Source organism: Leptodactylus fuscus, chromosome 1 (assembly GCF_031893055.1).
Source record: "Leptodactylus fuscus isolate aLepFus1 chromosome 1, aLepFus1.hap2, whole genome shotgun sequence".
NCBI classification, from domain to species: Eukaryota; Metazoa; Chordata; class Amphibia; order Anura; family Leptodactylidae; genus Leptodactylus; species Leptodactylus fuscus.
The window spans coordinates 75,475,660-75,536,607 of record NC_134265.1 but is presented as its reverse complement, the minus strand read 5'-3'; the positions used below and the strand labels follow the sequence as shown (position 1 = coordinate 75,536,607).

General features: G+C 42.4%; 1 protein-coding gene across 2 annotated transcripts; it reads left to right on the top strand.

The window, feature by feature from the left end:
• Positions 1-664: 664 nt before the first annotated feature.
• Positions 665-50,358, top strand: TRIM36 (tripartite motif containing 36). 2 transcript variants are annotated; one of them, XM_075272246.1, is made up of 10 exons: positions 665-736; positions 33,738-33,972; positions 40,252-40,577; positions 44,366-44,512; positions 45,626-45,721; positions 46,017-46,270; positions 47,211-47,332; positions 48,144-48,434; positions 48,640-48,937; positions 49,836-50,358. In XM_075272246.1, exons 1-10 carry the CDS (start codon positions 665-667, stop codon positions 50,188-50,190), a joined length of 2,196 nt encoding a protein of 731 aa, XP_075128347.1. In that variant the 3' UTR covers positions 50,191-50,358. The 2 variants fall into 2 exon arrangements, with proteins under 2 accessions (XP_075128347.1, XP_075128348.1); XM_075272247.1 differs by lacking the exon at positions 665-736 and adding an exon at positions 24,963-25,181.
• Positions 50,359-60,948: the final 10,590 nt, after the last annotated feature.

The window sequence follows — 60,948 nt, the reverse complement described above, 5'->3', positions numbered from 1 at the left end:
GTGGAAAGACCCCCTGCAAACAGTATCTCTTGCTCTGGTGGATCTCACAAGTCCATGCATGACATGGTCGGCCTATTGATTTTAGTAGTAACTGTGTAATGTTATTTCCCCTGTGTAACTTCCCAAATAATACAGTTTTCATTCACAGCCAGGAGGCTTGCTAAAATAATCATAATGTAATGTCTTCTATGTAAGTTATTCTTTGGGTTGGTTCTATAGAAGTCAATGCTTTATTTTTAAATCACTTTCTACAATATGTGATATTTGTAGTACAGGGCAGCCCATGCTTTGGGTTGTGTAAATGACCCCTCCTGCCCCTGCTATGGTCAGTGCACAGACTGACCCTCTTGTAAGTGTGAAGTGCTGCTGGGTTTCTGCAGGAGGAGGAGGAGGAGGAGGAGGAGGAGTGCTGTGTAATGGGCGGTGTTGTTCTTTGCATAGCTTCAGTATCTCTCATAAAATTTTCACAACATAAACACAGCCTATCAGATTTATTCTCCTTATTTTTCCATGAGCTCTTCTCAGTAACAGCTAAGCCTTCATCAGTTCACAACCAGAGCAAGTTTCTTTGTTGGGCTCAGTATCTCTTATCAAACTTGGCTGCAGCTGTTCCAAGCATTCATGTGCTGAAGACACAAGGGAATTTTCTTCTGTTTGCAAGATGATGGTTACAATGAATGGGTCGGAAGAAATCCATCAGTTTGGCTTTATTGTGGACACAATCTCTTCCAGCCAGGTAAGAGTTAAGGAACAGCGATGACATTGTTATTTCATACAGATGTAGTTGCTATTTTATTATTTATGATTCTCATTATTTGTATAGCGCCAACATATTCCACAGCCCTGTACCCATCACAGACATGGGTTTTTGGGGATTATGCAGTGGCTGTCAGAAAATTTACATAATGTGATAATCTTTAAAGTGTCTTACAGTCTCTAAAATTATAGCTAGTTTAGATCCATTAATAAAAAAAAATGCACCCTTGCCACACCCCAGCCTAAAGTAAATTTTTTTGAAAGGTCATAAATTTCACTAGAAAAAAATTCTCTGCTATATATATATATATATATATATATATATATATATATATATATATATATAAATATATAAATTTTTCCTGTTGCATACATAGTTTCAACATATTCAATGTTGCAATAGAGTATATAATTATTCATATTCTCACCCCTGTAGAGGTAAGCTCCTTATCTCTAATAAATAGTCATACACTAGAACCAATATCATAGAGGTGGGGGTTGCCAAAGGAAACCCAAACAAAGGGCGAACACCAGACTCCTTGCACATGTTGACTATGGTTGGATGGGAATCCAAGACCCCAGTGCCACCTATCACCTGTGGCGGTTTTCAGTAGCATATTACGCAGTGTCATATTGATAAATCTGTCCCCTAATCCCATGTAATCTTTTTCTCATTGCCAGCTGAGCTCACTATCTAATTTCCTCTTGTGTACTCGCGTATATATACTGGGGTCACTACTATAGAGGACCAAATAGCTGACATCATGACAACAGACAGGACGCCATGCCGATTGATATAATCTATATCACATACACGATTTGAGCTGTATGCTGCACAGAGAATGGGATCTTTGTAGGATTTGTGGGGATCTCTGTGCCAAGTGTCACATCATTGTGAGTCTAGAAGTCACCGATAACTAGTTGTTTGTTCACAGTGATACAATGGTCGAAGTATCACAGCATTTTAGTTGCGTGAAATATTTTGTGTTCTCAGAAATATTATTTGGACATAAATACTAAATTTCACTCACTACTTTAATAATATTTTGCATAGCCAACACGCTCGGTTAGTGTGCTAGCAGCAATGCTTGGGAATATTTTCCTACCAGTGTTGTTTCAGATGACAGGACACATTACATGTGTTCTCATACATCCTGGATAATGGCCTGTCCAGCTTGTCTGACAACTGCTAGCTCCCTGTTTCAGGTCTCTCACTGCTATGCAAAGAAAAGATTCAAAGGTATTTTCGCTTTAGCTTTAACCTTCTGTTTTAGGGCTAATGGTATGTAATATGTAGAGCACAAAAGAGGGAAAAGCTATAGGAAGAGCAATTATAGGGATTGGATCAAGTTTACTCCTGAGATTAATGAGGGGGCGGGGGGGGGGCACATGAATCACATGATCGGAGTTGTTTAGGGATATATGTTACGGCTACATTTAACTCTATTGGCCTGCTGGAGAATAAAGTGTCATCTGTTCATTTAGGGAACATGGGAACGGTGGAGATCTGATTCTGATTCTGGGACACCCACAATTTTATTTTTTTTATGCTTACTTGTATAGCGCCATCATATTCCGCAGCACATTTACAGACATTGTCAGTCACTGTCCCATATAGGGCTCACAATCTACATTCCCTATCAGTATGTCTTTGGAGTGTGGGAAGAAACCAGAGTACCCGGAGGAAACTCACGCACACACGGGGAGAAAATACAAACTCCTTGCGAATGTTGTTCTTGGCAGGATTCAAACCCAGGACTCCAGCGCTGCATCATCTTGTTATCTGAATAGGTGTCAACTTTAAAACTAATAGCAGTACAGGGCAACAAAAGCACACAAAAATGCTCAAAAACTTGAGAAACTCATTTATTGAGAATTTTATACTGTTACCTAAACAGTTTTGCAAAAAAAAAAAAAAAAAAAAACTATAAAGAGCGGCATAGCTATTTATAAAATAGGAGAAATTTGTCACATTTTTTGGTGCAAAATACTCGAGTATATAAGGCAGCTATTTAATGGCATAAGGAAAACTGTCTCTAGCGCACCTATCAAGTACTGCCAAATTTACCTTACCATTGCTACTAAATTTGCTAGCCCTGTACACTGATAAACCTATAAGGCTAGCGACTCAAGCTGACGATATATATTAGAATAATGTTGGCCAAACCTGGTGATACCTGTAGGACCATCCATACGTCCAATGTATATGGGGGGCCTGTAGACACTGCGCCATTGACAGATGTCAGGGAGCAGAAGAATTCAGCTGTTGGATTTCAACATGCTCAATCCTTTTGTTCTTAGAGGCGATAAGTAATGTCTGATAATAGCCTTTTCTCTTTCAGAAGATATGCATGCTTGGTGAAGCCAAGTGTACATGTACAGTATATGGGTTTTTTGGAGAGATAACATAGGCGGACAGCTATCCAAAGTGTATGATCAGGCTACAGCCCCATGTGTGCGAGTCCCATCTGTGGTAAATGGTCTGTGTGTGGGGCTGCACCGAACTCGGCCGTGTGCATAGAACTAACTGCATCATAGTCAGTTATACCGTAGTACGGCGAGCTCCAGAATGGCCCGATTGCTAACATACTTAACTGACAGCTTTATATCCAATTCTGAAATCAGACGAGAATTTGGATCCATCAAAAAGAATACATTCTCATTAATATGTATTTGGCAAGATGAAAAATGTATATTTTGTGTCTGCATTCAGGGAGAACCATTTGTGAATTCTTTGTATGTATTATATATGCATTCCATTGTATCTGGCATATATTATAGAACAGGTTTGCTAAGATAAAGTTGGTTTAACCTTTACAAAAAGATCCTTCTTAAAGATAACGTTGAGACCTCCACCTATTCTACAACTAAGAGAGGTGCGGGATTTAGTGATGTATGATTTCACTTGACTTGGGCTGGAGGTTTCTGTAAGTCAGAGTCTCTGAGTATCATTAATTTTTTGCACTCTGCATAGATACACAAAAAGGCGCCACTCAACTCCGTAGAACAACTACGGTAATTCTCGGACACAGTGGGGGAATCTACAATGAGATTGATGTCAGAAAACTGACATAGAAGTAATACATCTTCCTTAATTTGGGTCAAAGATACACCACTTTTTTGTCTTTTCACCCTGCTCTCTATTTTATGTGACAGAAAGACCTTTGGGGCCCTCTCAGGGTTTGGTGCCGTTAGGGATTGCTTCCTGTGCACCCCCTATAGCTAAAACTGATGCTTAGATGCCAGATTTTGGCAAAATCTTCCAATTGCCTAAACTCTGATTTGTCATGTTCATTTTTTTTTCTCCTGTAGTCAACCTTAGCCACAGATAAGATAAAATAAGATAATCCTTTACTAGTCCCACAATGGGGAAATTTCAGTGATACAGTTTCATAGATGGTACAGTAGTATATAACAAGAGAGAAAAACACATACAAGCTCATGGCAGATAGAGAAATACTAGGAATCATAGCAACTAAAATGAAAAAATACAAAGACACACTGCAGGATCACTTAGTTCTCTGTGCGGAGTGATGTTGATAATATGGCCGACTGCAGTTAAAGGACACGAGGAGGGGGTCATAGCATTTAGATATAACAGGCAGAAACATTTTTTTTTGTAGGGGTAGGGGACATATGCAGGTATCACGATAACATGTGGCAGTTCTTTGGTAGGTGGTGAGATCTCCTGCTCACAGCTGATAGTTTGGTATCTTGCATCAGTACTATTGTTCCTTAACCACAAAAAATGTCCCAAATGTCCTTCATCACAAGCCCTCCTCCTTTCTTCTTACCACTGTGTTCTACTGCCCAAAGAAGTCTGAATCCGTCCAGGTAGACAGGGTGCTGCTCTCTTGCCAAGCTTCCATAAACACATGGGGTAGGTGGGTGATGGTCGGTTCCCAGGCTGTAACAGAGTCCCACGTGTCCACAGTAAAAGACAATAGACAAGTTATGGTGCATTCCATCTTATGACAAGGGTAGGCTTTGTTTTTTTTGTTGATGGTTATGGTACCACAAAGGGCTGGGCACTTAATTGAATAATCTTATTCACCACTTCAAAGAAGCACAATTCAGTTTTTTTTTAATCATAATTGTGATATTGATGTTGTTCTTGTCCCAGAATCTGATATATTCCCACAGTATGCTATTTCTTCACTGTAGTCAATAGTTGGAATCCTGAATTAGATATATCTAACGCCTTCTCACTGTGCCAACTCATTACACTTTATTGTAATTTATTTAAAGCATAACTAAACTTTCAAACAACTTTTGATTCTCTGACAGCATTTGTGCTCTTAAAGAAGAACTTCCGACACCTCCAGCAAGTCCATCTTTTTACATCAATAGGCACTGCTCCACTGATTATGGCACAGTTGGAATTTTTCTCTAGTCCTCACCATTTCTGAGTAGTCAATGCTGTTTGTTTTGGTACGTGGTAAGTTTTTTAGACTCAGGAGGGCGGTATCAGGCAGGAGCAGACAAGGGGTGTGACTCTGAGCTCTGTCTGACACTGGCTGCCTCTGATTGGAGCTCTGAGTCATGCCCCCATCTGACACCGCCCTTCTGACATTACACGTCAGGCATCAGAACTACCTGTGCTTGTTGCTCAGGAATGGTGGAGGCTAGAGAAAAAATCCAACTGTGCCAGAATCAGTGGAGTGACACCTACTAACAGATGATAACAACTTGAGGTGGTGATAGGTCACTTTTAATGAATATTGTAATATTCTTTATTAACAGAATTTTCCATAAAATCCTGTGGTGGAATCTACTTCTGTCTTTTTCTGTTATTTGCCTCCCACGGGCTTCCAACTGGAGCATGATTATCAAAGCAGGTAAAATGAGTCTGGTTGGATTCTGTTATATGTTTTATAATGGCCGAGTTATAACTGTTTAAACGGGCCCGTACTCCTGACTCAGATTCCCTGTTTTATGAGAGCCTATACACCGGTAGTGAGAAACCAGAATAATACAGAGAACGGACAAAAGTGGATTTCTGTGCAGGATTTCACGAAGAGGGGCAAAACCTGTTAATAAGGTAAATTACAACATTTATTAATGTCACAAATTCTGGCAGGTCAAAAGTTGTTCAAAAGTTTAGTTACATTTTAAGTGAAAACAAGAAAATCAATATTGAAAATGAGAATAATCTAGTACTAGAACCTAGTATCACCCAAATGTACAATCTGACTGGTTTACATCTAATTTTTATGGTCTGCTTTACTACCTAATATAAACATATGTACAGTATATATAGTGAGGAGCCATGCAGATAACCATTATACGTGAAGGAGAATATCACATAGTATAGGAGAATGGTTATGAAGACATTAAACTATATAAAAAGCTCTTGGGTTGGGTTGCGATTCCACCCGTCTTCCTGCCATTGATTGTTAGAGCATACACTAATGTTATTTTGCTCATGAATATTTAAAGACTGTCTAGTCCTGGGAGAAATGAAATGTGCGTGCATTGTGTTTTGGCATAGATCCCTTTAATTTCTGTCTTCTTCTTTCTGGATCCCAGTGGCCCTGAAAAAAAGGTCTGACCTTAGTACACTTTAAATCAAATTCACTGTGTAAAAATTAGAGAATTGGCATGCCACATTTAAGCCATGTGGCATTATCGGAGGTCAAGGCGATGTACTTATTGAATACAAATATTTTATAAACCTGATGGTTTATAAAATCATGGCCGCAAAATAGCGTCACGCGGCACTTTACTCCGTGTGAACTCACCCTTACAAGCAGGGAGGATAATTGTGCTGTAATAGTTAAGCAGAACACCTAGTTAGTTCTTATCCCCAGAAAGTACTATTCGTGTCATTTGCTTTTCTTGTTTTATGAGTGTATGTTTTTTACAAACATGCTGAAAATCCCCTTTTCTACATTGATACCCTATGCAAAAATCACCGTAACTTTAGATAGATAAATTCCTATAAACATATGTCACTGAAAGGGGATTTGACTTATCCACCAAAGGAAAGGAATATATAAAACTTTACTTTTATTAGATACTCTAAAACATATAACAAAATGTTTAAAACATATCCTACACCATAACCCGCTGTGTGATGACAGGTAAGTGTATAAGGAGGAGAGCTGGAAGCGCTATCTCTGTTGCGCCCTATTTCAATCCTGTCTCTACCTCCCTCATCCAATACACGATGTGCACCAATGGTGGATGGTGCACATCGTGTATTGGATGAGGGAGGTAGAGACAGGATTGAAATAGGGCGCAACAGAGATAGCGCTTCCAGCTCTCCTCCTTATACACTTACCTGTCATCACACAGCGGGTTATGGTGTAGGATATGTTTTAAACATTTTGTTATATGTTTTAGAGTATCTAATAAAAGTAAAGTTTTATATATTCCTTTCCTTTGGTGGATAAGTCAAATCCCCTTTCAGTGACATACATTGATACCCTCATTTATAAATCCTAATAGGGCACATAGATGTCATAGAGGGTGTATCACCACTTGACACTCTTTCCATTAGCCCAAATGGACAACCGCAAACAAAAAGAAATTGATCTTTGGCTGACCTCAATCCTAAATCATGAGAAAACCAATTTGCCTGGAAACGCAGCATCTTTGGGCATTGCGGAAACGCAGCCGAAAAAAAACGTTGCGTTTTACAGTACCAGCATAGTGAATGCAATTTTGTCTAATCCTAGCCCCACACTGCGGAAAAAAATGCTGCGGAAACGCTGAGTTTTTCCCTCCATAGATTTCTATGGAGAGTGTGAAAACCGCAGCATGATAAATGTGTTGCGGAAACTCCGCAGAAGCGCCGTGGAAAAGCATCAAAATCTGCAGACAAAAACTCAGTGTTTTGCTTTGTTGAGGCTAAGGCCCCACAGGCCAGAAGCGCCGTGCTAAAGCGCTGCGGGAACAACCGCGGCGTGAACACATTGTGGTTCTTCCTGTAGCGCTTTGAACAGAAAGTTCACAGAGTTTCCTCTGCAGACTTTCTGTTACAATCATATATATGGGAAAGCCGCCGGCGTTTCTGTACTGTAGATATAATTGACATGCTGCGATTTTCAAAACCGCAACGATTTATTCCACAAAGTGGGAAAGGAATTTGCATGATTCCCATCCACTTTGCAAGTAATGTAAAACGCCGCTGGCCAAATTGCGGCGTTTCCGGCCTAAATAGCAGAGGACCATAATTCCTTAGGATTTTTAACATAGCCTTTCAATTACCTTTATTGCACATAAGAAATTCGAGCAAAAACGCGATGAAAAACTCAACAGAAAACTCATATGAATTTCCGCAACACAAAACCTTTTTTCTCGACAGAAAAGGCAGCATTTTCTCTGCGTTTTTTTACGCTGCGTTTCCACCCAGTGGGGCCTTAAGCCTAAGAATATACATTATTATAAACCATGAAAACAGGGACATATTTCTGCATGTACCCTGATGCATTTAGCTCATACAAGATTGTGTCTACACTGGGCAAAATTGTAGCAAATTCTAGGTCAGATGGAAATCTTTGGGTAATTGTCACCAGGTTTGTACAGCGTTGTTTCATGTATGAACTGCATGTGGTTTCTCAATGTAGTAATGCTTATCATGTTACTGTCCATTTTACCTCCATGTTAATGGCCATTAAATCGCACACCCCTAGTTTACTAGTTGATATCACGCTGGTAAAATACACAGTAGCATCTGTTAGATATTATTGCAATTTTAAAACCGTATGCAGTTCTTCAGTAAAATTCGCTGTATAAACCAAGCCTAAATTTTCATGAGATCGCAGTTGCATAAAGTAAGATCAGGCAGAATAAATCAGTGCAGACTGTAGACCAGAAAAGAGCTGAGTTACAGGAATGTCATATAAACTGCCTTAAAGGGGTATTCCCACGTCGCATACTCACCAGTCTTCGTTGCTGTAAAATCTTCTGTCTTCCTGCTTTGTTGCGTCATTGTTGGGCGGGGTCACATATGCAAAGCCAGCGGCGAGATGCCGCTGGCCCTGCGTGCACACTCATAGATGGTGAGACCAGTCTAGCCTTCACAATGCCAATACAGACCCGGCATCCGCTGTAATAGAGTGGCGGATGCTGGGGAGAGTTAGACGCTGGCACAGGTGCCTACAACATCGCTATGCTCCTGCCCTGCATGAAGCCAGCAGCGGCAGGAGTGATGCTGTTATTCCGCTCCTCCGCTCCCCCCCCCCCCCGGAATAGCAGCATCGCTCCTGCCGCTGCTGGCTTCACCTGTGCCGGCGTCTAACCCTCCCCGGCATCCGCCTCTCTATTACAGCGGATGCCGGGTCTGTATTGGTGGCCCCTTCCCCCCAAAGGGTAAACTACACCCCCCCAGGCTCGCTCCCATGCACTTAGCCCCTCCTCCCTCCCCCCTCAGTGCAGCAGATACATCACTTGACTTATGACCAGATAAGTCAAGGGATGTGTCAAAAAGAAAAAATGAATAAAGTAAGATAGTGGACAAACTAAGCAGCTTTGCTGAAGCAGTGTATTTAGGAAAAGTCTTACATTCACATTAACAAGCAGTATAGATAGGATCCTTGTGATGGGACAACCCCTTTAAGGCCAGGGCCCCACGGGCTGGAAGCGCAGCATTTTGTCCGCGGTGGAAACGCCGCTGGAAAAATTGCAGCGTTTTACAGTATCTGCAAAGTGGATGGGATTCATGTGAAGGCCCCATGTAGCGTCCTGCAGCAAAAAAGCGTTGCAGGAAAAACTGCAGTGGCAACACATCATGGTTTTTCTCACAGTGCTTTTCACAGAAAGTCCGCAGAGGTTTTCTCTGTGGATTTTCTGCTTCCATCATACCTATATGGTAAACTGGTGTTTCTGTACGTATAATGGACATACTGCGATTTCCAAAACCGCAACGGTTTTGGAAATCGAAGCTTGTCCATTGTGGGGATGAGATTCTCTAGAATCCCATCCACTATACAGTGACCATAAAATGCGGCATTTTTTTTTATCTCACGCCTCATGTTGCAGAAAAGTAGCTTTATGTGCTGTAGATTTTGCTGTAATTTTTTTTTTTAGCCAAAGCCAAGAGTATCTACAAGTGGACTGGAAAATATATAGGAAACTCTTCTACTTCTCCCTTCTCCTCAATCTACGCCTGGCTTTAGCTAAAAAAAAAAACAGTAAAATCTGCAAGAAAAAATGCTACTTTTCTGCAACGTGTGGCCTCGGCCTAAAGAAATTTTGTCATGAGCTCACATAGGACTTATTTTCTATCTTCATCATGCTCTTTCTTTTCCCATTTACTTAAATCAGTAAAAACAGTCATATATGGGGTTTTGCTTGTATTTTTCAATAGGAAACCTGTCATATATTGGAATGAATATACCCGCTATAAAGTTATCACATAATAAGAAAATAATTGTATAATATGACGTAATAAAACAACTCAGCACTGAGAAGTAGAAAAGTAATGACGGTAATACTGTGTAATTTTGGGAATCCTGGTGAGAATCCTAGGAATGCCATGACTGCAGGGTCACCCCTTCACCATATTCACACCCTTTGTCTATCATCAGAGCATGATTCCATTCATTGAACATTTTCTCACATTGATTACCAATGGGAAAAATGTGGTGTGAATAGGACAGAAGCAGATGTGTCCCATCCCCCACTCCTGCAACTCATAGGCTTCAATGTGTCAAAAATCTCCAACTAGTGGAAATATCCTTATATAAATAAATACTACAGTGTACATCATTAAGAATAGAGCAAACATAAAAGGAATATCTTATTGTAGTTACAAAAGGAAAGAACAAACAAAGTGCACTGCAACACACCCATATAAGTAAACAGCGCGTCTGCTTCAATCCGGTACTGGCAAAGAAAAGGTGGATTCACTCTTTAGTACTGTACTTGAGAGCACCAAAGGAAGTGAAATATAACCAAAGAACTGCAGAGTCAGCTTTATTTATTTATATGCTATTATAGCACCAATATACAGTATTTTGCAGTGCTGTATATGTTAGGGCTAAGACTGCTTTCACACAGAGTAACGCTCCCGTCATTCTGACACGTAAACACGTGTCAAAGTGAGCGCTGTAAAACAGAATCCCATTAACTTCAATGGGTGCCGTCTTATGTGTGCTACACATTGAAATCAATGGGATTGTGTTTTACAGCGGTCACTTTGACACGTGTTTTCTCAAAAAACTGCCTCCCATTGAATTCAATTGGGTTCCTTTTCCCGTGAGCGATTTGTTTGTGCTTGCGAAAAAAAAGAAGCGAGCTGCCCTTTCTTCAGGCGGATTCCACGGCTGATTCAGCCGCAGACGTCTACCTCGCAACACTCCCTCCCGACTAGGCCCATTCATTTGGGCCTAATCCAGAGCGGAATGCCACAACTGGATGCCGGTGCACTGCATCGGCATCCAGTCGTGGATAACCTCAAAATCAGGTCCAAAAAACTATGTGTGAGCTTACCCAAAAAAGAACCTTTCACCACCTCCACCAGCTTCTCTACTGCCTCCACCAGCTTCTCCACCTCTTCCAGCAGCTTCTTAACAACCTACTAACAAGTGCTGCTTCACAGATTCTGGCACTGCCTCTAGTCCCATGGTTTGATGGTTTGAGAAATCAGTACAGTTAGTTTTGGTGTCTGATATGTTAACTAGACTCTCTAAGGTCAAGAGGGTGGTCACAGGCAGCAGCAGGAAAAGGGATGAGATTCTGAGTCCTGACACTCTCTGCCTCTGATTGGAGCCCTTGCCTGTTCCTGACACAACCCACTTGATATTAGAGAGTATAATTAGCATTTCATGCACTGAAAAGAACTGCACTGGCTGGGAATGTAGACCTTTTTGGAAGCCAGCACATTCTTTAATTAGAAAGAATTTTTACTCTATGTAAATATAATGGAACGAGCACATCATAAAATCTTAGTATGTGGGTGCATTGCCTCTGATAATGAACATATAGGATAGTGTTTGGAATTGGTATAAAGCTTTATGTCTATGCGCAGACAATTCACACAGTGAAGGTAAGCTTTGTGCAGACATTGATCCCTCTGCACAGCGGACAGTTGGTATAAGATGCATGATGACCTTAAAAGGATGGAATATAACATATAGGGGTTGTCCCAAATTTTTTTAAAATGTTTAATAGTGTTGCTGAAAGGATTATTAAAATAAAAAATATTGTCTTATTGATCCATGAGCCTCTGTTTTAGTGGAGGGTGGTGCATTTTTCAGTTTACAAGTTTTTTATGCTGCAGCAGTCACCTAGCAGATATAGGATTAAGGGGATATCGTCACTCCTTAGGGAGAGACCACCATTTAGGTGTGTGGAGTCTGATTAAGCCATTTGCGCTCCACTGTGCAAAGGAACATGGGAAGAATATGCAAATCTGTCTTCCATGATGTATTTAGGAAGACAGTGCATCAGTCATGCAGCCCAATAGAGGGCGCTCCCTTTAACATCATGCCCGACCTTCCCAGAGGCCTTTGCTGCAATAATGTGGAATTTTACCTGCATGAATGAGGCACTGTCTTTCTAATTACATCATGGAAGACAGATTTGCATATTCTTCCCATGCAGATATAGGATGTCACTGATGACATCAGGCTTGGGACCTATATACAGAAAGCTAGAAGTACTGCTGCTGAAGGCCCCGGAAGAAGGGAGGAAAGTAGTTTCATGTTCATGACCCCTTCAGCAGCCCTATTAAACATTTAAAAGAGTGACAACCCTTTAAGTGCTCGGAGATCAGCGTTTCCTCATCTAGTACACAGTCTATTTCACACAATAGTCTCTAGGACCCTGTAAAAAATGAAACTCACTACATCATCAACATCAGCTATATACTAAAGACAGACATTGGTTACATGTTGTTAGCAACCGTGTCTCCCATAGGGAAACTTTGCATGAGGTATTAATTCTGCTATTCACTGTGCCTAGTGTAAAGCATGAGTTTCAGATAAGTGTTGTTAAAGCATATATTACTGTATATAGATCCTCAATATAGATGTATGTATACTTATGTTATACAGGTCCAACATATTCTACATATTAAGGATGGTTGCCATTTACAGCAGTTCCTGTCTCCAGTAGGGATCCCAATCTAATTTATTATAGACATATAGACAGCATCTTGTTAGCATGTTTTTTGGAGTGTGCGAGGAAACTAGAGTACCCCAAGTAAACCCACACATACATAGGTAGCACATACAAACGCCATAGAGATTTAAGCTGAGTTCTGCTAACCACTGAGCCACCATACTTGACAAATTAAATGCAAAAAGCCCCGTGGAAATCCACTTGGTCCCACATCACTGCCAAGAGAGAACTTTGCTTAAAGCAACTGTGAAATAACATTTCCTAATGTTGTAGCAATATGTTGCCATGTGAAATCCGCTTTCTCCTTGGCATAGGTGGCTACTATTTGGAGCAGTTATTAAAAAATACTATCATGCTAGGTTTACACTAGCATTGTGATCCGTCATTCAGATCTGCTCGGGGACACGAATGACAGAGAGCTGAACCACTGAAACAGCGGTTGTACTCAGAGACCAGCAGACCCCATTGACTATAATGGGGTCTGTTGGGTGTCTGCTGGGTGTGTGCTGTAAAGCAGCAGAAAGAAAAGTACGCCATTCAGGACTTTCTTCTCTGATTTTTTTTTTTCTCCTCTCTACAACACCCAGAATTATCCTTCCATAAATCTAATAAATAGCATAGATAACTCATAGTGACTTGTAGTCTTTTCTAGCACTAGCACATAGAGGGTGAATTCTCATAGGGACACTTGCCATAGAATTCCTTCTACACTACACATTATCCTTCTATGATTTGCCCCCTACTGGCCTCTCACTGACCTATCATAATAATAAGTCCCCTTTAATGTGTGAGGATGACATCATATTTACAAGAGGCCTGTAAGTTTGTGTTTCTGCCTCCATATTTTCCTGGTGATTCATTCTCCTATCATCTGTTCCATTGCTCAGTGAAAGAACCCTATGTAAACGGACTTTCACTTCCTCTTCAGAAAGACGTAATATGTAAAGCTAAATTTACTTGGAAACTGCCCGTCTTGTAGTGTGTAACATCTTCTTTCTATTTATGTGTCAAAACAGGAATAAATGGCGCAGTTACTGTCTGTGTTATATATACTGTACATGTGTTATGTTGCCACAGAAATAAGAAACGTAGCTTTGGTTTCAACCTCCCTTTAAACCTAGCGTGTTGATAATTACTGACTTCATTGTAACCCTATACTAGATATTTCAGATAGGAAATTCCCGTTAGAGGTCATCGAGTGGGCTTATAATTATACATAGCAGCCAATCTGAAAAAAGCTAAGCTGCATGGGGTATGTGTGATGTATAGGAGAGCTTTGCAGGAGTCTCTTTTGACAAGGCAAATAGATTCCAGACTACCTCTACAGCCAAAAGACAATGCAGCTTCACACCTTGTCTATGATGCTTTGTAGACTTCAAAAGACTTATATTTAGATGGTATGGTATATACTAAATGCCAAATACCATGAAACGAAAGAATACAAAGAAATTTAAGAACACATAATTTACCAGTGACATAATAGTACATGTAAGCCATTCTTAGTAAAAAGAATCATTTCTGTTGAGAAGTCAGATCATAACAATTTCTGAAACAGTAAATAAATAAATAAATGTACTCCGCAGGACATACAATTCTATAATAATGTGGTTTTTACCGCAAAGTGGGCATGGGATTTGCAAGAAACCCATCCACTTTTCAGTTAATGTAAAATGCTGCAATTTTTCCTGCGGTGTTACCACTGCGGGCAAATCGCGGCGTTTCCGACCCGTGGGGCTTCTGCCTTAAAGTCTAGATCTCAATGCAGCTGCTTGTTAACCCTTTTCATTGCTCTCACCCCTTCTCCGTGTTAACAAATACTGAGACATTACACCTCAAACTGTTCTGACAGTCAAACTCAGATGGTAATATTTCTGAATGATAGAGATATTTCAACCTACTGAACATTTTGCCAATATGTAAATGACTGACTGCAATGATGCTATATATACACTCACGGCCACTTTATTAGGTACACCATGCTAGTAACGGGTTGGACCCCCTTTTGCCTTCAGAACTGCCTCAATTCTTCGTGGCATAGATTCAACAAGGTGCTGGAAGCATTCCTCAGAGATTTTGGTCCATATTGACATGATGGCATCACACAGTTGCCGCAGATTTGTCGGCTGCACATCCATGATGCGAATCTCCCGTTCCACCACATCCCAAAGATGCTCTATTGGATTGAGATCTGGTGACTGTGGAGGCCATTGGAGTACAGTGAACTCATTGTCATGTTCAAGAAACCAGTCTGAGATGATTCCAGCTTTATGACATGGCGCATTATCCTGCTGAAAGTAGCCATCAGATGTTGGGTACATTGTGGTCATAAAGGGATGGACATGGTCAGCAACAATACTCAGGTAGGCTTTGGCGTTGCAACGATGCTCAATTGGTACCAAGGGGCCCAAAGAGTGCCAAGAAAATATTCCCCACACTATGACACCACCACCACCAGCCTGAACCGTTGATACAAGGCAGGATGGATCCATGCTTTCATGTTGTTGACGCCAAATTCTGACCCTACCATCCGAATGTCGCAGCAGAAATCGAGACTCATCAGACCAGCCAACGTTTTTCCAATCTTCAATTGTCCAATTTCGATGAGCTTGTGCAAATTGTAGCCTCAGTTTCCTGTTCTTAGCTGAAAGGAGTGGCACCCGGTGTGGTCTTCTGCTGCTGTAGCCCATCTGCCTCAAAGTTCGACGTACTGTGCGTTCAGAGATGCTCTTCTGGCTACCTTGGTTGTAACGGGTGGCTATTTGAGTCACTGTTGCCTTTCTATCAGCTCGAACCAGTCTGACCATTCTCCTCTGACCTCTGGCATCAACAACGCATTTCCGCCCACAGAACTGCCGCTCACTGGATGTTTTTTCTTTTTCGGACCATTCTCTGTAAACCCTAGAGATGGTTGTGCGTGAAAATTCCAGTAGATCAGCAGTTTCTGAAATACTCAGACCAGCCCTTCTGGCACCAACAACCATGCCACGTTCAAAGGCACTCAAATCACCTTTCTTCCCCATACTGATGCTCGGTTTGAACTGCAGGAGATTGTCTTGACCATGTCTACATGCCTAAATGCACTGAGTTGCCGCCATGTGATTGGCTGATTAGAAATTAAGTGTTAACGAGCAGTTGGACAGGTGTACCTAATAAAGTGGCCGGTGAGTGTGTGTGTGTATATATATATATATATATATATATATATATATATATATATATATATATAATCTTTGTGCCAAATTCTTTTCTTTTCTTATGTTTGATTATAAAACTAAATAAAAAAAAACTATTGAAACAGAGTTTGTGACACAATTTGGAAATTGCAGTCCAGATGTATCACTCAGTTGACTTAAGAAACCTAGAACAATGTGCCATGCAGAAAGAAATGTATCCTTTGTCTGGACCCTGAAAATGAAGAATCCTCAATTGTTCTAATAAAATAACTAGAAGAAAAAAAACCATTACCTATCCCTTCAAGTCATCATTGATCCAGCACAGATGCACTGGTGGTCTGGTGGTCTTTGTTTATAAACTATCAGCCATGGGGTGCTGTGCCAGTATATCACATCTTTAGCCAATAAGTGGCCTCAGAGGTCACGTGCTGTAGGTGGCATCATTATGGTAATGCCAGTACGTGTAGCATTTGACCACTATGGCCATCCATTGTTTGCAGCAGTCACATGATTGTTGGTAACTTGTAAACAAAGATTATCGGGAGATCGGCTATGCATGTGCCTTAGATCAGTGGTAGACTCAAGAGGCAATTTGTGTTTTATTTCTATTCTATAGCATTTGTTACATGATGCTGCAGTATAAAGCTGAAAATCAATTCCATTTCTTGTATGGTAAGATCCTTATTGGCACTATGTGTCAATAACCGGGCCCTGTCTGCTGCTTCATACTTCACTCACTGCCATTTTCGAGGTAATGGAAACAAGTAATTAGATAAAATCGCCTTGTTTGCTTTTTACTCTCTGATCACGAGCTCATAGCTAATGGAAATGTTTCCTGAGATCAAGCAAAATGACTAGATGCAAAGGCCTTCTTGGTAACTGTCTCTCTCCAGATCACTTTAGGAGAAACCGCTAAATCCCAGGAAGAATCTCCAGCCGTGTAATATTTATTATATTGATCAATAATTTGCAAGGTCATTTTCATCATGTTAACTAAATGGATGTGTAAGCCAAAACATGAGGACAACATATTTCAATATCAGATCATGCACATAACAATGTCTTGTGCATGGACCCTGTACAGAAGAGGTTGGCTATATGTCAGTATGCAATTATTTGTGCCACCTCGTATGTGGCTTTGTGTTCTCTCCTGATGAATCAAATGAGTCTAAGGGAAGCTACGGTACCATTGAGATATAGCATGCAACAGAGCGTACCTACGGTAGGGGAAATCCAGACTAGCTACTGCCAGACGCTTCTGAAAGAGGCTTATCTCCTGTAAGAACAAATGATCAGACATGTTGAAATCTAGCATGCACTATCTTTGTGTCCCCCCAAATCTGACTTCAGTGGACAGTCAGGAGGCCACTACACACAGGCTAATGGTGTGTATCCCAGACATTTATACCGATAAAAGTAATAGCACCAACATATAAAAATAAAATTTATCTTTTAATCATATAAAGATTAAAATATTCCCGGTTGCAAAACCAGGGGTACAGTAGTCAAAAATCGTACGCTTTTCAGGACAAAAAAAACTTCCTTACTTATGGCATGATTTATTTTAATCTTTGCCTGATTAAAAGTTTAATTTTATTTTTATATGTTGGTGCTGATACTTTTATCGCTATCTTGGAGTTACAGAAGTCTCTTGTGCTGGACTTTCTTTCGTGCATTGGCTTTTGCTTCATATAGGAGGGAGGACCCAAAGGTTTCCAGAATGAGGCTGCTGTGCGCGCAGTTTTCATAGTACGCGATTCTGCAGCTAGTTCTTTGTTCAACCACGCCTTCTCAGTCAGTGTGCCAAGCGGCGTTGATGCGGGAGGTCTACCCGCAGTGAATTTTCTTGCAAGAGCTGTTTTGTCCAGCCGTCGTTTTTCCTCATGGAGAAGTTTTATGAGCAGCGCGCGGCTGTGAAGTTTTGCTTTCTGCTTGGGAAAAAGCATCAGAAACCGTTCAAATGTTGAAGACCGCTTAGAAGGATGATGCTATGTATCAAGCTCAAGTTTACTCGTGGTTCACCCGCTTTAAAAATGGTGAAATGTTGATTGATGATCAACCGCGTTCTGGGCGTCCGTTAACTTCCCGAACGGACGAAAGTGTCCAAAAAAATCAACGAGCTCGTGCGTGAAAATCGACGACGAACCATTGAGGAACTCGAAGAGTTGTCTGGAGTGAGTTGGAGCTCGATTCAGCGCATTTTATCGGAGGATTTGGGCATGTCATGGGTCGCTAGATGGTAGTTTGTGCCACGGCTCTTGACTGATCAACAGAAAGAGCATCGCATCGAAACATGCCATGCCATGAAAGAACATGCCGAAACCGATCCAGAATTTTTTTCTAAAATTATTACGGGAGATGAGTCTTGGTGCTATGCTTATGGAAACCAATGTTTTTTTGATGCAAAAGGGATTGTGCACTCGGAATTTGTTCCAACAGGTCAGACCATCAACCAGGTTTTCTACTTGGGGGTTCTCAAGAGGTTGCGCAACAGTGTGCGGTAAAAAACGCCCAAAATGTGGCAGTATGGTGATTGTTTTTTCCACCACGACAATTCCCCTGCCCACACCGCCATCTCTGTGACCACTTTCATGGCAAGAAACGGCATGGCTGTCTTGCCCCACCCACCCTATTCACCCGATATGGCTCCCAGTGACTTTTTTTTTATTCCCACAAATAAAGAGAAACCTCAAGGAGAAGCGTTTCGCCGACGTGGAGGAGGTGAAGAGGAAAACGATGGAGGCGCTTGCACAAATCAAAGTAGATGAGTTTAAAAAATGTTTTGAACAATGGCAGACGAGATTTGACAAGTGTATTGCCGCTAAAGGAGAGTACTTTGAAGGAGATTGAAGGAAATTTTGTACAAAAAAATAAATACACGCTTCAAAAGCAACTTTTCTGGAAAGTTTTGGGTACCCCCTCGTAGCCATGTTAGTGTTCCTACCTTGGAGTGCCTGTTATTGTATACTAATACAAGTAAGCACAAAAGACACAGAGGAATAACTATGGTAATAAAATGCTTAAAGGGGATATATTGGGAGATAAAGAGTTATCATAGTGAACTGGATAAGCAGCCTTAAACATATGGGTGAGGGTCCCCCAATGACCCATTCACTACATTTGCAAAGTGCATGAGGGGGCTCTCTTTGGACTCAGCCTCCTCTGCTAATAACAAGACTCTCTATCATATGACCGGCCCAGCGCTACTCTATCTACAAGTAACAAGAGTAGAGCAGAGTTTGTGACATAATAGAGAGCCAGAGTGCTAGCAGAAGAGGATGACACTTATGACACTTGATGTGCTCTGCAAGTCTAATAATCTTGGGTTGCTGAAGGAACCATCATCTGAGTAAAGCTGCTTATTCAGTACAGTGAATGCTCCATAACAATTTGTTATTTCCCCACATAACCTTCAGTGATCAGCTGTAATCTGCTGGGAAAATCAGCAGCAAGTGTCCAATTTCCCTGCAGCACCTCCACAGGCGATATAAAGTAGTACCCGATATCCATAATCAGTCAGCTAGTCTTGTAGTCCATAGATATAATCATTCCTCCAAAGAAAGGTGTCATTCAGAATTACCCAAATAGGGTATTTGAAATGAGTTTTGTATGTTTTTCTACAAAATAGTCATATGCCATATTAAAGGGGTATTCCCACCTCACATACTCGCCAGTCTTTACTGCTGTAAAATCTTCTTTCTTCCTGGTTTCTTGCATCATTTGGTGGGCGGGGTTTCACATGCAACCTGCCATTTAGCTCCGCCCCAAATTCGCGTGTAGCTCCACCCACCCATATTGGACTATGAAGTACAGGCAGCAGCAACTCCATTCTGTGTTACATACAGAGACTGCCTGTCTCTGCCATAATGAACACAACTGAATTAGCTAGCCTGATAACTGGGAGAACAGAAGAAATGAAAGCAGCTCCTCTCCTCTATCTGCTAACAGGAAGCTAGGTCACGTGGTGTAGACACAGGAATAGCTAGAAACACAGGCTGGCTCCCTGCACTTAGCCCCTCCTCCCTCCCCCCTGAGAGCAGCAGATACATCACTTGACTCACGAGCAGCTAAGTCAGGGCTGTGGCCACAAAGAATTGAATAAAGTAAGATAGTGGACAAACAAAGCAGTTTTGCTGAAGCAGTGTATTTAGGAAAAGTCTTACATCCACATTAACCAGCAGTATAGATAGGATCCTTGTGATGGGACAACCCCTTTAATGTTATGCCATAAATGTGTGATCATGGTAATCCCCAGAGAAAGGATGTACTCAGTCACTATTTCTAGAAGAGAAGTGGGCACCCCTATAATAGTATGATTGGTAGACATGCTAAGGGGTCATTCACACGGAGTAAAGTGGAGCTGATTCTGCCACGATAACGCGGCAGAATCACCACTGATAAAAAGATTCCCATTGACTTCAATGGATTCCGTCTTCTGCACGGAACATATTAAAATCAATGTGTTAAAAAGCCTCCTATTGATTTCAATGTGTTTCGTGTGGAAGACAGAACCCAATGAAGTCAATGGGAGTCTATTTATCAGCATTGATTCTGCCGTGAGTTATCGTGGCAGAATCAGTGCCACTTTACTCCGTGTGAATGAACCCTAAGGCTTAGTTCACACGGTGGACGGAAGGGCGGATTTTGGCACCGAGAGTGATGCGGGGAGTCGGGTCACTCTTGGGCCAAAATCTGCCTGCCACAACTGTCGCGGCTTCTGACAGTCGCGGCTTCTCCCTCTGGAGTAGGCTCAAATGAATGGTCCTAGTCCAGAGGTTGCTGCCACGTGGCGGACGCCGCGGCTCAACGAGCCGTGGAATCCGCCTGAAGAAAGGGCAGCTCGCTTCTTTTTTTCTGCTAGCGTAACATGCCGCTAGCGGAAAGAAGAATGCTAGCAGTCTCCATAGACCACCATTCTGAGGGGGCGGATTATGATGTGGATTCCGCACCATAATCTGCCCCCTCTGTGCCCGTGTGAATGGGTCCTAACAGTCAAGGGAATACATTGTTAGGATCATTAGGGATCTCAGTGATCAGACCCCCATCTTTGACATTTTTGTGACATAGAGTATGTTCTTACCAATTTTTACCAAAGTTTTTCACTGCGCCAAAATGCTGCATTGTAGCAATGTGGAGGCCCGGACTAACTCCTAACTGACATTCAAAGATAAAGGAATATTCCCATCTTAGGCTCTATTCAGATCGCGTTTTTTATACCATATTCAAAAATAACGGATGCAAAAAAACATCGCCATCCGTTTACATAGACATCAATGTTAAAAAAAAACAAAACAAAAACGGATCCATTGCTGTCTGTTTTTTGGACATACACAAAAGTATTATGTTTTTGTGTCCTTAAAAATCACAAAACGGACAGCAACGGATCTACTGTATGTAGATGGATGGGCATCCATTTGCGTCTGCTTTTTGCATCCGTTAAATGGTTATAATAAAGGTGATCAGAATAGAGCCTAAGTCTGATATAGCTTATTTGTAGAATATGCCATGAATATCTGATAGATATGTCCCACATTTGGAACCCACATATATCTCCAGAACAGAGGTCCTCCAACTTCTAGGAGGTGAATGAATAATGAATGAATGAAAAGGTACCAACACGTTTATGGTTCCATTCTGGAGATAGATGCGGGACCCACATTTGTCATTAGGTTTCTTCTGAGTACTCCGGTTATCTCCCACATTCCAAAGACATGCTGATAGGTAATTTAGATTGTGAGCGCTATATGGTATAGTGACGAATCATTCGTGCGGGCAATGCGCGGCAAGCACACGGAGCCCATTATAGTCTATAGGGTCCGTGCGCTTGAACTGCACAGCGCTTGCAGTTGCGCTTGTGTTCCGGCCGGGGGGGTCCTCATGCAGACTCCTTCCGGACGGAACACATCAGAATGTGTGAACCGGCCCTATGAGAAATTAATTAAATGAAACAATTATTTATGGTATATCCTGTGGATATATCGCAATTGGCTAAAATGAGAATACCTCTATAGGAGATTAATCAGTGCCTGGTCTTTACCTTTATATGACTTTCCTATGGGTTTATGTTATTAGCTGGGATTGCAGGGACAGAGTAACAAGAGATGACTGGACTACAGAGGAGTGGAGCCATTCAGGCAATGCTGTCGGATTGTGTTTCCAGGACCATTGAACGGTATGTAATTACAATCTGCACGAGCCACACTTCATGGTTACATGAACTTATGGCCAGTATTATATATCAAAAAAAACGTATAGATTGTAAATTCATTGTAAATGAGCCATGAGTACTTTGGTAAATTGTTGAGAAACTTCTGGTCTGCATCCGGATAAAAACATTGAAGTCAATAGGTTGCCTCCGCCTCTGGTCCAAAAAACCCAGTGTGAAGGTAAATTCACACTGTGATTTTTGGTCAGGATTTTGAGGCCGTATCCGCCTCAAAATCCTGACCAAAAAGACAACCAAAAAGACAACACAAGACCAGCCCCTCAGGCGTTTTTTCCGGAAGCCGTTTCTTCCGGCTTTCAGAAAAAAGAAGCGAGATGCTCATTCTTCAGGCCAAGTCGCCTCGCGATTCAACCTGAAAACACTCCTTCCTCCGGACTAGGCCCGTTCATTGGGCCTAATCCTGAGTGGAGTGCGCGGCTGGATGCCGGTGCAGTGCACCGGCTTTCAGTCGCGGCTACCCCGTTTTTGGATTGGAACCTGAGGTGGTCTCCACCTCAGGTTCCGATCCAAAAAAACCCCATGAGAAATTATCCTGACCTTATCCTAAACCTTACAACCTTCACAACAAGACGCATATGTGCTAAGTGTGATTTATGGCCCTTATGGACAAATATACAAACTAAGTTAAACGTGTTGGAATTTTCAGTTTTTTCCATGTAAGTATATATAGTACTAATATAATGGCATCAGTGATCCACCAGTAATAAGAATTGAAAAGGTTTGATTTAGGTATATTCTACCCTTCCTTCTTTGGAACACAAGACGCTGCTCGCTCCCCTCCTGATCTGGTGTACACATGAGCTCTCCTTTCTTTTTTTGCCAGTTTTCAATATCCTGAAATAAGTAACATGAACAAGTCTTAAGAAAAATTTGTTTATTGCGCATTTTTTTTTGCACAATTTTTTTTTCCAAGCCGTCATCTTGTGTAACTCATTTTGGGTACAATGGTAAGATAGGACACATCTGAATACGTCTGTCTGATATAAGCATACATGCCTATGATGTAGTTTAGGGATTGCTGAGAGATTTTCTTGTGTAGAAGGTATATAGACAAAGCTGTGTGACCAAAGAGTCTACAGCAAACAGCAATTGTCTGTCATATGTAAAAGAGCTGGCCATCAAAGCCCAGCAAACAATAGCATTTATTTACTATGAAACAGCCCTAGGCACCTAGACATAAAAGGGAACTCCACCCAAAACCGGCGCTCCTCTGCTGTTTCTGACTTAGCCCGTACTGCCACTTCAGATCAATAAAGAGGCCTACCGCACCTGAGAAGTAGCTATATAGCTAGTCCTTGTCAAGGTTGTCACAGCCCCTCCCTCCTGATAACATTACTGCAGTGATATAATGATTTATCAGTATCATCACTCTAAATATCCTCACACAGCTCCAGGTCTGGAATATCTAAAAAGATCCTCTCATGGCCTGAATCCCTTACAGGAAAGGAGTTGGGCCAAGATTTGAAGTTATTGATAGGACAGGGGATAAGTTCCTGATCAATGGGTGTCTGACTACTGGGCTCCCCACTGATCCTGAGAAGAGGGGTCCTGTTCTCCCTGCAGCAGAGGCATAGGGCCCCATGCACTGCGCCCAATGTGCTTCTGATGTGGGTGAGTTTGCAGCAATGCCATCCAAGTGCAATCTGTTTTGCATTCATTTCTATGGGGCTTCCGTTCCATTCTGTTCCAATGATAAGCAGCAGGATAGGACTTGATCTCTAATCATCCGTGTCATTGGAACGGAATGGACCGGAATACGAGAGCATTGTGCTGCAAACTGGCCCAACATTGGGAGCACTTGGTTATGTGCATTGGGTCTAACTGGAGAGGTTGCAGAAGGTGCACACAATGGCCATGGTCTGTCCATTTCTTCTGTGAGGACATCAGTGCTCTGAATGATACATTATATTGGGGGGTCAGATACAAATTTTGCATTGGGGCACAGGAGTTTCATGTTACGCCTCCAAGTGGCAGGCTGAGCATGTGCACTATCAAACGCCGTACCTGGGTAATTGACCAGCGGCTTTTTCCAGGTGAAACAAACTATTTTCCATGTTTCCATGTTATAACCGGGTAGGCCCTGTGACTTTCACTGACCAATGCGCAGAGCTGCAGAAACAGATCTGGTCCGTATTTAGCAAACCTTTTCTACGGCCAGAACACACAGTCGCAAAAACTACGAGTCTGTATATTATCCGCAGTTGCTGACAATACGGTCATGTGCATGAGGTCTTACTGCATGGCAAAAAAAAAAAGGTAAAACCACATGCAATTTTTCAGATATTTTTTTTTAACTGCACCTCTACTGCAGAGTCTGAATACAGCCCTGCCCACAGCTGGCATCGCCTAGCTCCAGTTGTATAGCAGACACAATGATTGGCGAGGAGGGGGACTATCCAGATTGGTTATGGCCTCTAGTTGACTACATTGAGTTGTAGTTCCAGTTCCCACTTTTGTCAGTGTGATGACATTATCTTGCTGCCCCTCCATGCCCGCCCCTCATTGTCACTTTGACCCCTTGAGGACCATTCGACCCCCCATTAGAGACCAAGGAGGAGAACCGTTTGTCCAGCAGGAGGCGTGTTCTAAGATCCCGCCCAAGCCACGAGGTTTTAGGCACGCCCCCTCGTTGTATCATCCAATAGCAACAGTTCCCTTCAGCAGTGCACACCTATTATGTAGATGAGTGAGGGCTCCGGGGAGAGTTGTACGCTGCTCAGTCAGAGTCTAGTGTCGGGTGAGAGTGTTGTCTACAGATACCGGCGAGGTCCATACGGGCGTGCTGCTTACTACGTACCGGGCGCCTGGGATACCTACTGTTGCGTCACTGGGCTGTTAGCGCATAGAACACGGGGCTGTGGAATAGGAAGGCGCGCCCCGCTCTGTCTGGGGCTGAACGTGCGGTGACCACTACGAGGATGGAGAGCCAGCCGGTGCCGGAAGCGGGTGATAGCCAAGTAGGTGTTGGTGGGGCATGGAGGGCTGAGATGTAACATATGTGAGGGAGCAGACGCTCGTGTGATGGGGAGTAGTATGTGGCAGACTTCATGCGGTGCTTGTCTCGTGTGATTGGTGCCTAACCTTGTTACAAAGGCTCCATGTAAATTTTTAGGTGGAAATCACTGTCTTGTCAGATTGTACGAGGCTTCCTAGGATTGGCCCGGGGCCCCTGGGTAAGCACGTGAGGCATAGTCACACATGCAGGTAGTAGTCTGGTGTCTGATGCGGTTTTGTAGCCAAAACCAGATGTGGATCTTAAAAGGAGAGGAACTATAAAGTCGGGGGTCTGCAGCCCCTGTGCTTCTGCATCTATTCCTACTTTGGCTTTAAAAAAAAAACTGAATTAAAAACTTGGTGCCCCCTGCCCAGCTGTTTAGGATGTGTGTGCTGCGAAATAGATGGCTATAGTATTACATATCCATAGATCCCACCTTATACATTCATCCTTTGGGGACACATTTGGCCCTCTGCGTCTTGCATTTCCCTCTTAGAGGGATGCATTGGGCACATACTTAAAATACATTAATATTCATGCCCATGGATTGGGTGAAATTCTGCCAACAGGTGCCAAATTTATGTATGTAGGTTAGCAAGCTGTATGTAACATGGACTATTTCTAATAGTCGCCTGCCCTTTATGCTGATATTGCACTTGGGGGGTACTCCGTATAGTGACCAGTGTGGCATGTAGTATGCTATCATCTATACATGGCATTGGTTTGGTGATCCTAAGGATATACTGTGTACAAAGTGAGCAGTGTGCCATAGTCTATGTATGGCATTGCTTTGGTGATCCTGATATAGTTTTGTCTATTATCTGTGAGTACTTCATTGCAGGTATATTCACTCTTCTTCTGCAGGCAGCTCCACCCCTATAGTACTAGTGATGGTCACTTTGCAGCATCATCATTGTAGATTGCAGGGAAAACAAGGGGCGTCTCCTGGTCCTAACAGCATCTTGTGGGAAAATAAGGTGACGGTGCAAGTTCTTGCACAGTTTCAGCACTGCTGCATCATTGCAGCTTTGATCCCTTGTATTTCAGGAAGTGGACTTGTGTCTATAATAGACTCTGGCTTGTTTACTACTATTACTACTGTTTTGTTGGTTATTGTATGAGGGCTCATATGCAAGTAGTATTACGAACCTATAATGCAGCACCTGAGGTCTGTACTGTAATTCTATGACCTTTAATAGGGGTGCCCATGGTTGTGCCATGCAGCATCATTGCTACATCATAGGGTTACTTCAGTAGAGAATAATACAATGGGGGGATTCTTTTAGGTTTAGTCTCTATTGGAGACTGTCGCAGAAACCACCGAAAATTGGCAGAGAGAAGTCCTGAACGGAGAAAAAAAGTGGATCCCATTATAGTCAAAGGGGTCTGCTGGTGTCCGCCTGTAACAGATATTTTAGTAGTTCTGGTCCCCCCAGTGAACCCAAACAAAAGACAGACCAGCGCAGATGTAAACCTAGCCTAAGACTGGCATATTCTGTGCTGGTCTTGATGTCCCCTGCACCAGTGAAGGAAGTGCTTACTTCATGATGAGCTTCTTCTGGCACCCTTGCGTCTAGCTGCAAATCTAGATTCTGCCATCATTTGTCACTTTGAGGTATAATGGATATAGTGCAGATGATGGCCCCGCCCAATTTTGGAAAAATGGCAAGTTTGGCGCAGAAGCGTCACTGACAGTTCTGGTTCTTTGCAGCCTTGCGGTGTCCATGCATAAAGCAATTGTGTGTATGAAACCTATCGGTATGTTCACATGCAGCAAATTTTCTGAAGAAAATGTTTTTCATACTTCAGTAGCAACTCATGGATTTCTGTAAACCAGATTTGCTTAAATTTCCGTGTGTTGGTGATAACCTCGCCTTTGCTGTGTTTAACAAGCTGCTTGTTTTTTCACCATGAAAAAAAATTCGTTTTTCAAAAATAAAAGTAACATCTGCTCTCTCTGCTTATTTACATGACATGGCTGTGTACTCTGCTGTGAAAGATGGACTTGATTTTATTTAGGGACTCATTAAAACTACTTGAGAAATGACATGTTCTAGTAATAAGAAATCTTTTAAGAAAAACAATTAAAAAACCCAGTGTGAATAAATCCATTATTTCTATCAGGCACTGTGCTGTCTGTAAAAATGGCTAGTGTGCATGGGGAAAAAGCTGTCAAGCAGCAGAAGGTGGGCGGGGTTAGTTTGTAGCTCCTGAATACTGACTACTCCTGGCTCACTGCAGGCTGATATCGGCTTGGTTGTCACTACTAAATGCCGTCCCCTCCAAACTTCCCTTTGACATGATCCTCATTCCGGTTGAGATCCCCCTCCTCATGTTACCCATAGCTTGATATCCCTTGCAAAATTCTCTCCCACAGCAAAGCTGAATGAAACCATAGACAGGAGCCATGAACATACGCCCTATACACCACTAGCAACTAGTCTGCAGCTTGTGCCCTGGAGAGAACCTGCTAAGGCTGCATTCACACCTGCGTTGGATTCTCCATAGGGGACTCCGCCTAAAATTGGCAGAGAGAAAAGTCCTTCAACTTGGGATTTTCCTCTGTGCTGCAAGTTTCAACATTAACCACTTTTTAAGTGGACAGGGTCTCTACCCGACCTAGCATTAGTCGTCACATAGGGAAAAAGCATGAAAATGGTGCTGTAAATGTTTTGTGATATGGCACCCCATAGTAGGGTATAGGGGTCTCCTCCTCTAGCTGGGGGGTCACACCCACTGGCTTTGTCTCCACAGCTTGATCATTTATCTTAAATGCAGGAAGGAAATCTTGGAGACTTTGTTGCCTATAGCAACCAATCACAGCCTTATTGTTTAGGAGCAGAACATGAAATGAAAGCTGTGCTGTGATTGGTTGCCATGGACATCCTCCATTGTGTTGGAAAGTTCTCCATCTTCTCTTACACTATAGCCTCAATAGCAGAGCCGTCACAGCATGGCCACCATAGTGTAGGAATGGGCTAGCTATAGCGGTGTTCGTGTACGTTTGTAATGGGCTGTTTTTATTCTCTACATAACTCTTCATACTTCATGTTTTACTTCATGTTTTCTATCACTAATAATGGTAGAAGGAAACAGTCAGAGAGAGATAGCCAGGCACCTAAAGGGTGTGTGGTGAGACCCGCACCAGGGAGGTCAGCTGACTAATCAGGCCCTAATAACAGTCTGAGGGTGCGTTCACACTACGGATACGCTGACTGATTCTGAATGTTAAAACACGTTCAGAATCAGCGCATATAAAGCAGATCCCATTCATTTCAATGGGAGCCGGCATACGAGCGTCCCCATTGAAATGAATGGGCTGCTTTTTTTTTCTCTACGAGCGCTCCTATTGAAGTGAATGGGAAGCGCTCGTGTGTACGGCTCGGACTGAGCAGAGTGAGCTGTACACGCAAGCACTTCCCATTCACTTCAATGGGAGCGATCGTAGAGAAAAAAGCAGCCCATTCATTTAAATGGGGAGCGCTCGTATGCCGGCTCCCGTTGAAATGAATGGGATCTGCTTTATACGCCGCTGATTATGAACGTGTTTTAACGTTCAGAATCAGTCAGTGTATCCGTAGTGTGAATGCACCCTAAGGGTGCATGCACACTACGTAACGCCGGGCGTGTATGAGAGCCGTACACGCCGGCGTTACAGCAGGGCTGCCGAACACTTCCCATTCACTTCAATGGGAGCGCTCGTAAACGCCGCTGTTACGAGCGCTCCCATTGAAGTGAATGGGAAGTGTTCGGCAGTCTGCCGTAATGCCGGCGTGTACGGCTCTCATACACGCCCGGCGTTACATAGTGTGCATGCACCCTAAGTGTGAAAACTAGCAGTGTGAAGAGTTGAACTGTCCAGACTGGACCTCCAAAGCAGGTACTGTGCCAACTGTTGTTGCCAAGGTGGGAGACTGGTAGCCAGTCTCCTGTATAGTCAGGGAAAAGTTTTGTTACGTTTAAGTTAGTTTCTCAGCCGAGAAGGGCTTTGTTCTATTTATCCTGTGGCTATGCAAATGCAGTGTATGGATTACATGTGAATAAAGCCTGAATCGTGTGCAATCCAGTGACTGTGTCCCTGTTTCCTGCACTGCTACAAGCATCTACCTGAACGATTCCCCACGAGAGATGTGTGTGTGTGTGTGTGTGTGTGTGTGTGTGTGTGTGTATATATATATATATATATATATATATTTTCCCAAAAACCTGTTACCTCTCCTGAGGTTTAGCGTGACTCGCTGCTGTCTTCATACACAAGCATCACAACACTGCATGACTGACTGAGGCCCAATCACAGGCCTCAGCAGTCTGATGTTGGTCAAAAGATAGGGAGTTGCGTAACACTGTGTGTGTATGTCACACTAGCAGGACTCTTCTCTCTGGTGGAAACCAGGCAGACCCTATTATAATCTATGGGGTCTGCAGGTAACCACTTTTTTTTTTTTTTTTGGACTCAAATCATGGTTGTTTGGATTGACCGCTGTGGGTTCAGTTCATCGTTGGACAGCAATTTCACTTTTTAGATTGGCAAACACTAAGGATGCTGGTGATGGCAACCTGTTGGAGTCTGGAATAATAGAGGAACAACACAACAGTGTTAAGAAAAGATACCACAGATATGTTATTTTATGGGACATGTCAGAAGAATTACATGGATAGCTGCATCCGCCAGAGTGGAAGCTTCTGTTTGCAGCGCCTGTTTGTTTTTTTTTGTTTTTTTTGTTTGCTTATAGAGAGTCATTTATTTTTTTAATTTCTGCAGCTAATAAAATTCTGTTTCTGTAAAGTTGGCTTTTAGCAGAAGGCAAAAAAAGCTGCATATTAAAGTCCCTGCAAAGTGGTTGGTATTCTAGCGAATCCCATACCCTAATTACAGAAAAATATCTGCAGCAGAAAACAGTTTTTGGAAATTGCAGGATGTAAATTTTACCTATAGAGAAACGCCACCATTTCCATAGGCATGAGTGAAGCCTGCAAAGAAAAAAATCTCCGCAACCATTTTACCCACAGGGCTTTTTGACCGGCTGTCTAGTCTACGGGGGGGCTTTTAGCCTTAAGCAAAGTCCCATATTGTGGAAACACAGCTGATTTTTGATTTTTTTTTTTTTTTTTGCCTAAACCAGGAGTGGATTGAGTAGAAGTATAAGAGCTTCCTACATACTTCCCATTCCTTTTGCAAGCATTCTGCGTTTCCACAATGTGGGACCTTAAAGTGTTTTTCTTTGTCGTCTTCTCCCAAAAAGAGAGAAATAGAAAAGATCAGACATACTATAAAGTCCAGGATTTGTATTATACCCCCCCCCCCTACATTACCAATTCAATGGGATTTCCCACCCTATAAAATATATTTACTATGGGGCCCAGAATAATTAACAATGGCTGTTCACTGGTGCGGTACCAACACTGCCCGGGAACCTGCTGGTTTTCATTACCTGCAGTAATTCAGGTACCTCTCAGCATGCAGGAAATGACAGTCTGTATTCCCCTGGCATCTCCAGGACCAGGGCAGGGTCAGATCCTGAATCTGGTGGAGAAAATCAAAGGTTAAAATTTTCTTCAGTGGCTGGAGATCCCTTTATCATGACTGCAATGTTACAATTCATTATGGAATGGTTGTTTGGATGGCCGCTCTTAGACAGGTTGCTGTGAGGGTTATGTAAGGACATGGTCTCTATGGAAAGCAGTGTAATATTTTGCACTTTACACAGCTTATATTTTCCAGTTTTTAGATATCCTTGTCAGAAGGCAGCTTATTACATTAGGTGTCTGGGGCAGCTGCAGACGCTGCCTGCTGAGGGGCACAGCCGCTTCCTCTACTTCATGGGTTCTTTTAGTCCTTTTCCCACAGAAATCTAGAATGAGCAGACAAAACTCCCCTTCCAAGTGATTAACTGTAGACCGGGGCTTTCTCCTAATTCGCTCAGCCGCATTGTAATTCACTGTGAGCTGTGCATCTGTGTAATTGAAGGAGACAGAGCCCAATCCTACAGCCACCAAATGCCATTTACTCAGACTGTTCTGGTTGGTTTTGGTGCATGCAAGCAAGAGTGCAGTAGACAATATGGATAAGCGGCATCATCAGCTCTTCTTATGCCAAGTTTTATGGCAGGCTTTAATTCATGGAGCTTTACTTCTAATGTGAATAATACATGGAAAGCGGTGACTGCATTGGTTTGCCAAAGTATTAACTAATGGGTGTTGTTAGGAATTGGAGTACTGAAGACCGAGTCTTATGTCTTGAAGGGCTTTTCAGACTAACATTAAAAGAAGCTTTAGGCAAAAAAAAACCTTACACATGTGAGGCATTCACCTTAGATGGGCCTGTATTCGGGGAAATTATTAGTAACTAATGCTTTTTCCCTGTCTAATATTGCAGCCGATCAGCTGACCAACAGGCGAATGCTTGCTGGTCAGCCACATAGGATAAAAGAGGCATCCAAATAATCCTTGGATACAAAAGGAGGAGGAACAATTGCATTAGAGCTTGGTCCTTCCCATGCAGTTTGCATCAGCCTGTGTCATTGGGCCAATGCAAACAAGTACTAGTGGCCAACATTGGCCGTGTAATTTGGCCAGTGAAAATGAGTATTGATCAAAAGTGTTTGTTGATGGCCCGACGTCTGATTTACAGCCCAAGTTTGCACTGTTTAAAACCCCATTGTGGCAGCTAGGGTTCCCCCACACCGAGAGAGTTTATATTGTACATGTACACCTCTGTAGGAAACCTCATTTATGGTCTTATTGTGGCATGGCTTTGTTGGTTAGTACTTGAATGAGAAACTTTTTTTTTTTTTTTTTCCTTGTTACGTATGCTGTTTCTAAAACTTAATATTCACATTACTGGTTATGGTGTTCATATTCCTTCTATGTAACCAGCTGACACAGGCTAACTAATGTGAAACTACACCCTTGACCCAGTAATAGAGGAAGTCATTTGAGATCTATGTTGTATCCTCTTAAGAGATGAGATATGAGATAAAAGCAGCGAAAGGGTCACATTCATGAAAACGTGCTAAGAAGCATGGATACATCCTTAACCTGTAGGAGATTCCTCCAAGTCAGATTTCTTCCACTGAGTTTATAAGATCTGATAAACCCCTGGTTTCTATGTATTCTCCTCTATAGTATTCTAGTGCATTTACAATAAGCATTGTTCACTCCAAAAAACATATCAAAGGAGGGCAGATAATCCCCCATTGTAACCCTAGTGTGTGCTGTGATATGGAAACAAGCTAGTAAATCCCATTAGGGTCAGAGACTGTGTGGTTATCTGTATACAGTGCAGTGTATTATGCAGGCACTATATAAACATATGGTAAGTGACTTGCATTTACATAATGCTTTGTTTAGTATGGTGAGTCAGTAAAACTGTTCCTGGGTGCAAGGAGTGTCTTTAGCCAAGGGGAAGTCTGTTAGTAAATGGGTTTACGCAGTGATCAAAGTTCCTTACTAATAAATGAGGCGATCCTATTGCAAAGCCATAACAAGGCGGTGCAGCATATTATATGATAACTGGCATCAGGAATACCTTTACAACTATAGCTGGTCTGTGAGCCTAGTCACTTGCTACCATGGCTTCATAGATGACGGACAGTCATGGTCAGTCAGAAGCCATAAAGTTCCTCTAATTCATTATTAAATATATATACTTCTGTGAAAGTAAATATGTAACACTGTACATATAATTAATTATGCAACAACAATAAATATAATTTAAAAGTAATAATTTGATATTGTAGCTGGTAACTTTTTTTGTTTGTTTGTTTCCTGAAATATACACCCCCACAGTGCTAGTTCCCAAAGCAGCACATGAATGGCATTGAAGAGAAGTAGAGTAGCCCTAAACCATATTTTAAGTCTATCATGAGTACATTTGATAACCTATTCATAAAATAGTGATTTGCTTGAAAATGGGACTTCAAAGCTGCACAGTCATATTTGGAAGTTACAGAATCTCTTCAAAGTCATGTGATTAGGGTTATAACCAATTTACTGCTGACAGACTCCCTTTAATGCTAGTTCCAGAAAGCAGCCCCCCCAAACCATTCCAAACAGTAGATTTTAAGAGTATCCCCATGGTATTTCACAGGATATACATCGTGTTGTAGAGGTGGTCCCATGAGGGTCCCTTGGCTCTTGTTCCATGTAGTAAGGTGACCACTGGCTGCCATTGCTACAATCATTATTATTCTCTTAAGAAGTGTAATCTGAATTGCATTGTTCAATCATTATATGTATTCTATAGTATGTGTTTTATGTTCAGGGTGACTCTTATATTAGGATAGTAATTGTTCCTTTTTGTTGGTTTATAAGTGATATACACACACACACCCCTTATATCATAAACCATCTGGAGGAAAATAAAGTCTAAAAATAAAGGTTACATTTACATGAACCGTGACTTGGTTTTTTTTTCTTCCTAGTATGAGAATATTAGATTTTTCCATATCTATGTGTACAGTATATTGTAAAGGGGTGATTTTAATTTTTACTATTTTTTTTTTTTTGTGTTCTCCAGGTTGCCATCAGAAATATTGAGCGCGAGCTTATATGTCCTGCCTGTAAAGAACTGTACACACACCCACTGATTTTACCATGTCAGCACAGCATCTGTCACAAGTGTGTGAAGGAACTGCTCTTCATGACTCTGGAGGACTCTACTGATGTCAGCTCAGAAGCTTCAACACCTGGGAGCCCCCGTGTTCGCATCCAGTCACCTAGCATGGAAAGAATCGACAGACTACTTAGATCTGGTTAGTTATAGCTTGGCCACATGCCCATGGCTGTCTTCCATGGGGTTGTCTTCATGAGGATATGTGTCCACTGTTTGTAGAACGTCCCGCAACAATAAAGCGCTGCAGGAAAAACTGCAGTGACAACGCATTGCGGTTCTTCCCACAGCGCTTTAGAAAGAAAGTTTGCCGTTTTCCTTCGCAGACTTTCTGTTACAACTATACGTATGTGGAAACCACCGGCGTTTCTGCAGGTATAATTGACATTCTGTGATTGGGCATCGGATTCACTAGGATCCCATCCACATTGCCCTTATTGTAAAACTCAGAATTTTATTTATTTTTTTTCCTGTCCCATGGGGGTCCGGCCTTAAAGACATTTATTCTTTTGAAGAGAATACTAGTCCTTGTACTTTTTGGTGCATATCTTAGAGGTTTCTCTCTACAAGTCAGTGGTGAGAGCTGCTATGAGAGCAGTTCTAGTTCTACTCGTGAGTGCCCCTTCTGTGGGCTAGAACGGAGAGCGTTTCTAGAGAGCAGCTTTGGTTTCCAAATGCATGTACATCTGAATGGACAAAAATGACCCTACATTTAATACTATAGCATCTGCTGCAGAGGAAATACCTGGTTGGTGCTGCTTTACCCTGGTAAAATTCTGTTCTCTGAATGAGGCACATAGTGGTCAGCTCTGGCAGCTGCTTTTTAAAGGGTTGTCAGGTGGCTCATTTTAGTTAACCCACAAAAGAAATTGCCTCATTGGGTTTATGCTTTCCTGGTTTTTCTCAACACATGAGAAATGGTACTAAACTAATCACTGGCTGATATGGGTCAATGCCAGAGCCGGTCATTGGCCGAGGAGGCATTTCATATGTGCTGAAGTAGGAAGCCAATTGGGGATGTTTTATGTTAATCCTTTTTATTTTACCTTCTCCCAAAATCATAAAAAGCCAATTGATTTGTAATACTAAAATGGTGTGAGTATTATAAACTTAAAATAAGTACTGAAATGTCTCATGTTATGAATGTTAATATTTTGCAGCCTCACTGCGGAGCTCTTATGCACTAAGAACTAGAGGTGACTAATTCTATGACTTTAATAGGCTCTGTGCTTCCTTGTGTATTGGCTTTACTCCTATTTTTCTGCTGTTTGTGTACTAGGTTTCATTCTGTTGGAGAGGCAGACCATAATGGGAGCAAAAACATTGTCTATGAAGCTATAAGATACAACGGGCACTGTAAGGTTGGGTTCACGCTACCGTTGGTGTCCGCACAGAAGGTGTCTGTTTAACAAAAAAAAAAAAAAAAAGGACACCTATCATAATGGACAGTAACTGATGGCTATCAGTTATTGTCCGCTGCCCATAGACTTTAATGTAAAACAAAAGACACTTGCTGTCCGTGTTTTGTTTTTTTTTTTTTTTTTTTTTGTTTGGGGTCTTCTCGAAAAAACGGACATGGTTGTAAACTGAGACTTAAGGGCACTAAAGGACAACAGATAAAAATCCCATTGAAATGAATGGAAATTGTAACGGACATATCTAGTGTCCATTGCTAAAATCTTTAACTGACAGTAACCACGGACCCTGAGTGGACACAAACGGTAGTGTGAACGCCCCCTAAGACATGGCATACCAGTTGTTACTCGCCAGCACAGATAGGTCTTCAAATACAAATGGGTTTCTGTAAAGTTTACACACTTACATTTTTGTTATTTTGATCACTCACTGCACAGAAAGCTGACGGCCTTGAACAAATGTTTTTCTAGCAGGATTTATTTATTTTTTTAAATCTGCTTTTCAGTCTGCAGGCAGCTTGTTACAGATCTGGAGCAGATTAATGTATAAATATATGAATAAAGATTCAGTATAACTTGTCACTTATTCACTGAAGTCTGTCTACTCTGGTAAGTCAAGGAGATAGTGCTGTTAGTGAGTGTCAGCCTCTCTGCATACAGAGCACGTTGTCAATCACTGATAGGACCTCCCATTTGACTGCTTAACCTAGAAAGAGCAGAGCTTTCAATGAATGCCAAATACTAGAAATCCAATATTTTCAGCTCATTCTGTAACCTGACGCCTTCTGACTGAACAGTGGTTTTCATGTGACCGTTTCCCTTTAACTTTATTCTCAAATTCTGTCTCCTATCCAGTCATACATTTGGTTCCATGTTATCTGACTGTTTAAAGCTTCAGGATTTGCATCTAGCAGATCTGATAAGGATCCTACATAGCAATGTCACTGACTTTAAAATCCTTAGTATGTTTATGGGTCCATGCACATGACAGTGCATTTTTTTTTTTTTTGGCCCAGGCTCATTCATGAAATGAGTCAGTAGAGGGTGCGGACAGTATACAGATGTGATTCATGTCCCATCTGTGTATTTTTTTTCAGACTTGTACGTACACACATCTGTGTTCATGTGGCATTATTCATTTTTTTTTTTTTTTTTTTTTTTTAATATAGAAGAGGTTTTAAAATACTCCATTCTGATGCTTTAGTTACACAATGCTTGCTGATTCTGTCACGATTTAGGTGCAGAATTCTGTGGGGCTGCCTGAGATAGATTAATGCTGTACTTTTCAGCAATCCTCTAGCGATGAAAGGAGCTGCAGAATGTGCACACACAACTGCTGCTTCATTCAGAGACTTGGGAACCCCATTCTGGCAAATGGTGAGGTTCCCAGGGGCTGGATTTCCACCTATCAAATGCCCATCCCCATGTGTATATTGGAGAGGGGATAAGGTTAAATTCTAACATCTATGCATAAAGAGATTGTTCTATAAAGTGAATTTTTCTACTGTTCACAGAGCAGCTGTTACATCGGGTGTGTGTGGGGGGGGGATTAGAATCCTCTTTATCTTTACAATGAGGAGGAGTATGAATGGTGCAGTGGACATAATCTGTGGGCCTGACAAAGGTTGTCCCAACTGCAGGTCCTATAAGCATTAAATGGAAGTGGCAATACACATGTTCAAGGTGCTGAGGAAATAAAATTTTATATATGATCGCACCAGTCTAGGCATAGGGTGCTCGCCAATGGGTAAAGGATTTGTCCCATTCAATATAACGCCAAAAAAGCAGGTGGCACACCAAAAATTGTGAAAAAAGTGAAGGAGGTTTATTGCCTCATACTGCGACGTTTTGGCTCCAAGAAACCGGTTTGAGACAGGCTTTTGGAGCCAAAACGTCATAGTATGAGGCAATAAACCTTAACCTTTTTCCACAATTTATTTATATATAGGCTTTTTTTTTTTTTTTTTTTTTTTCTTTCAAAAACAAACCAAACCTTCCCCTCTAAACTTTGAAATGAAATGAGTGATGGAAGTACCTGGGTGCTCCCAGCAGACAGGATACCGTCTGTTTAGATGTAAACATGCACAGGCATCCTATAAGTTTCCTAGTATCTGTAAGAAAGCCATTGCATGAATGTTATATCATTTTTTTTTTTTTTTTTAACATTCTTTAACTTCCATCTTGTCATAATTCATGTTATCTGAAATGGTTTCCAACAGAATGAAAGTCGGCAGATGTTTTGCAGTGACTTCTTTACTGTGTGCGCCACTTCTTCATGCGTCTTTATTTTGGTGTGTGCATGCGTCTGTCTTATGTGTTTGCAGTTGAACATTCATTGGGGCAGATTTATGAAAACCTCTAAAATAAAAACTTTGTTGCCCGAAGCAGCCAACCATACTGCAGTTTTTATTTTTCATGGGGACAATAAGAAAGCATTGCTCTGGTTGGTTGCCTTTTGTTTTCAAAATTCTCCCCCATAGTGTATGTATATATTTTTTTTCTTATTGTGCTAATCACTTTTTCCCTTTCGAAAATCTTTATCGAATGATAATTGTAAAACACTATAGTGAGGTCCAAATTCAACACTTCACAGCTTGTATGTTGCTATAAACATCGCTCAAAGTAGTTATACTGATAGGAAGTGGTCCATATTAACTGGTCAGGACAGACAAAGGGTAAAGAAAAAACAAACTCATAGGCTGCAGTCTCAGGGAGCCTTCACACGGAATAAACGTGCATGTATTTTTGCAAAATACATGTGTAAAAATAAGACTCCCATTGACTTCAATGACTTTTTACCGGCGTATTTTTACATGTGTACAAAATATCATTGAAGTCAATGGGAGTCTAATTTTTACACATGTATTTTGCAAAAAAAAATTTTTTGTCAGGAATGGATTGGGCAGATGGGAAATGTATAGTAAGTACATATACTTCTACTATCACCCATTGTGGCATCCACTACCGCCCATAGATGATCTCCCTCCTGCTTGAACATCTAGAAAACGTTTCCATGGATCTAAGTGAGTTGGCTCTGGACTATTGCTGCCTTTTGCTATGCGTATGCTATAAAGGATATTACTAAATGTTAACAGACCGGAAGAGAAGCTCAGACAAGATGGCAGCCCCCTTAATAATGTACAGATAATAGAATTAAATTAAAATGAAAAATTAAAAACCAATAAAGTGATTCATTCCTTTAATTTTACTGAAGTTTTCCTAAAAATATTAGCTAAAACTTGCAACAAAGCCATTAGGTTGTATTACGCAACATTAGGTAAGTGGGCACATAACACAACAGCACTCAATCATGGGGGATGTTGGAGAGAGGGTCGTGGACAGCTATCTAATGTATATGGTCAGACTCATAAGTGTGGTCTGTTGACTGGATGTTGATCAATTGTAAGTGGGCTTTTGTCTTCATGTTCATGTGTCTTGACAAACTTTCAAACTCCAGAATCACATTCAGTCTATGCGAATGCTACCCACCTAAAAATTTGGGGAAGGAAGGACATCTAAACTTCCAGATGCTGTCTTGACATCATTTTCATGAGCTATTGCCCAGAAGATGGCTACTTGGCCTAACTGAATAGTCATTTGTCAGTGGTCTATAAGATGTTTCCTCTCCAATACTCTACTCAGTCTTAGTCTCCGATGCTGAAAATCTATTTCTCAAATATAATAGATTTGACATAATGGGCTTTTATAGTGGCTTGTACCAAGCTAGTTTTATAAGGTTGCTGGGTTGGGTCCTGAGATGAATAATTCTGGTGCACCTTTGAAGTTGAGTCCTGTATATAACCTCCCTGAGAATAGTCTTTTGAAAATGGTTCAATTCAAGTCTTGTAGAGTCGGGTGGTGACAACAGCGACATAACGTTGGGGGATGAGGTTATGTCAGCTTTCTGCCGTTGCCTTGGATATTCTTGTCCAGCATTTAGCAAGAATCTGAGGAATTTTAGACTTTTGTTTGGATTTTAGCTTGGACCATTCACCCAGGGTGGCAAATTAGAATTGTCTGTGACTACCAAGTGTGGGAACAAATGGCCCCCGCCAAGTTATCTTTCTGTTTGCAAGTTCATTTCAGCATAAATAAGTGTTCAGTTTGGGAAATATGGCCTAAAGATACCTTTACACTGTCAATTGACTGACAGCGGTTACTACCGACTTCCCCCTCCTATATGTGCACACTTGACTTGGTTGGATGTGCATGTGTTCTCAACACAGAGATGGAAAAGTCATCCGAGCCTCCTTATCTACAGTTAGGGGAGAGAAAGTATAAAAAACCAAACCACATAATCTAGTTGCCTTCTGTCACACAGGAATGGAGAAGCATTGTGATCCTGAGGGTGTTGCAACTGCAACTTCTAGCCCCAAAAATATTGCAATCCTGAATAATTTTGCAGCTAAATCACTGTTGCAGCACCTTAAGGGACACAATGTGACTCCAATCACATGCAATGGTAAAGGAGTCACAGGCAGAACATTGCAACCTTTGCGACAGGAGCTGCAGCCAAAGTTCCTTTATTGCTCTGTCAGACATGCAGCCGATAAGAAGGATCACCCTGCTCTCCTGAATGACTACTAGATTTGTTCTTCTAGGACAACATACTGGTGCCCTAGTCTAAAGGGACTTCACCAGTGACGGGTCATCCTCTAAATCTCATATTTTAATGCAAAAATTGAGTGCCTCAAAATTAATAATTTACTATAAAAATTTTTTAAACCTATACCTTTTTAGGTAAAGGAATCCGCATCTGTCTTCTTTTAGGTTGAATATGCCGGTCTTTTAAAGGTTTGTATAATACCCCATGTCTACAGACTCCAGTATCACAATTTATTTGCCCTTCGACCTTCTAAATACAGGTGGAAACCATTTGTTCTTGAGAATACTTGCATGCAATCTGTTCATTTCCAATGCAGTGCAAGCTTAGAAACAAGTAGTGTATTCCTTGGTCGCTGCTTTGCATTTCTTAATTCTCTAACCAAAGTTTATTATCTTTCTAGGGTCTAAGCGCAATTCTTTAACACCCAGAATCACTTCACTGTCGTGCCCCGGCTGTTTACGTGATGTGGACCTTGGAGAGCGAGGCATTAATGGCCTTTTTCGGAACTTTACATTGGAGAATATAGTAGAGCGCTACAGACAGGCGGCCCGCGCTGCCACTGCTATCATGTGTGACTTTTGCAAACCTCCAGTCCAAGAATCTACAAAAAGCTGCATGGATTGCAGTGCTAGCTTCTGCAATGAGTGCTTCAAGATTAACCATCCATGGGGAACCATCAAAGCCCAGCATGAATACGGTCCACCTACGACAAACTTCAGACCAAAAGTGAGTTCTCTCCTCTCTAGTTCTCTGTAAATCGTTAATTATATAGCCGTTACCCATGCTAGAAAAAAGTCACCCTGATCATGTGACTTAAGGTGAAAAGTTGGATAAGGAAAGCCTTTGCGAGTAGACGGTAATATTCCAAATAAAATTCACCAGTGTGTCCTTTTTTAAATGCGGTATCCCAGCTTAATTTATGACCTAGCCTTAGGATAGATCATTGGTTGGGGACTGACATCTGGGGCCTCTGCTGATCAGCTGTTTGAAGAGGTTTCTTTTAGTGAGGGCTGCAACTCTTTCACTGCTTCACAGGCACGGTCACCTAAACAAATGGCACAGCGATGTAGTTTTACTTGATTGGAACTCTTCCCCCTCATACCTTTTATTTGTTAATCCTCTCAGCCATTTTCTGAATTAGCCGGCTTTTATTGATATGCTAATCAGCCAGCAACGAGCACTGGAAGTTCAGTGAGCGCTGTGTGTATAGCACAGGCTGCTGCTGACCACTCATCGGCCTCCCTCTATGTACACACAACAGTGCGAATTGTGGCATAACTTGCGACCAAAACAATTGTGCATGCTATACCTCAATTGCTGCGTTTTTAGACATTAGTTCAATTGTGTTGACTATATACATACAGTACAGCACTAACCATGGACACTTTTGTCCTTGTAGGGCTGCACTCCCAGCTCGGACATGTTAGAATTTATTTTTATTTATTTTAATATACAAATCTGTAATTCTAAATAAAGCACTAAAGTAAAAAAAATACAAAAAATACAGCCACGGCAATAGACGTGAAAGAGCCAGGTGGTGGTAAAGTTTGTGATGTACAGTAGTACTTTATTATGCATGGTGTGATTTGCTGGTAGCTGTATCTGTGTCCAGAATGTGGATGAAGGGTGATGAGGAGCACAATGCACGGCCGGCCGGCTGACAGTCTGAGACAGCTATGTGTAATATCTCTGGGACTGTTACCAGGTAACATAATAAGGCTGGATAGAAAATCAAGAGACAGTTGCTGAGGCGGCTCAGTTACAGGAGACTGTCTCGTGTTCATCATGACGTACATATGTGCATGCAGTATTAGAAAGCTCCTTGGGCCTTATCTACATTAGTGATTTTCATCAGAGTGCAGTTCATATTTTTTTCATGCTCTTCCTGCCCACCTTCCCCCTGCTTTAGACTTATCAGTTTGTTAGACTAAAGGGTCTTAAAGTCGTTTAAAACTAACTTTGCACCGTTTTAGTTTGCTCGTGTGGTGTGTTTGTGTGGTGTGTTTGTGTGGTGTGTTTGTGTGGTGTGTTTGTGTGGTGTGTTTGTGTGGTGTGTTTGTGTGGTGTGTTTGTGTGGTGTGTTTGTGACATTAAAATGGGAACTGGACAAAAAAAAGGACCTTCTCACAGATGAAGTGTACGGATTTTACGAAGGTCACTTTACACTGTAGGTTTTAGTCTCTGTATGTGAATGGGATTTGTACTGTACTTTGCAGTGGGTTTTGTATCCCGCAGACTCCTGCTGAATGGGATAACCTTTATCTGTCTGACATTTCTCTTTTATCCCTAACCCACTGAGGGATCTCTAAATACTATATAGGCCATGAGCAGAACTTGCTCTAGAGTGTGCTTAATTCATTATTATAGAGCCGAGAGCTCCTTTTGCTTTTAGCATATGGCACATTATATTTTCATTGGTGTGTATGTGATCTGAAGCTACAGTAAAGTCATTGCCAGTTGTTAAGATATTAAGTTTCTATGTGAACAGCACACCATCTGTTCTGAGTAAGATTAATATGTTATATATTCAGTGCATTTAGAGATCAGTCCCATTACGGAGTTGGTGATATAACATGCATGTCTTTTATATTACGCCTACTTTTTCTACTCGGATCCACTTATTTCATTGAAGATCCAGTTGCTTAGGCTAATAGTAATAGTAGTAATAATCTAGAGATGAGTGAGTAATATTCGATCGAATACTACAGTATTCGAAATATTCACAGTAAATATTCGATTCAGAGCCAGCGTTGATTGGCCGAACCTATAGAGGTTCTGCAGCAGGCTCGTCCTTGCTAGTCAGGAGAGCTGGCAGCTTGCTGTTATGAGGGAGCTGACTTATCAGCATAACTGCAAGCGCTGTGCAGTTAGAGCACGGTCCCCATAGACTATAATGGGGTCCGTGCGCTTTAACTGCACAGCGCTCCTCCTAAACACTCTCCTCCTGCTATTCGTGGACTTGGTGACTCTCCTTTAGTCGAATAGTGGTTTCCCCTGAAACAAGCATTTCTTTTTCCCCCTAGACTATAATGGGATTCGATATTTGATCAAGTAGTCAAATAATGAGGCTCTACTTGAAACGAATATCGAATCTCGAATATTTCACTGTTTGCTCATCTCTAGTAGTGACCCTTTAATGACTCCCTGGGAAGGGTCTGGTAACTGAATATTTCACCAGGGAGCAGGAGACTGTCATTGACCTCTGCTGTGCTAATGGCATTTATTGTTGATGCACAGAAAAAGAAAATATACAATACTATAATTTATCTACGAGCTGTTTCTCTTTACAGTACTTTTATCCATTTGCTCCAATCTCATTGTACCAATGTTTTGCTAAACTACATGAGTATTGTAATTGTAAGTGACAGAAAAAGGTGCATTCTAGGTAATATAAATTCATTACCTCTCTCTCCAGCCTTGCATTCTGCAGGCACATACATATGGTACGGCTAATTTTAGAACTGTTTCCATTAAGGCTTGACACATGAATGAGCGGTGTAGTGTTGCTGGACCATATATGGGTTTTACAATCACCAAAAGTCCTAAGTCTAAGAGGTTACACATGGTGAATCCTTACTGCAACCCCACACATATAGAACACAAAATGTCAACTTGTTAAGCTTTTATGTTATGAAAATATGTAAATTTCTTACAGCATAGATTTATATTAAATTAAAGTTTTTGTTTTAGTAGTTTTTTCCGGTGGGTGTTTAATTATTTTTATACAGTATTCTGAATATCTTTCTATTGAATTTATTTGCTTACAAAAAAAAGTCCTAACACCTGTTAGTACCTGTACTTTTTTTTTTTCTTATAGTACAGAAAGGGAAATTTTTATTTTTTTTTTGATCAAAGAAACTAGTGGCGACTCCTATGCTATTGCCCATAAGGCCTTGGTATTAAGTATTTATTAAAGGTCAAGATTCTTTAGTTTTCTAGGAAGAGGCAGAGAGACATGTGAGTCATCATTGCTATACATGAACGATCCCGTATGTATACCATACATACATACATACAATAAAATAATCAGGAATAGCAGTAAAGCTTTGTTCAAACTACTACTGTTGTGGTTCCCAGTATAATCTGGATCCAGATCTGTCACAGACATTAATGGCACCTGACTAACCCATTGATGTGCAGTCCTGTGGGGTTCTGTCATGGTCCCCATTGCTAAGAAAGAAAAGAATAGCTCAATTCTTCCAGTAAAGCTAATACAGATTTAGACCAAACCTCTCGAAACTTGCATAAGCGCAGCCTAAGTCAGTAGGTCTTAATGGTGGGGGATAAAAACTCACAAGCTGCTTACTACTTTACTCCTAGCTTATATAGCAATTCCCAAAACACTTGAATTGCTCCCTATTAAAGAAGCTTTTCGTATGACCAAATATGTTAGATGACACCTAAAGCAATGGAGGAACAGATGAACTGGCCTAAGATCAATACATGCTAACCAAAGTATATTGTGTTTGTCAGGCACAGGTGCTATATAACCTCACAATATGCTGTATTTCTAGGTGCTCATGTGTCCTGAACACGAGACTGAGAAGGTGAATATGTATTGTGAGATTTGCAGGAGACCGGTTTGTCATTTGTGTAAACTGGCAGGGGCACATGCCAACCACAGAGTGACCACAATGAGCAATGCCTACAAAACTCTGAAGGTAAGCCTGGCAACTGGAAGTGGTGAATGTGTAGGATGATACAGCTCTACAGAAAATAACAATCCATGTCCAGAGACTCAGTGTTGACACTGCTATAGTGTTGTGACTTGTGGTTTGATTATCACACGTACACTTCAGACCGAAGGTGTGGGTATTCTTTTCTTAACTAAAACAAGAAAATTGAGGTAGGTGTGTGTGTTAACCACTAGCCTTCCTTTTATGTTGATGGAGAGAACAGTTCTGGTTTGTGGGCGTACATTGTTCCTAGCATTGTACAGTCACCTCCCCTGACATATGTCTTGTTAAATAATTTCCATATAACATAAGAATTTGTGATCCTATATGACACTTTGTTGTGCTGTTCCCCTTTTATTCCTATTAACATGTATGACTAGGTTGATGGCGGAAAGAGATACCAGTGGAAGGTGTATCTTGGACATAGTGACCCTGGCAATATATTTGGGCACCAGTTAGCCAAGCAGTCAGTCTACCATGTGGTAAATCCATGTGGGATTTGTACTGTACATGGAACATATGTAGACCTAGACTATGTACTGAACACACACACACACCCCCTATGTATACCTCATGTGCACAAAACATTTCATTTCTGGGACACAAATGGCTCAACTAATAAACTTCTTGATGTCAGCCGACTACAGGATAAAACTGGTCTGTGAGACGCCAGTCTTAATACACATTCCCCTTAAAGTACTCATCATAGTTTAGGATGCACAAGCTGAACTAGAAGCAGAACAGGAGCTGATGGTACGTAGCTGCTCATCCTAAATGTCCCTACATACAGATACAAATGTGGGTAAATATATAGTAGGTGAAAAGTCATTGTGGGCAGTAGAGTGGCTATTGCTGCCATATCTAAACCATTAAAACAGAACAATACTGTATAGTATATTGTATGACACTATAACTGTTCTTACAACCGGACAAGGAGATGACTTCTCTAGTATTCAGCCTTGGATATCAGTAGTGTTTGTACTACCCAATACAGCTGTGCACATGGTCCAGTTGCGTTATGGTTTTAGCAGAGCTCCATAGACCTTTGTTTAATCTATTTTATTTTTTTTTTTCTTCTCTATATCTTGTCCTCTACAGGAAAAGCTTACAAAGGGCATCAGTTACCTTATAAGCAAGGAAAGTCAAGTGAAGACCCAGATATCAGAACTGGAGATCTTGATTAGAAGAACTGAGGTATGTGATGTGGAGACCTATGTAATACAGAAGGGTTTTGTACATGGCTATATGGGATTGTATAAGAATACTTGATTTATTCTCAGTGTCATTGAGTTTGTGCTGATTCTACTTGCAGAGCTGTGATACAGCCACCCATTGGCAATGGTAGTTTAGATCAGTCCTACTGTTTACTGCCCACTGTAGGTGGGCATTACAGATTGTCTGGCTTGTGTGTTACTTGGTATGAACCATTTTTCTTTGAATTATTGATTCAATTTCAAAATATGAGCGTTAAATTTTTCTTGTCTTTTAGAGCAACGGCGATCGTGCTGTAGAAGAGGCCACGTACAACTTTGATAAATTATTAAATATCTTAGAAGACAGAAAAGAATTTGTGCTACAGTCTATCAAGAATTCCCAGTCTTCTAGATTAGAGAAGTTACAGAGTCAATTGGAAGAATATCAGGGCCTTTTGGAGAATAATGGCCTGGTGGGATATGCTCAAGAAGTCTTGAAGGAAACTGACCATTCTTGCTTTGTTCAAACTGCGAAGCAGCTGCACACCAGGTACATTTATTTTCCTTTACATCTTACATACACTGTTGTCTTCTCCAAGCTATGGGGGAGGTTTATCACGAAGGGTGTTTTACTTTAAAAAAAAAAAAAAAAAAAAAAAAAAAAAAAAAAAAAAAAATTTTGCTGCCAAACTTATCAAATGTTGCATGATGTTTGATAAGTTAGTCACGTCTGTAAGTCTAACACTGCTGTTCTGAGATGCTGCTATTCCACGTTCTACTCGTGATAAATCAGACATGCGGACAGCTAGGAAGGCTACACACATCCACTTCTTAAAACTGGAGTGAATTGTATGAAAATGCAAAATGACAGTTTTTGTGCACAAGGATTGACAAATTTCCCCACTGTATTTCAGCTGACTGTAACTATACGCCCCTCATTTATACTTGGCCCACGTGTCCAACACTAGCCTACTAGAAGGAGAATCGCCCATAGTGCTGACAAAATGCTACTATTTGGTTGTGTTCTCTACAAGAGTTTGGTCCCTCTTAGGGCTCATTCACACGGGCAATAGGGGGTGGATTTTGTTGCTGAATCCACGTCTTAATCCGCCCCCCTCACAATGGAGTTTTATGTAGACTGCCGCTCACGGAAACAAGAAGCGAGCTGCCCTTTCTTCAGGTGGACTCCACGACTGGTTCAGCTCTGGCATCTGCCTCGCGGCAGCACACTCCGGCCTAGGCCAATTCATTTGAGCCTACTCCGTAGGGGGAAGCTGCGACAGTCGTAGCAGGTGCATTTTGGCCCTATTGTGACACGGCTTCCCGCGTCATTCTCGGGACCAAATCCGCCAATCCGCTCCTTGTGTGAACGGGGCTTCATACTTGGTGTTACCGTGAGCCTCTTCTCAATGTATAATATAAGTTGTGGATTATTATTAATTTAATTTTTTTTTTTTTTTTTTTTTTTTTTTTTTTTTTTTAATATACAGAATTCAAAAAGCTTCTGACTCTTTGAAAACCTTCCGCCCCGCCGCTGATGCCAGCTTTGAAGACTATTTTGTTGATGTTTCAAAGGAAGAAAACTTATTGAATGACTTATCTTTCTCTAAAGGTAAATTTTACAAGTTTTCTTAAGGGATTTTCCCACAAAGTGAAGACTACAGGACCTTACTCCTGCTCCACTTTCAATCTGAGCACACAGGGCTGAATATGGACAGGACTGGTGGAGGTTGATGCTTCCATCCCCTTCATTGAGAATGCCATAGCCAAACTAGTGCACTAGGCTATCTCCAGAGCTCCCATTCAAGTGAATGGGAATGCCAAATACCACCAGGCTCGCCCACATTCAGCCTAGCTGTGCTTTAGTTGAATGTGAAATGGGAGAAAGGTCCTGCAGCGTTCTTTGTAATGGGACAAGCCATTGGAAGTCTAGAATTAAAACTGTTACATGATAGAATGTATGTAGGTTTAGGAAGAAATTTGTACATGGCTATAACAAAATAGTGGGTATCCTCTGAAATATTCAACTGTTGCAGTGTAAAGTCATACTTGGCTGTTTATTATAGCTAGTAATAGTATTCACAAGTATATCCTCTAAATAATAGCAAAGGATTTTCAGTGAGAACATAATAAGTACATGCCACAGAATAGCAGAAGGCCCTAGTAGTCCCATGTTTGGTACCTGCATTATCACTGTTGATACATCACTGGTACCCACATCACATTTATCCTGGAAAACCCCTTTAAGTGTATGAGCATCTGACCAGTTGTGATACACTAGTCATTGCTTCTCTCTAAATCTTCAAGGATTTGATGGCTACTAATGAGTATCATGGATTGTCTATATTCAATATTTTAATCTTTATTACTTTAATGCCCTTATGAACTTTAATTATTAATTTTTTTTTTTAAATTATCCTTAGCTCTAGATGTTCCAGAAATCAACACCGATGAGTGTAAGGTGTATAACAACACAAAGATCTGTTGGAATCAGCCAAATGATTCAGGCCTTGCGGATAGCTATGTCCTTGAGTATCGGAAACTTGACAAAAATGTAGATCCTTCATGGAATGAAATCGAAGCTGCAAGTACAAGTAAAGTCCTCTCCGATTTAGACCTCAACAGCTCCTACAGTTTCCGAGTGCAAAGCCTTAAGGGTTCTGTCTGCAGCCCTCACAGCAAAGAAGTCGTCCTCCAGACACCACCTGCTCCAGGTAAACCAGGAACTGTAATACAGAGCACTTCTGTTCTGCTCTGACTAAGAAGAAAGACAGCACTTCCCCAGCAGAGCACTTAAAGAATAAGAGTTTGGTAGTGTTATTGTATTCTTCTCAGGCAGATCTGCAGTGATGCATGTGTTTCTTGCCTGCACCCTGCAATATGTTTTGTGATAACATAACCCCTTCTTATTTTTTGCAGTGTTTAGCTTCCTGTTTGATGATAGCTGTGGCTTCAACAAGGAGCACCTCATGCTTAATAACAAAAGGAATGTTGTAGAAAGTGTCGCCGGTCAATCCCTACTACTCGGAGCAGAACGTGTGCAAGTAGGATGTTACATGTGCCTTGATTATATTATCGGCGATGCTGGCATCTCTAAAGGCAAGCATTTCTGGGCATTCTCGGTTGACTCCTACTCCTACATGGTGAAAGTTGGAGTTGCGTCGGACATCAAGCTGCAAGAATGGCTCCATAACCCTCGTGACATTAGTAGTCCAAGGTAAGGTGTTCTTGTGTTTTTTTTTTTTTTTTTTTTTGGTTTTTTTTTTGTACCCATTGGAAGCAATACCATGCTGCTGTCCTGCTTTGTGGTTTCCCTGCAATCCCAGTGCCTTCTGGTCCCTTTCAACATAGAGAAACAATTGATTCGAAATGCGACCCCCTCCCTCCCGCAGCCGATCACCAGTATTTTGGCTGTACATTCACACTTTCATGTCTATAGAGTCCAAGAAGTAGGTGGTGAAAGGACAGTGAGGTATTACTGCTTATGTGTAATACAAAGGTGATATAAACTAGTTTAAGAAGTTTTTCAGCTGAATGTTGAATTTATTTCTCAGCAGTCCCCTTAGACGTGACATTCCTTATTTACGATGGAATGTGATAAAAATATTAACTTTGCTTCTAGCAAAACACATTAGTTTGTTTGCACATAAGCTGTTCTCCCAGCAACAGATCTGCTTCAGTCTGGAGTGTTGTAACCAGACTTGGGTAAGACCACCCTTGGAGGTTATTCTGCAGCCTACTGAGCTAATGGTGTAAAAAAGCAAAAATTACTGAGAAATTAATTTTATGATGAATGGTACTAGGGTTATATAGTGACTATGGCTTTGACTCTCCTTGCATGACCAAAGTAGACAGACCCATTGCAACCCCCAGGGTGCTGCATCTAACTTCTAGACACAAAAAATTTGGCACGACTGGAGATATATATTTTTTTTGCAAATAGGTTATTTGCAGCACTCTCTGGATCGCAATGCAACTCTACTCTACCTCTATATCCTCTGACATAGCTGAGCCTGTACGAGTATATTTGATAACCCTCCTCCGAGTTCTGGTGATGGTTGCAAGTAACAGGAAAAACTCATAATTTTTTTATTTTTTTTTTCCCCCCCCCTCAGATACGATCAAGACAGTGGTCATGACAGCGGAAGTGAAGATGTTACCTTTGACACGTCACAACCTTTCACCTTAGCGACCATAGGAATGAGAAAGCTTTTTATCCCCAAGGCATCTAATGTTTCCACCACTTGTGGAGAGCGTGTTATCCCTCTTCCTGGCCGGATTGGGGTTTGTCTGGACTATGAGAAAGGCAAAGTAGGATTCTATGACGCCACCAATATGAAATGTCTATACGAGAGAGAGGTGGACTGCATCGGTACAATGTATCCAGCGTTTGCATTGATGGGAGGTGGAGCAATCCGTTTGGAAGAAGTCATTACTGAGAAACACTTGGATTATTCCAATGAAATGTAACGCCAGACAAACCAGTTGTCACGTGTTTATTATTCGCCAGAGTTCTCAAATACATTTCAGAAGTCGTCCTTAGTGCGTTGTTTATGGCGAATTCTGATCATTTTAAATGTCATTCCACTGTCTGTATTTTAGCTTAAGGCAACTGGAATACGCCTTCAACTACGATATATATGTTTCTGTCCCTTCAATGACTCTCGTTTAAAGGGCTTCCCCCCCCCCCCTTTAAGACTGAAATGTCAGGTTTTAATATCTAGAATAGTTTTAATTCTAGATTTTAGGTGTATCTAGCGAATTACTGAGAAAATGCTCTTAATCGGAACCATTTTCAAGTGTCCTTGATCTGTAGCCAATATCACATATTTATGTTGTAACATAGCTTCTTCTTTTTTTTTTTTTTTTTTTTTTTTTTTTTTTTATTATATTATTATGAAACTCCTTCACAGTAGCAGTCCCCTCATTGATGGAAGTGCTTTTAATGTATTCACTGGTGGGGAGTTGGCGGTACAATGAATGTTTTGTATTTATTTGACATGTTCTGTTTCTTTTTTTTTTTCCTTTTTTTTTTTTTTGTGTAGTGTGAATTACTGACTTTACCACCATTCACTAGAATGTTTTCTGAAATGGTGTTGGTGTTGTATGTACTATTTATGATGTGTGAGTGTCGCTGATCACAAAGTCACTAAACACACTGGACACAATACTACTACTACTGTACTTGCACAATACACTGTTGATATATTTAGTTATGGCCACAAAACCTTTTAAGTAAAAGGGCTATGCTTGTCTACACTGGAAATGGATTTTATTTTTCCAGGTTATATTTTGTCTCAATAAAAATAAAGTACGGTTATTCTGTAGGCGTCTGCTGGAGGTTGTAGTGTTGGTCTTCAGCATTCAGCTGAGGTTAAATGAGAACTACTAAAGATGGAGGTTGCCATTTTGGTCTTGTAAGTACATTAGTTGGCTTGTATGAGATTATGAGGGCCTGCCCTTTTTCCCATTCTACAAACGGATGCAGTCCTGTTCATGCCTTGTGTCTGGTATTGCAGATCTTCACCTTGTTTGTATGGAGATGCAATATCTTTCACAGCCCAAGAATGATCATGGGTATTAAACTAATATACTTTTAATCACCCCATATCCCCTTTTAAAGGTGTGGGTGTGTGTGGTTCCCCCACCATGAAAATGTATTGCCTATTCACTGATATAGCAGGTGTACTTGGATGAAAAGAGTTACAATTGCACATGTATCGCCTCTCCACTCACTTCTAAGGGACCAATGGAGATGACAATAGAGCACTGTAAAGGCTCCATAGATGTGGATGGAGGAATGGTCATGCATGTCCCCTGGCAGTCCATTAACTTAAGGGACCCTGTTTTTTTGGGATTGGTTGGACCCAGGTAATACTTATTCCCATACCTGTGAATAGGGTCAAGAGTGCCATTGGTGAGAATCCCCCTTTAATGGTATTGGTCACATTCTAGACTACAAGAGATGTGGTCATATCCTAGAACTACAATAAACCTTACAATATCCTGGTTACAATGGACGTCATCTCCAGCCAGTTGTACCCTCTAACAAACCAAAGGATAATAGTTACTGACTCATTTTCTAAGGGCCACTGTTCCACTTTTCCTTTGCACTATGATTTTACAAGGAAGCCTTAATGTCTCTTAACAGATGCCTTGCTATGTTCTCTGAAACCTCATGAACTCCAGATCCTCCATACAGGAGCATCTAACACTAACCACCTTGGCCTTCTTACATGTAGTCTGATTTGTACACTCTTCTTGTGCACTGATCTACTCTTATTTCACATATTACTGTATAATTGTGGACATTATTTATTGCTGGGATTAAACCAGAGTGAGCTGAATGGATTTATGAATGTTGAGATATATGGATGTAATACACAGACTTCACACACAATGTATGGGCTGGTCTTCTGCATTGCCAGCAAATGGTTAAATGCACCTAGGTGAGGGAGCCATTTTCCTTGGTTAAAGGCACTTTATAGCATAGACTTTTCTGTGTACTATGCAACGATAGAAATGTGCAATTATGCTGCTAGGCTGTAAAACACTTGGGTACTACTGTAAAGGAATAATATATACATTATGCAGCTCTTGATTTCCTCAAGGAAGCTTTAATGTTGATATCTCTAAGCAAAAAATAAAATGTTTCTTTTGTGTGTTTTTAAGTATTAAAATTGCCTTTTTAAGTGTATTGTGTCTTCTTCCTTTATATTATGTCATTGAACCAGCTCCCCTGAATGTAACATGTCGCTGAGAGATTCATTTCATAATATGCAATTGAACAGTCTGGCGCATAGAGGATGGCTCCTGCTCTCTACTGCTCTAAGGGTCTATTCACATGGAGGAAAATGGTGAGGAATTTGGTGTGGAATTTTCCACAATGCAAAAAGTCTCCCATTGATTTCAATGGGTGTCGCTAGTTCTCCCCCCCACTAACAGAAAAAAGCTAGCGGAGCCCATTGAAATCAATGGGAGGCTTTATTTTCAGCGTGGAAAACGCCTCACCAAATTCCTCACCATTTTCCTCTGTGTGAATGCACCCTAAAGGTGCATTCACACTACTGATACGCTGCCTGATTCTGAATGTTAAAACACGTTCAGAATCAGCGGCTTATAAAGCAGTTCCATTCATTTCTATGGGAGTCGGCATACGAGCACTCCTCATTGAAATGAATAGGCTGCTTTTTTCACTACGAGCGCTCCCATTGGAGTGAATGGGAGGGGATCGCGTGTATGGCTCGGAATGAGCAGAGCTAGCCATACATGCGAGCGCTTCCCATTCACTTCAATTGGAGCACTCGTAGTGAAAAAAAGCAGCCCATTCATTTCAATGGGGAGCACTCGTATGCCGACTCCCATTGAAATGAATGTGAACTGCTTTATACGCGCTGATTCTGAACTTGTTTTAACGTTCAGAATCAGTAGTGTGAATGCACCCTAAGGCCTGAGTTTTTTTTGAACAGGAATGTGTCTCAAAATCGGCCTCCAAAAAAAAGCCTGCCAATAGGGTTCTATTGGCAGGCTTTTTTTTTTTTTTTTTTTTGAAGTGGATTCCTGTCCATGAAACTCTGTGTAAACTTGGTCTCATATGCTCTCCCTCCATTGACAGGCCCAGGGAGCTATGCTGAAAATTCTCTTGGTCCGATCACGCAAAGAAAGCACGGTGTATTAGCCCAGCGTAGGGTGTAGCAGTTTGGAACAATGGAGCTGCCCTCAGTGCTCCAGCTTGCTCATTTGCATATTCTGGGATTAATTTCTCTGAAATGGTATTATGAATTTTAGTGGGGGAGGAAGTGTTATGATCAGGCAAGTCTGACACTTCGAACTGTTGATGTAATATACAGTATTTTAAATTGACATCTCTTTATACCAAAGAAAACTCTACCTAATACCTTTACTAGAGATGAGCGAACAGTAAAATGTTCGAGATTCGATATTTGTATCGAGTAGCCCCTTTAATATTCGACTACTCGAATCGAATATCGAACCCTATTATACTCTATGGGGAGAAAATGCTTGTTTCAGGGGTAGGCAACATTCGATCAAATTATACTTACCAAGTCCACGAGTGAGGGTCGGGCTGGATCCTCCGAGAAGTCTTCTCCGTGCAGCGTCTCCGCGGCATCTTCCGGCTCTAAATTCACTCTGCCAGGCATCGGGCTTGGGCAGAGCCGACTGCGCATGCCTGCATTACAAGCTCCCCCCCCCCCTTCCCTCTCTCCCCTACCAGAACAAAGGACGAGATTTTTTTTTTTACTTATACCAGGGGTCGAGGATTGTAAAATCTAGTATTGTTTGCTCTCCGTGATGTGACCTATACCTTTACCACTTGAAAAGCAATCCAACATAGTCAGCCATGTGTGCCAGTGTGTTACTTGGCATGACTTTTAATGAGCTTCTAACCAGCAGAGTTTGGGGTGGTTTGAGCCTAGTAGCTGAGGAGGAGGAAGAAGAATTGTAGAGGGTGAGCACACACATGAAACTTCATGTCAGGGTGCTTAATACTGGTGGACATGTAAATGATGGGTCTAGCCATTCGCTGTTTATTTTAATGAAAGTCAACCGGCCAGCACTGTCAGCTGACTGCCGGCTGTGCTTATCCGTGATGACGCCACCGGCTGCGCTGAAGAACCTTTCCGATAGCACGCTGGCGGCAGGGTAGGAAAGGACCTCCAAGGCGAATAGCGCAAGTTCCAGCCACAAATCCAACTTGTAAAACCACTAAGTGTAGGGTGCAGAGGGATCGGAGAGGACAGGGCTGTGGTTGGCCAGGTACTCCCGCAACATGCGCCTATACTTGTCCCTCCTGGTGACACTAGGCCCCTCAGTGGTGGTAGTTTGGCCAGGGGGTGCCGCTAGCCGCCTATGTGACGATGAGATCATCTGCCACTTCGTCATCCTCATCTTCCTCCATCAATATATGCTGTGAAGCGTACAGAAGTGTGCACTGACTATTCTGCTGGAATGGTTCTGCTCCTATGCCCGACTCCTCAGCATACAATGTGTTATCCCTGATGGCGATGAGAGATTCTTGCATCACACACAGGAGCGGGATTGTTACACTCACTAATGTGTTGTCACGCGCTGTTGCGCTGACCCTCTTCGTGTCCTCAAAGACACGCAAGATCTCGCATAAGTCTGCCAACATGGGTGAGTTTTGCGTGAGTGGCTAGTACATGGAAAATCTTTGGCCTTGGTGCCTCTGGACATGCCTCTGCCTCTAGCCACCTTTTTTCTTGCTGTGCTTGCCTCCACATTTACACTGCTTTCCCCCTAGACATCACCCCTGTCCATGCCTCTGCCTCTAGCCACCTGTTTTCCTGCTTAGCTTGCCTCCACATCTACACTGCTTTCCCCGATAGACATCACCCCTGTCCTTGTCGGGTCGGAGGCCTCGTCGTCCACCAACTCCTCTTCCAATTGCTCGCTCTCCTCTTACTGCAAACCCCACATAACCACAGCTTGCCCTGATGGCAAAAGTGTCTCGTCATCATCACTGAGGCTGAGAAACGCCGGTTGTGGGTCCACAAACACAAAATTGGTTGGAAATGGCGGATGCTCCAGTATTTGAGAATCAAGACCCACAAAGTCGTCTGGTAACTCCTGCGATTCGGGAAGTGGTTCAACAGAAGGAGAGACCGTAAAAGGACCCGAAAAGAGATCCTGGGAGGAAGGAGGGGAAGACTCTTGGATATGAACACGACTGCAGGTAGTGGCTGACTGGCTGGTGGAAAAGCAGCTGGAAGCATTATCCGCTAGCCATTGTAACACCTGTTCCTGGTGCTCGGGCCTGATCTGCGTTGTACCCTGCACCCTGCTTAACGCAGCTGTCATATCAGGAATTGTGATGAGAGCATGCTAATGTTTCTTTCGGTTTAAAGTTATGTTTCTGTCCATATTAATGTAGAGGAAAGAAGTTTTCAAATTATTTATCCACTTTCATAGAGGTTCTAGTGAGTTTATAAAGTATCCAGTGGAAAGGATGGGATAGGATTTCACATAAGTCTGCCACCCATGGGCACTCATGGTGCAGAAACTGAGGGAGCTGACTTTGATGAACCCTTGGGTTTTGGAGATGGAACTCCATCAATGGTCTCTGCTGCTCACACACCCTGCTCAACATATGGTATCTAGGGTTTCAGCATGTGGTGACCTCACACAACAGCCGATGCTTCAGGCAGATGTAGGCGTTGCTGGAGTGTATTGAGGCTAGCAGCAGCTACTGTAGACTTGCCAAAGTGGGCGCACAGGTGCCGCACTTTAACCAGTAGCTCGTGTAAATTGGGATCCGTTTTTAAAAACCGTTACACCAATAAGTTGAAAGCGTGGGCCAGGCATGGACTGTGTTGGAGGCTGGCAAGCTCCAGAGCCGCTACCAGGTTCCGGCCATTATTGCACACGAAAAAATGCCTGGGCCCAGGTGCAGCGGCGAAAACCACATTGCCATATCATCCAGGATGGCATCCGTCACCTCGGAGGCACTGTGCTGTCTGTCCCCCAAGCTGATGAGCTTCAGCACGTCCTGCTGACGTCTCCCCACACCAGTGTTGCAATGTTTCCAGCTTGTAGCTGGGGTCAATTTAGCGGCGGAGGAGGAGGAGTGTGGTGTTTCAGCACTTCTGCCAGGAATATTGGGTGGGGAGACAAGGCAGGCTGCCACAGTTTGCGACCCGGTCCCAGCCTCAACTACATTCAGCCAGTGTGCCGTGATTGAGATGTAGCGTCCCTGGCCGCATGCACTTGTTCATGCGTCGGTGGTCAAGTGGAACTTTGTGCAAAGCACAGAACATATGGGACACGTGCTGGTGCAAGGCTCAACTCACCCTAAGGGCCAAAAACACTGCCGGTGAATTTTGTTCAGTTCCAAAGGACTCTGTGTTTAGATTTGGTTCAGTCGCAGCTCCAGAACATGCCTTTGAAGGCAAGGTTTCCTTTAGTGGCTCCATCTCAGCAGGATGATGATGGTGAAGTTTGGTTAAATCTGGTGTCGGAAAGGAAAGTGGTTTCTGATCTACATCTAAAGTACTGGAGCATGTTGTTTGGACTATTAAAACCGGATCAGAACCCTGTAGAACCCTTACTGGTAGTAGTTGTTGCAGCCAATTCTCCACCTTTGCGGTCCTCTAAATAAAAGTTACCCCCAGGACTTGATGCCAAAATGTTATCAATTTCCCAATCCAAGTCAAGGTCAATGTCTGGGTCCTCACTCCAATCCACTGCATCAATCCCACACAATGAGAGTGATGGTTCTGGAACCACCATTTTAGGGGCTAATAATTTTAAAGGGGCTAACACTCTGCTGGTGCAAGGCTCAACTCACCCAAAGGGCAAAAAACTCTGCTGGTAAGAGGCTGAAGTCACCTACAGGGCCTCAATCTCTGCTGGTAGCTCAGCTTAAGGGCCTCTTAATTTGGAAGGGCTCACGTTAAAGGGGTATTCCCACCTCACATACTCCATACCTCCCAACCATACCTCCGCAGCAAATTTAGCCCCGCCCACTTTTGTGTTGACTCCGCCCACTCGTTAATTTTTCATGTGCTCGCACACAGTATAATCCTCCTACAGTCACCCGTAAATTATATGTCCCCCCTCTATCTCTCCCCCAGTTTCATATACACCCTTCATCTTCCCCCAGTTTCATGTCCCTCTTCCATCTCTGCCCCCAGATTCATGTCCCTCCATCTCTGCCCCCAGATTCATGTCCCCACATCTCTGCCCCCAGTTTCATGTCCACTCCATCTCTGCCCCCAGATTCATGTCCCTCCATATCTGCCGCCAGATTCATGTCCCCACATCTCTGCCCCAGATTCATGTCCCACATCTCTGCCCCCAGATTAATGTCCCACATCTCTGCCCCCAGATTCCTGTCCCTCCATCTCTGCCCCCAGATTCATGTCCCCCATCTCTGCCCCCAGATTCCTGTCCCTCCATCTCTGCCCCCAGATTCATGTCCTCTCCATCTCTGCCCCCCAGATTCATGTCCCCACATCTCTGCCCCAGATTCATGTCCCACATCTCTGCCCCCAGATTCATGTCCCTCCATCTCTGCCCCCAGATTCATGTCCCTCCATCTCTGCCCCCAAATTCATGTCTCTCCATCTCTGCCCCCAGATTCATGTCCTCTCCATCTCTGCCCCCAGATTCATGTCCCCCATCTCTGCCCCCAGATTCATGTCCCCCATCTCTGCCCTCAGATTCATGTCCTCTCCATCTCCTCCCCCAGATTCATGTCCCCCATCTCTGCCCCCAGTTTCATGTCCACTCCCTCTCTGCCCCCAGATTCATGTCCCTCCATATCTGCCCCCAGATTCATGTCCTCTCCATCTCCTCCCCCAGATTCATGTCCCCCATCTCTGCCCCCAGTTTCATGTCCACTCCCTCTCTGCCCCCAGATTCATGTCCCTCCATATCTGCCCCCAGATTCATGTCCCCACATCTCTGCCCCCAGATTCATCTCTCACATCTCTGCCCCCAGATTCCTGTCCCTCCATCTCTGCCCCCAGATTCATGTCCCCCATCTCTGCCCCCAGATTCATGTCCTCTCCATCTCTGCCCCCAGTGTCATGCCGTCCTCTCCATCTCTGCCCCCAGTGTCATGCCGTCCTCTCCTTCATCTGCCCCCAGATTCACGTTCCACCTCCACATTAAACTTACCTTCTCCTCCGCTCCCTCGCCGCTCTCTGCCCGCCTCTCTCGCTGTCACATGCAGCTGAAAGAAGGAGCTGACACAGGTCAGCTCCTCGCTTCGCCGCTGCCCGCCTCTCTCCCTGACACATGCGGCTGAAGCTGCTCGCTTGCTCGCTTCGCCGCTGCGTCTCTCTCGCTGACACATGCGGCGAAGCGAGGAGCTGACCTGTGTCAGCTCCTTGCTTCAGCTGCATATGTGTTCAACTCAGATCTGCGTCTTCTGGACGCAGATCTGAGTTGAAATCAGGACATACCTCCCTCCAACCGGGACCGCGGGACATGTCACCCAAATCGTGACTGTCCCGCGGAAATCGGGACGGTTGGGAGGTATGCATACTCATCAGTCTTTACTGCTGTAAAATCTTCTTTCTTCTTGGTTTCTTGCATCATTTGGTGGGCGGAGTTTCACATGCAACCTGCCATTTAGCTCCACCCCCAAATTCTTGTGTAGCTCCGCCCACCCATATTGGACTATGAAGTACAGGCAGCAGCAACTCCATTCTGTGTTACATACAGAGACTGCCTGTCTCTGCCATAATGAACACAATTGAATTAGCTAGCCTGATAACTGGGAGAACAGAAGAAATGAAAGCAGCTCCTCTCCCCTATCTGAGTGCAGGAAGCTAGGTCACATGGTGTAGACACAGGAATAGCTAGATACACAGGCTCGCTCCCCTGCACTTAGCCCCTCCTCCCTCCCCCCTGAGAGCAGCAGATACATCACTTGACTCAGGAGCAGCTAGGTCAGGGCTGTGGCCACAAAGAATTGAATAAAGTAAGATAGTGGACAAACAAAGCAGTTTTGCTGAAGCAATGTATTTAGGAAAAGTCTTAAATCCACATTAACAAACAGTATAGATAGGATCCTTGTGATGGGACAACCCCTTTAAGGGCCAGAAAAGTGAATTTTTGAAGGTCTTACCACATCACATACACAATGACAGTTAAGAGTGGGTACTGTTGGATTTCCCATTGCCTATTCCATCTGTGGTTGTCATGGGCAACATGATTTAAAGGGGTGCTTGGTAATGTTTCTTTAGCTTAAACTTTGGGTTTCTATCCATCCAATTGGGGAGGAAAGAAGGTTTCCAGGTATTTTTCCACTTTCAGGGTGCATTCACACTAAGTATACGCTGAGCTGATTCTGAACATAAAACACGTTCAGAATCAGCGCGTACAAAGCCGGCATACGAGCGCTCCCCATTGAAATGAATGGGCTGCTTTTTTCCCTATTCGTTTCAATGTGATACGCGCGTATCACATTAAAACCAATAGGGAAAAAAGCAGCCCATTCATTTCAATGGGGAGCGCTCGTATACCGGCTCCCATTGAAATGAATGGGATCTGCTTTGTACACGCTGATTCTGAACGTGTTTTACGTTCAGAATCAGCTCAGCGTATACTTAGTGTGAATGTACCCTCATAGTGGTTTTTTTTTAGTGTGGAAAGTGTGTAGTTGATAGGCTGTGATGGTGGGGTAAAACAGTGACTTGGGCTTGTTAGATGCCCCCAGCTATGCTTCCCCTGCTGTCCCAGTTGCATTGCAGAGGTGTTGTCATCATTTGCTGAGGTGTCATAGTGGACTTGGTGACCCTCCTGAGTCGAATTGTGGGTTCCCCTGAAACAAACAGTTTTTCTCCATAGACTATAATGGGGTACAATATTTGTTCGAATAGTCGAATATTGAGGGGCTATTCGAAATGAATATCGAATATTTCACTGTTTGCTCATATCTAATCTTGACCTTTTGAAGTGTTTTAATGCTCATATCTGAACCACAAGCTTCAGCAGTGTCACACCTAATGCAATGCCACCGCACAGAAATGTCCCCATGTTTGACCCCATAGCATTTTTTGGGGTATTTATTTTCCTCCTGCCAAATGCATAAAGTTCAGTGCTTCTGTCCACTGTCTTCGCTCTTTAAAAGATTGCTCACATTTGTTTCAGTAAATAGTATAAACCCTTTTCCCCCTACGCCCAACAGCAGCACAACTGGGGTAATCCTGCCCCTATGAGCTGTTAGGACAGGTGGAATATTTAATTACCTAACAGCAATTAACCCCTATAAGAGGTCAGAGGACCAACTCCCCTTTGTGTTTTTTTCTGTCCTGTGGGACAGGACAGGTGGACAGGGGAGAGGTGCTTTGGCCTCCTATAGGGGTCCCCTCTCCCCCCCTAAAGATTGTACCTTGCTGCGTGGCTCTCTCCCTGCGCCGGTCCGGGTTCCCTGCTGGAGCAAGTGGGTGTCACCTGATGGTCCCCGGGATCTTCTGCTTCCAGTATCCTGGGTGATGACCATTGTATCTAATCCTCCGCTCTGCAGGCGGCATCGCGGACGTCCGGGCGCTGCAGGTTCCGGCAGGTAGGAACCTTTTATCTGCCGGCGGGGGCTGGGAACTACTTCTCAGCTCCCAGGTTCCGTCCGAGCTGGGGACTGCTTCCGGGGAAACCACGCATGCGCAGGCCACGCGACTAAGGTATGTGCCGCGGCAGGCTGCGCAGGATCATAGGAAACAATGAACAGCAGGTAAGCAA

Excerpts from the sequence above, each read along its gene's own strand:
- TRIM36 (XM_075272246.1), top strand. The coding sequence starts at position 665 with ATGGTTACAATGAATGGGTCGGAAGAAATCCATCAGTTTGGCTTTATT. Across the intron at positions 737-33,737 it reads ACACAATCTCTTCCAGCCAG|GTTGCCATCAGAAATATTGA; the intron begins GTAAGAGTTAAG and ends TGTGTTCTCCAG. Across the intron at positions 44,513-45,625 it reads ATGCCTACAAAACTCTGAAG|GAAAAGCTTACAAAGGGCAT; the intron begins GTAAGCCTGGCA and ends TGTCCTCTACAG.